Source organism: Pholcus phalangioides, unplaced genomic scaffold (assembly GCF_987345545.1).
Source record: "Pholcus phalangioides strain wild (caught in Gottingen) unplaced genomic scaffold, Ppha-v1.0 ptg000001l_1, whole genome shotgun sequence".
Classification (NCBI taxonomy): domain Eukaryota; kingdom Metazoa; phylum Arthropoda; class Arachnida; order Araneae; family Pholcidae; genus Pholcus; species Pholcus phalangioides.
In genome coordinates, this window is record NW_028301594.1 from 15,157,106 (window position 1) to 15,229,194 (window position 72,089).

Consider the following 72,089-nt stretch of genomic DNA (forward strand, 5'->3'; position numbering starts at 1 on the left):
TTATCATCCCTTTAGGTTACCAGGGTGCATGGCATGCCATTATTTGACAGATTTATACCGTTACCTCTTTTCTCTCAGAAAAAAGAGTTTGTCACTACTACACTGTGAATTTGATTATTTTTTTTATAGAAAGTGTTACTCAAAGTACCATGACATCTCTTGGGAGGGAGGGTTGTGCTGATGAGCTGACAGGGGTAGTGAGACAAATTTCCGAGATAAAAACGCTAAACATTGCAGTCAAAATTTCATTTTGAATGAAACTGATTATGGAAGTGGTGGGAGAGGGGGGGGGGGCGTCACAGATTAAATTCTTATCAAAGTGATGTTTTCGATAGAATTCTTACTGAAATTGGGGAGTGGGTCGCACTTCATTCGCTTTAAGCTTATCTATAACTGTTCTCACTCATTTTTTGTTCACCACTCTTAAGAGGCGGTATCGCACGTTTTCCAGGTACCCTAACAATGATTCTTTCCATCAGTGTAGTTGAAAAGTTTCGTCATGACTTGGATGGAGTTTTTGTGAATACCTTTTACGAATAAGTGATGTGAGATTAAAGTAAAGGAAGTGCAATCAGTCCTCAAGAACCTTCAGTAGGATTCCGAAATTATTTTTTGATACTCTATGCAGTGCGCCCCATAAATAAGGTGTGCCCCAAAATGGTAAAGCCACATACAATATTCTATAAATTACAATATTTTTTTCGAAGTGAAAATTATTTTTTAACTTGAAATACCTGACTGCACAGGATTAAAAAACTATAATAACAGTTTAACATATATCTACATTTCTAATGACAGGACAAAAACTATATCGAATAGTGTAATCAAAACCTGTCCCATAATGAAAAATCCACTCAGAAGAATTCATTTTCAGTTATGTTTCCAACGTCCAATAAATTTTCCATTCTTCTTTTTAATGTCAAACACTCGTCTCGGTATCGATTCAACAAGTTTTTTGGCAATGCTGCAGAGGAATATCTTGCCACACTTTGAAGATCGCCTGTTCAAGTTCTGAAACACTGTTGTATTGCTTGCCATGCTCATACACTTTACGTGACACTAAAGTCCACACGTTTTCCACCGAATTGACGGCTGGAGAATATGCAGGCCAGTCCATCACTTTATTCTCATTCGCAAGGAACCATTCCCAAGTTGAATTTGCATTGTAGGGGGAGGGGGTGTTGCACACTGTCCTGTTGAAATTGAGTCGTTAAACCATTGTGAGATTTAAAAAAAAAAGAATTAAATCCTAATTCAACAGTTCGTGATATGTCTGAGCATTCAGACAATCCAATATAACAGCTAACTGCACTTTCCCACTAGCATTGAACGCACCTTGCTTACGTTTAAGGTAGCTTAATTCTTCCTTTCTGATATCATGCGAATAATATTTCCAGCCATCTGGACAGTCCGAATTAAACTTTTTTTTCATCACTTTAAATGACATTTTGGCACTTGAAAATCCATGACATATGACGCTTCACCAAACGAAGTCTTTTCTATTTATGATGCGCATTAAGTTTGGGATGAGTAAGCATTTTACGATGGCAGATGTATTTATAATTCTGAAGAACGCGATGATCTGTATATTTAGACACATTCACGTCAGGAAAAGATGTTATTTTCCTTAAAGTTATGGAAGAATTACTTACTTTGCGTATAATCACACTCTTCCGGCATTTCGTCAACACTGGAGATGACCTTTAAACTTTCTGGTACTATATAAGGATCCCTTTGATTTCAAATAATTATAAACTACTGCTCAGGATCGGCAAATTAACTTTGCAACCGCTCAAAACGACTACTTATTCCAATGAAACTCATCAATTTTGTTTCGTTCTATATACTTGCTTCAAGCGATTTTCATCATACATTTAGTCCACCAAAAACCATCTTGGACGCAAATACTTTGCAGATGATGAAGAAATTCAGTAAGTCCTAATATGCTGAGTAAACAACCCAAAGAACTTTATGTAGCTGGTATTGGGCACTGATAAAACGATGGGATAAGTGCATAAATATTGGTGGAGATTATTTGAGTGTTGAGAAATAAAAATAGTTTTGTAGTGATTATCTCTGCAAGTTATTTTTTAATTATTTTTTGTGACTTAATGACTCTGCTACTTACTTCCCTGTACCATTTGCTTTTCTAAGAAAAATGGTTTCGCCCTCTCTCACTAAAATTATAACTACATTTAAGCGAACCCATCGTTGCTTCATATCCCACTATTAATCGTCCCAACTCCATCAGGAAGTGGTATCACCCACTTCGAGAAACCCTAATTATCACAGTGGTTACCAACTTTCTTCATCCTATCACATTTTTATGACTAATTGATTGCGATTTCCGAGAATGCATCAGAAATCATCGGTTATTCTACGAAAACACAAACAAAAAAAAAATTATCATTACCCTACAAATCCGAAGGGTGAAAATCGGATGATCATTAGTTCTTTTCACCTTTCTCACATTTCCAAGAAAACTTTCTTTTCTAAGAACTAGCTAATCTTTTTGGAGAATCTTGGATTCTTTTCTCCCATTTTTCACACACACAAACTCGACTTTATTTCTTTCACAGTTCCTTCTTTCAAGTACGGTTTATCGATCAAATTGAGAAAGTTTACATTGACTGATCATCAGGAGAAACTTTGGATAGTATTTCTGCGTACCTCTAATACAACAAATACCAGGAATAATAGGTTTTCTCAGAAGAAAAATTACGAATATATTCCGAATCGATAGTCTGACTTTTGTGTTTTAACCGTCACCTTTAAATGTGAATAATTCTGGATTTTATTGTCACGGAGATGCTATTCAAACTTTCTGAAACGTCTCTCTCTCTCTCTCTCCCTCTCTATCCCTCTCGTCTGATAAATAGGTTCAGCTTGCGGTGTGGCAAGGATGAAATACTCTTGAGATTTGAAAGATGCTGTGCAGAGGATTCGGATCCGATGTCGGATGGATGCTCTCAGACACGTGTTTATCTTCGTGATCCCAGAAAGCGCTTTCGAAATCCCAAGCTTCGGAAATGTTAGAGAAAAGTCACATCTGAGATCCAATACCTGATGGTTATCCCAGTGCGACCGTCTCCTATTGCTATTTCTCTTCTTTTTTTTTTTTTTTTGGTCAAAATATACCAAATCTTTTTTCTTCCGGGAACAACAAAGATCCGGTATCAGGCATTTAGACGTATCGAGCTCCTCGCCAAGATTTCCAGAATGCAATGTAGGTGAAAAGTCAGGGGAAGAGCTTATTTCTTATTAATTCTGTAAATTCGAAACACGGAATGATGTTGGTATATCTCGTTGCTCATTAATCGATATAATTTAGTTCACAAAATAGTAAAAAAAATTTAGCAATGAATAATAGTGTTGCGTGTAAAGATATAGCGGGTTAACTTTGCAGCACCCACAAGTGTGAGAGTTCATCGATGAATAATATTCCTTGCAGCAGGATGCTACAGAGACATGAGTCAAAGTATGCCTCTTCGTGGCAGTCTCGTATAATGTTTTATCTATGCAGTACTACGAGTTACGAATTGAAATCGCCCATGAAAGTTGCTCGTGCTATCAAAAATACGTACTGCGAAAAAAACTATCATATTTAAGATATCCGCAAAATATTATCCACGTGACTGTGACTTACGTTTTATTGTCCGCGGCTGACAAAAGTTTGAGATCCTCTGGTCTAATATATATCACGAACCACCATACTTTTCATAACGTACGGTTCGTTCTATGAATTTTGAAAGTCCCTATCCCTCGTGAAAGTCTTCCGTCGAGGAGCTGTGAATGTAGTTAGTTACGAAAAACTGACCAACAACTGTGAAAAAACGGACTTTTCCTTACACATTTCTTCGGTATAGGAAAAAAATTAAAAAAGGAATGCTACACCCCTACATGGATCATAGCAACTATTTTGACTAGGAAGATATATATTTAGGAAGAGTATTTTCAACTGAGTACGGAAATTTTTGTCAACAAGGGGAGCGTTTGGATCTCATACATATTCTTGTAGGTTGAAAACTTCAACTTACGGGGAGAAATGACTCTGGGGGTGAACTATCTCTGCGGTCCTTAGCCGAAAAAAAGTAGTTAAGCCCCGATTTGTCCTTAGATGGCCAGTAGTTCGACTTTTCGGTACTATCTCTAAGCTAAGGACTTTTTTTTAGTAGTTACTTAGGACCGCTGCTAAGGACTGCCTAGCACCAGTCCTAAAGCAGCAAGAAAAGTAGTTCACGGCGGACATCTTGGAAAAGAGGAAATTTCGTCTCTGGCCGAGAGTTCTCGCTGTGATATTTAGCGATGAAATATGCTGTTTTTTTTCGAATTAAAAATTTTTTTACGATAATAATGACAGATAAAACTTGGATTATATCTTCGGTGTCATCAAAGTTGAAGTGATTCATCGTTATATCCTCAAAAACCTGCTGTCGTATACGTGTATATTGACATCGGCGATCGAAGCCACGACGAAGTGCTAGCATGTTCATTACTGAGGTAAGAATTATTTTATTGCTATCGAACTATATAAGAAAAGTGTTAGAGATATTATTAATATTTTTTTGCTCGGTAAATGCGTTATTTAAAAATATAAATGGACATAATGTCACGCAATCAATAGGGCAATGGATGTCACTTGGTAATGCTGAAAAATATCAAATAGCCCATGTATATTTTGGGTTGTATTGAAAATATTTACATGGCGAATGAAAGATGAATCTTCAATTACGATAATATCAAATTGAAATTTTACATTCTATGTTTTCTGCTACATTAATTTTTTTTAATGAAAAATTATGTCTAAATGAATTGAGCACATGCGTAAATAAATAATTACAAATACAATTCATTGATAATAAATTATAGCACCTAAATGACAAAAATTTTAATTAATTTTTTTGTGATGAGTAATGGTGAAATTGAAATAACGCATGGTAAAAATTGGCAGTAATGTTAAATATTAAATTTTGTAAAACTCATGCACTAAATTTAGTGTAAAGGATTAAAATATAGATTTGATATTTTGAACTGTTCAAATGAACAATATTGTAATACTTAGTGAAAGTTAAATTTTCAGAAAAAAATCATATGCTACTACTTTAAAAATTGCACTCTGTAACTCGCTCTGAGATGAATATTTAATAAGGAATCATTATATATTTTTGTTGATAAAAAAATGAAATTCGTACAATGGGACTAAAAAACAAAGTTTTAATTTCCGGCACAGTTTTTAGTGCTGAGGTATATATATTATAATGAAAGGAAGCAGATTCGTGTTTGAAACATATTACTACTTCAGTATTTGGGTTATGGCCTTGCTGTTTGTGTTCAAATTGAATTTTTTGCCAAAAATTGTTTTTGATTTTGTGTGTATGGGTAACGACAGAAAAAAAATTTCCATGTCGAATACTTAAGAACTTTAAAATATAACATTTTGAGATGTTATGGAACTGAAACTTTTAACATTTAAACTTTAAACAAGCATTTATTTTTTAACGATGTTGTTAGTAACAAGCTGATATACACTGCTGGCCACCGTAAATGCAACACCCTGAAGGAAGCATGCAAATAATATGAAATTTACAACATGCATTAGCGGAGGTGAGATATACAAATGATTAGAATTTCAGCGCAGACGCACATCATGCGCGCCTGTGGCGCCACTTCAAAGCGCTATTTAAGGCTTGGAGATTTCGACGATTTGAAGTACGGCAATTGTGTTTTTCTTGTGGTTTTTTCAAAAAAACGATCAATTATGCCTCGTAGAAAACAGCGATCATCTTTTGATCAAGTATCCGAGTTCGACAGAGGAAGGATAGTGGCTTACCGAGATTGTGGATTATCAGTTCAGGGAAATCGGTAGTCGTGTTGGACGAAACCAAACAACTGTAATGCGGATATGTGATCGTTGGATGCAGGAGGGTACGACAGACCGACGTGTTCGATCGCATCCACCTCAGTGCACCACTTCATGTGATGACAGGCGTATTGTGCGTATGGCAGTGACGGATCGCTCAGCCACATCACGAACCATAGCACAGCACATTCAGTCTGTACCGCATCATCCAGTGTCTGCGCGTACCATTCGACGCCGCTTACAGCAGAGTGGTCTGTCCGCAAGACGTCCATTGCTTCGTCTACTCTTGACGCAGAACCACAGACGTCTCCGCCGCCAATGGTGCGATGAAAGAAGGATGTGGACGGCACAATGGAATGAAATTGTCTTTACTGACGAGTCACGCTTCTGTCTGCAACACCACGATGGTCGGATTCGAGTCTGGAGACACCGTGGAGAGAGGATGCTGAACAGCTGCGTTATGCACCGCCACACTGGTCCTGCACCGGGTATTATGGTATGGGGCGGTATTGGATATCACTCTCGTACTCCTCTAGTACGCATTGCCGGTACTTTAAAAAGCCAGCGCTACATCTCCGAGGTGTTGGAGCCAGTTGTCCTTCCTTACCTTCAGGGCTTGCCCACAGCCATATTTCAACAGGATAATGCGCGACCACACGTGGCACGCATTGTCCAAAGGTTCTTCGTCAATCGCCAGATTGAATTGCTTCCCTGGCCAGCTCGCTCTCCGGATCTTTCGCCGATAGAAAACATGTGGTCCATGGTTGCTCAACGATTGACCCAGATTACATCCCCAGCTGCCACACCAGATCAACTTTGGCAACGCGTGGAAGCTGCTTGGTCGCTGTACCCCAAGAACACATCCAAAGTATCTTTGAATCAATGCCGAGGCGTGTGGCAGCGGTGATCTCCAACAATGGCGGCTACTCTGGCTACTGATTTTGGCAGGAACCACACTTCACAGAAGTCTGTAAATTTAATCATTTGATGCTTGGTCAACATGTTATCTACAAAATAAATATTGTTGCGATATCTCTTGTCTTTCTTGGTGTTGCAATTTGGGTGGCCAGCAGTGTATATATTGTATATACATTTGTGAGACTTTTCTAACTCTTGAAAAATTTTGTTTCCCAGGAACTTGGCTGTAGGTAGCTACGAAGTTATGTGAAGGTTTTCATGGTTACCAAACAATTATACCAGAGCAAACAAAGGTAATTTTAATTCTTTGTATTTTACTTTGAGCAACAGTTTCCATTATTATTTTCATGTAAAATAAAATATTTCCATGCATGATTTAATGACATAAATTTTAACATTGTGTCGCATCATTTTCACTGATTTCATTTGTATCAACAACCCTAGTGGAACAAATACAGTCGAACCCCCGATTTAATGCCACCATCCCACCCAAAGAATTTTGACTAAGATATCCGCAAAATATTATCCACGTGACTGTGACTTACGTTTTATTGTCCGCGGCTGACAAAAGTTTGAGATCCTCTGGTCTAATATATATCACGAACCACCATACTTTTCATAACGTACGGTTCGTTCTATGAATTTTGAAAGTCCCTATCCCTCGTGAAAGTCTTCCGTCGAGGAGCTGTGAATGTAGTTAGTTACGAAAAACTGACCAACAACTGTGAAAAAACGGACTTTTCCTTACACATTTCTTCGGTATAGGAAAAAAATTAAAAAAGGAATGCTACACCCCTACATGGATCATAGCAACTATTTTGACTCAATTAGGAAGAGTATTTTGAACTGAGTACGGAAATTTTTGTCGATAAGGGGAGTGTTTGGATCTCATACATATTCTTGTAGGTTGAAAACTTCAACTTACGGGGAGAAATGACTCTGGTTCAAACTTACCCTCGACATATTCCTTACCATGAGAAAAAAAATTAAGTTTTTTTTTCTAATTTTTTCACCGACGATGCTGGGTTCCTTCACACATGCGTGAAATTCCACAGATTTTATTTCATTGGCAGACATGCTACTATTGCCTGGTAAACGTATTTTGATTTATTTTCACGATCCTAATATTTAACAGCCCGGTACGGCCGTGAGCTCTCATATACTGCAACTGTACTTTTCTGGAAACTAAAAACCTGACTTCCAGCGAAATAGTATACGTTACTGGTATTTGCACGGAAGAAGAGAAAAGGTTATTCGTTAGCATTAAAAAAATTCCAAAAAAAAGGATGTATTATTTGACCCTAATGTACAGTATATTAGTGTTCGAAAGGGATGAAAATTCTGCAATTCCCTACACAAAAAAATCGGAAAAAATATCCACACACATCACAAAAACATAAAGTCTCTGCTGCCACCTATCAAATAAAATAGTAGTTTCTCCTGGACTAGAGTATGCCGTAAGGCACCGGTTCTCAACTTTTTTTGTCTCGCGGAGCCCTTTTCAGTGTATAAGTTCTATGGCGGAGCCCTGTTTGACTCGAGGAGCCCTTTTTGTGTATAATTTTTATGGCGGATCCCCTGCAGACCTCTTTTTTTATTTATTTATCAAATTTACTGATTTATTTTATTTTCCTTGAATCGTCGCGGAGCCCCTGAAAAGTGCACACGGAGCACCGGTTGAGAACCGCTGCCGTAAGGTTCTGTGGAGAATATACCTACGGAGAGACGTTGATTTGGTTGAGGGGGTGCAGAGAAGAGCTACGCGTGCTCTTGTTGGCCCACAATGCTTAAACTATGAAGAAAAACTTAATTTCTTGAATATCTTTACATCAGAGGAACGCAGGTGTCGGTCAAAATTCCAGGTTTTGGTGTCTCGGGGAGTTTTTCACTAATAGGGTTGTGAGTTCTAACAAAATTGACACGTTTACCACGTTTTACATGAAACACGATAAACATATTGGCATAAATCGAGAAGCCTTAAAATAAGACAACCATGAACTTTTTTTCATGGGCAGTGTATTACGGGGTATTAATTATCAGTGTTTTTCTTCCGTGATGTATAACCATGGTGGTATAACTCCACAGTGGTGGTCGGCTGAAGTTGGTTTTCTATGGTTCCCAACTTCAAGGCGCCAATGCGAGCCGATCTCCCCGTTAAAAAGTCTCGCCACAGAGAGCAACAGTCCTAAAAAGATAAATCATTCGATCATAACACTTTACTCATAGTTAGAAAACTAGTGGCAGATGGCAGCACTACACATAATAAGCATTACAGAGAAACAACAAAACTTCACGTCAGGTTTCACTACACGTACACGCACATTCCCGCATGTACCGATTCGTTGGGGGGTTCCGCGAGGGGGGGGGGGTGTGGGTGGGGTGCATGTGTGGCGTAGTAGTAGTAGGTAGGGCCTCCAAAAAAATGGCTCGGGGATCCATGATGTTTTTAAGTCAGCCACCTCGTTGGGCAATTTGCCTGTTGTGGCGTTGTATTTGTATTTATAGTGGGTTAGGCTGTATTTTTATTATAACGCATCCATATTTTTCATGGGCATCTTTTTTCAGCCACCTGGTTGAACGCCTGTTGTGGCGTTTGTATTTTTATTGAAAACTCAACCATTTAATATAATTTTTTAAGTTAAGTTAATTTTTTAATTTCAAACCGGTATGAATTATAAAAATGAACAAAAGTTGTTTTGATACTATATAATATTATTTGTTTTTGTGTTGCATGCTGGTAAAATTCCATGCGCCGAAATACTGGTTAATATTTTTTTTTATGTTAGCCGCTACATTGCAAACCGTCTTTTATTTCGGTTATTTTTCCGGTTTTTATGAATTTTTTTATGTTTCTACGTACTTTCTGCCCACCCTGTATTTATTCAGTGTGCATCAGAATTTACGGGTAGCATATTGTTAAGATGAGGGTAGCATATGTTGGTTATTGTGATGATTATGCGAATCATTTTATTCCGTGTCGAGTTTTGGACCTCTGATCAGTGTCTGGACCATAATTTTGGATACGTCTGAAGATGAAAGATGATACCGAGTCCACAAACGACGTCCTTTTCTCTATTTCCGTCGTATTTTCTGAAAGCAGATATAGACACACACACACACACCTCACATTGCGGCAGTGTCTATCTCCACATAAGGATCCTCCTAATCCTGTTTCTTCTCTTAAAACTCCAGGATCTTGAACTGCCAGATTCTTAGAGACGTCTGTCTTCGATGGCTTTTTTCCCCCTTAAAATAAAAGAGAGCCTAAGGAATCATTTCCGATACTCCTTTTTTCGATGCTAAGAATAGAAAAACAAAAATTATGAAAAAAGAAAAACACTTGTAAAAGAAGTTTTCCTTTCCTAAAAAAAAGAAAATTCTCTGTCATCTTTAGCCTTTTTTTTCACCAATTTTTTCCCAATTTTCTTTCTCCTATTTTTTCTGAATTCAATAAAAAAAGGGTTTTTTTCCCTCCATCGGTCTTTTTTTTTTCAGGAATCACTTGGAAATGGGTCGTGTTACAATTGGGAAACTTCGCATCAATCTTTTCCGGTTCAGAGACATCGTTTCAACGTCATAAGGAGTCATTAAAGTTGGTAACCCCTCTGTTCGTTTCCTTCAGAAATACGACTTTACGGTATCTAGTAGTGAGAATGACAACAATGGGGTGTTCGTGGTATGTATGTGTGTGTGTGTGGATTTTCCGAAAGGAATTTCAGGATATTTGTTGATGCTTTGTTGGTCCAATTAATACCTGGAAATAAATTGGAGTTGGCGTTTTTATCGTTTGAATTAGAGTTTGATCTAGAGTAATTAGACAATGTGTGCGGGAAATTTTCATCACCGATAATTTATTACCAGGAAATTCATCGAAAGGAATATTCGCCACTAGGAAAAGGCATTGAGACAAACAATTCATCGACGAAGTGACGTCGTGAATGAGTGATTGATGAGGTGAGACAGGGATTTGATGAGTGAGCAGGTGAATAAATGAGTGTGGGAGCAGGCGAGCAAGTAATCTTGTGACGGTCATGCAATTGTTCACTCAATCGGTCACTCATGCATTCACTTAGTCACTCGTACGGTCACATTTGATAACTCGCCCATTCTCACTGGATCACTCTCATACGCTCACTCACTCAATCGCTTTTTCACTCGGTTATTCAAACTATCACTCACTTGATCGCTCGTGTGGTTTCTTCCACACTCGCTCACTCAGTTATTCAAACTATCACTCACTTAATCGCTCGTGTGGTTTCTTCCACACTCGCTCACTCAGTTATTCAAACTATCACTCACTTGATCGCTCATGTGGTTTCTTCCACACTCACTCACTCAGTCATTCATGAGATCACTCTCTCTCGGTCACTCAAAAGGTTACTCACGCACTCACTACTTCATTTATTCATACGATCACTGATGTGTTACTCATTCACTCACCCAGTCACTGAGTCAATCATAAAGTTACTTATTCGATCACTCACTCACCAGCTTATTTGCTAGCTCAGTGGTTCACAAACTTTTGTCACTCGCTGCTCAATTGCCCAATTCATGGTTTATCTGTGGCACCCGAGATAATTTTAGTAGATATTTTCCCATATAAAAGAACAGCCTTAAAACATAAGTAGCCACACAAACCAATATCTCCAGCTCGCCGCGAAGGTCCCCCAGGAGCCGCTACGCACACCTTGCGCTATCTCATTCACCAACTCATTCGGTCATTTACTCGCTCACATGCGCACTCACTTTCTCAATCACTCGATCACTCAGTCACTGATAACGAACTGTTGTCGGTGAAATTTCTCAGCGCTGATTTGTTGGAGGTGAATTTTCCTATCGCCAAATGTTTGCGTAATTAGTAAGAACTCTAATTGCGTATAATTAACGTAAGTATACAATCAGTCGAAATTAAATAAATATTGTGTAAACATTATTTTGATTCATTTCATGCATTCATTTAATTCATAATATTCATTTGTGTTGTTTCACTTAAAGAATATATTTTCTTGTTTATATGATGCACACACACCACATACACACGTAACGCTACCTTCTCATACCTTTCCTTACAAATAGAAATCCGTTCTCTTAGTGCGCATTTGCCGTACGCATGTTAAAATGTCTGTTTTCCGAAGCGTTCACTTCAAGTCGAGGGAATAAATAGAGGGAAATCTCGAAAAATTTACATTATAGAATTTATATTTTGAAGAAGATTGTGCAAATCTGTTCCCTTTTCAAGATTGCAAATCATCCTCCAGCAACTTGTAAAGTTTTGATGTTCAACATTATTGAATTTACATTGAATCTGGAAGACCGTGATGTGTGCTGTCTTCAGAGACCCCCCCACCCACCCCCTCCCCCCCACACTCCACCGTGTTTGATATCGAAATTCTCGCCCCTTTGATCTCTACCCAGATATGCAGAAATCTGACTTTACGTTCTTATTGGATATTCATTAATGTAGTTTCTGGAAGGAGCGCCTGACAATCGGAAGTATTGCACGCGGGGAAAATTGCACTGTAAAATCTGAAAACTGTCCAAAAAGGTAAACGGCGTGCTAGTGAAAGATTTTAATAAAATGTAAGATAACTCAGAAATCACACATGTAGAATTTCTGTATTGCGTTCATTTTATCCTAAATACCCGGACCAGAACGAAATATGAAATTAAATCTTACTAATTACATTCACTTTTATAAAAGTGATTTTTGCATTATTCCAGGATGGGGGCATCTTTAACAATCATTGATGCAGAACTATTTTATTCCTAAAATTTTAAAGAAAAAACAAATAACGAAAAGAAAATTTTAAAAGCATTTGCAAAAACGACACATGCCTGAAAGTTGAAACGCCTAAAGACGTAAAAAATGCGGATAATTTTTACAAGTAGTTTAATTTAATACATACATGTAGCAGAATCAATATTTCTTTCTGAAAAGAAAATGACATCCCCTTCCATTACTTAAAATTTAATTATTCGTTGTATATAAGGCTAGGATTTTTATGACCGCCCTTGAAAACCATACTTACGCCCTGAAAACCAAGATTATGTCCTTGAAAACCAAAAAACGTTTTGGTTTTTAGTGCATATACCCTATGAAGCCAAAAGAACAACAGACCTAAACTTTTTCTTTTCTATTTTCTATACCAATAGTTTTAGCAATAATGTGAAAATGAGAAATATTTATGCGTTTGATACTACTTGAAAAAAATCAGTTGATGCTTCTTCAGTTTACTAACTACCACATGTACTGTATATATATCACAGAATCAGTAAGCAACGGGGGAACCGCCAAATCCACTACCCTTGTAGGCTGGACTTTGCCATTACCTTGTCCGAAAACAGCAAAGGATGTAAAAATATTGAGGCCTTGTTATCTACGTAACCTTCCAGAATCGATTTTATGATGAATCAATTTACAGCCACACCATTAGTACAAGACTAGCTTGCAACCAAGTCTGTTCCTGATCTTATTATTTAACGAGGAAGGGAGAAGGAATTCGGTAATGTCAATAGGATAAATGTACAAATGTCCTGAACACCAATATCCACCCCTTTTAAATCTAAAGTCTTTCAGTAAGAAATTGAGATATCTAGGAAGACAAACTTGTTTTCATGGAAAATGTCTAAATATGCGAAAGTATTCTCGGGAAATGTGGAAAATATGCTTAAAAACGATTGAAAGTAAATTTAACCCAGTTTTGTTTAAAATTTTTTAAATTAATTTTCATGCAAATTTTTGTATGAAATTTTAATATTTCTGGAAATTAAAAGGACTAATGAAACGCCACAATTTTTTTTAAATTTGAAAGAAATTTAATTTTCAATGAATTTTCAGAAATGAAAATTTTATGGAAATTATATCGTGTTTTTGATGCGGGAATTTTTTTTCCGTGACCATGAACAGAAATAAGCATTTTAAAAATATAAAAATAAAAGTTTTTCTTAAATTTTTTTGTTGCGTGGTACGTGAGGTTTCCAAAAATCATAATTACTAATTATTTTAATTAAATTAATTTATTATTAATCGAAAAGTTGAATAGAAATTTACATCAATTACAAAGAAAAACATGCTAAATTAACGTACAATTTTTCGAAACCTTCCGAATGTGTTACTCAAGTACCCAGCTATCACGTGTAAAAAATTTCGGTCATGAATTAAAGGAGCAGCCAAAAACCGGGGTGAAGTCATTCGCAAAAATGCTTCTCTCTTCTCGTAAAAATTTCGAAGCATACTAGATCATAAAATATACAAAGTTATAGGGTAGCAACTAGAAATTTACATGCGCGGATTATTTGCAGGAAATTGCGGAACATAAAAGTAGTTGCACGGAAAAAGAAATTCAACGCCACTGCGATTCAAATGAAAACAATTTTGTACGAGATCATAATCGCAAAAAACATTGTTCCATTTCAGTTTGCTACAATGTTAAAATCTGTTCCATCCTCGTTAAATAGTCGGAACGTTACACATTTGAAACTATGTGACAGCACAGCCCCCCCCCATACATTTATTTCCTTTAATGGCCTTGAAAGGAAGGAAGGAACCATTTTAATTAAAAGCGTCAATGCATTAATTGACAGGTCCTTCATTAATGCCGAGTCTCTCTCTCTCGCTTTCTCTCTCCTCCTTTAAGTGCTGCTTCTCGTCTTCAACCAGTTCTTGACTTGAAACACACTCCTTTCCTGCTTCAGCGAGACTTCCTCGCTATTACGGATATGTCGGCGCATCCGGTTCCGGAATAACTGTGATACACGTGCGTACACCCTCAGGAGAGATTTCTCTGGTACTTCGGAGGAAAATCGGACAGAAGAGACACACACACACACGCACGCAACACTCTCTCTCCTCCCTCTTATCGAATGCTGTTACTTAATGTCTAGGCGGACTCCTTTCAAGGCATTTTGCAACATTTCCCTGGTGTTGCCCTCCGGAAAAGACGCCATTATAACGTCGTAATGAATAGGGACATGAGGTGCCTGAGAATTTCCTCAAAGAGCGTTACGTTACTCTTGCTGCTCTACACATTTTAAAGGCATTCACTGAGTGCGAGTGATGAATACTGCCAAGTTAAATTTTAATGCTGCCAATGCTTTTGATGAGTAGATTTCACCAGGTCTTAGATCTTGCATATGCACTGCTACTACTTAAGGACTACATATATTACTACAGTCGAGTACACTTATAACATAACCCTGGATATAACATACACCGTTATATAACATATGATTTGGTAACCCCCGAATTTTGGTTCATTTAGTTCAATGCATTTTTTCCTCTATCATTACATACCCCGCTTAAAACATACACTGTGGATTGATATGGCATACGAAAAATAAAAACACTCGCTTACCTTAGAAAACAATTCGGTTATAACATACTGCGAGCAAAAAATGGAGCCAAAAACTCAGTCATTTGTGCAACTTGCACAAATGTATTGTATGCGAGTGATATCTCGATGTTTCGTCAGACCACTCTAAAAGTTTTGTAAAAGTTCTTTGATAAAACGTGAAAAATACAACCAAGGTCTTCGAAGATACATTTTCCTGAAACCAGAACCCATCAATACTGAACCATTTTAGGACTACTTTCCAACAGGAAAATTCTACTGCTTCAGCCGCAGTCATCGAAAAACGTTTAACACTTTACATCCAAGTATTACCTCTACACCAGTCTGCCTTCACGGCCGTTCTATTTATACTTCCACCGAATGGGCGGAGATACGGGGAGTGGGGGGGACATAGGGGTGCATTGCCCCCCCCCCCTCAAGTGTCAAAGGTGGAGTCGATTGACCTAATGTATATATGAATTGACACCATCATTATCGTGCAGTCCCCCCCCCCCATCCTCCAGCAATAACAGCAATAATGGCCGTGCCCTCCCAGACTTCCAACTCTATCACCGCCTATGTTCCACCGAACACATTATATTAATCTTGCATTTTCTCTGAAGTGCAACTCACTCGATTGTTCACGGAATTGCATTTTTGGAATCGGTTTATTTGAAAATGAATAAATTTAGCAAGTTTCACACGGAGTAACAGGTAATTTCTCGAGCAAAAAAAAAATATCAAGTGTAATAGAATTACATTAACAACTCTTTGAAGTAAATATACGCACTCAAATACTTCTGAATGTTGCGCTCGTATTTACATGATCTCTTTCTAAATGATTACATTAGAATATCTTCAAAAGTTCAAAGATGTCTGAACTGAGAGTAAATCAAACAGAAAAAAAATGTTTGACACACAGAGCGCATTATCTCTCTCTCTCTCTACTCCCGAAAACATGTGGCGCGTGATATCCCTAAGATTAACAGCCGTATTCTAATTCAGCCGTATTCTAGCCAATCAATAAACCATGTTCAAACTCAAAAGACGATACAATCTCTGAAAGAAACATAGGAAAGAAAATACATCAGATTCTGGTAGCAAATGTTTGCTGCTCGAAAAGCTCAAGTTTGAATTAGCTTTGTGCTCAAAAGTCCAAGGATTTGCTTCAAAACGGTCGCTTTTCTTCTTTTCTTAGAAACGTTCTCCTCCACTTTCTGATTCGGAAAGTTTGTTTTTCTCCTCAGATTCGTGATTCGTGTTTGTTTATTTGTTTTCGAATTGTGCTTCCATATGTGCATAGATAGCATCGATGTGTACCTTAGATTCAGAGAGGAGGAGCTTATTCATATATTTTATAGCACTGGAGCAGACATAAGTACATTACTTTCTTCGGAACCTTTTGTATATTTGTAGAAACAGATACGCTTATCAGAATAAATATTCAAATGCATCGAATCCGAGTATTCTTTTCATTTTGAGATGAAAGAATAATAGCGATGTCCGTGTGCGCATTCCTGGATTTACGTTACTTGTAAAGATTTGATAAAAATTGTAAAGATTTGATTACTATGAATTAATTTGTTGTAAAAAAAAGAAGAAGAGAAATTTGCTTTCGGTGAGTAATTGCAACCATGTTTAGAACGACCTTGCATGAATACAAGCTGGGCTGGAAGACCATGACACACTTTAAAATTAATTATAACAATCAGCCAATCGACACAAAAATAGTGAAGTTAACACCAAACGTATATCATAGCAACATAAAGTTAGTTAACGTAGAATGTTTTGAATAAATTGAACAGTATTTTACAGAATTTCACTCACAACTGGCAATGTATCACACAAAAAAAAAAAATTACCGATCAACCCTCAACAAAAACCCTCAGTCCACAGGGAAAAACTCAGTCGAAATAGCTCAGACCCGAAAGTGTTAATGAAATTAAAGCACAAAAGCGCACAGCTGCAACGGTTGAGAAACACTGGTCTAGGACATTTTCTTCCTAACGTTTCACCCACATCTGTGGCAGACATCCTCTGAGGTTAAACGGACGTACGTCAACGCGACAATAGAAGAAGGCTTCGTACATCAGATGCCACCGACGTGTTCTTTATATGCACTTCTGCAGCTTGATCAGCAGTAGAAAACCAGTTTTTCTGTGCATATGGAGAACACGTCGATGACACCTGATGTACGAAGCCTTTCTCGCTTGTCGCGGAGAACTACGTCCATTTAACCTGAGAAGATGCCTCCTGCCACAGACGTGGGCGAAATGTTAGGAAGAAAATATTCTAGACCATGGTATTGTTCACCAAAAGTTATTTATAAGTATTATTTGGTACTTTTGCTGCCCTTTGGGGGCATGATGGGTTAGAATCACGGTATCCCGTATTAGGCTAATTGAACCAGTGCTTCCTGTATATTTACTCAATCAAATATGGTCACCCGTAATCATAAAGAAATAAAAACTGCATGGACTGTACTTGATTGGCTCTAATTACATTTTTTGCCAGGAATCGTGTTGAAAACGTCGACCTCGGTTGCAACGACACATCGGTTATAATGACAAAATTTAATGGAATCTTCGATGTCGTTACAACCTAGTTTCATTGTTTAATGTAAGCAAAACGAATATCCTTGATGCTGAATGAATAGTGGGACTTGAGTTATTGTAGTAGCGTCATTTGTTATAAATATTCGCAGGTGAATTTTGTCGAACTTCCTATTTCATGCTGATGATACACAACCACCGGCCCGTCAAGGGGACTTCCTTTCTGCCTGCGAAAGTTGTTCCGGTAGAAAAGCATCAATGCAGACAACACGATATGACTATCCCACGCTGACCATATTTCCTTCATAAACAATACAGGAAATCATGATCCATACGTGACATCACCAATTTATCGCCAATAATTCCCAGTTGCCAACTGTCACTCAAATTGCTGTAAAATTGCCAATGGCAAACATATGTCCTAGTTTCTTGCCCACGGGAGACTGAAATACTGCATATCTGGCCCGCGGACTGGAAAGGTTTGTGTGTACCCCTGAAGTAAAGTATTTTACTTGGTGATGGTTTATCTATCTTGAGTTATCAACTCACTATTTACTGCGTATTAAATACTAGTGTACACATATATGCCTATACCTATACCTAGGCACACTAAGCTGAAGAGTTTAGTGCCCTAGATGGTGATGCACATACAAAAGGAAAAAAAAATTATATATAGCACATAAATTTACATTTTTGGTCCTGAGAAAGTATATTGGAGATGAAGAAAAAATAAATAAAATCTTTTCGATCATGATCGATGGGATCGAAACGTCAGATCATGCAAATCGACTTGATGCCGAAGCGTTTCGTGTTGCTATTGTTCATCAGATTTCAGACTTTCGGAGATGCCTATTTTTTTCTTCTTTTAGATATTATCAAGTTGAAATTCCTTTTTGACGAAAATATTTTATCGAGCATCCTATTTTTTGAATAACTCGAATCACAAGCATCATAATTGTATGAATTAAGACACGACTATGCTATCACAATTTAGATTGAGTTCTTACCTTAATTCTTATTTTTCTCACGTTCTTATGAGATTCTTCCAGGAAATCAGAAAAAAAATGAGATCAGATTTTTTTCTCAGAATTTCAGAAAAAAAACTGCGATCTATTGAATTTTTTATGAAATTAGAAAACAAATGCAATTGACTAAATCTTTAACTAATTTATCAAATCAATTAATTATTTGAATAATGATTAGGCATTTTTCCTATTATTCAACTTACTGGATATTTTTACGCCGATACAATTAATAATTACTTCTCAATAATTAACAAATTCATGTTGATTTTTAATTTTCTACCTAAATCTAATAGCATCCGGACTCTGGTTTAAATTCTATAGTTTAAACAATGATTCTCAACAAATCATTCATGCTATAACAAACGAATCATTTCGATGCATTTTGTGTAACTTCTTATACAAATTCAAATACAAACACAACAGGCAAAATGCCCAACGAGGTTGCTGAAAAAAGATGCCCAAAACAAATATGGATGCCGTACACCTCTAAAATACAGCAAACCAATCAAACGTGCAATTATATAAATTAAAAACTGTATCCACATGATAAAATATAACACATTTTTTGCCAATAACGAATACTTATGGTTGTCTTATTCTAAGTATGGATAGCTTCTCGATTTACCCCAACATGTTTAATCGTATTTCTTTTTAAACGTATGAATTGTGTTAGAAAAATCACTATTCCTGGTCAATTCACTACCTCGTTGATTCTTGTGGCCACTTCACTGCCGAATTTTATGAATAGAAGTTCTCGAACCTTGAACCTTCACTCGTATATCGGGGTGCCGTAGATGAGACTTTAACAGCTCATTCCCACCACCACTATCGTTCTGACAATCAAATGCAGTAGCGTATTTAAGCTATTGTTGGTATAAGACAATAGGGATGATGATCATCCATCTCAAGGATGAAGAAAATTTTAGAAATCAAATATGGCTGAAAGTGCATGTCTGGTTTAGTCTTGAAAGTCTGAAGTATCGTGAAAGTCCTGTAAGTCTTGAAGTATTTACAATGGCATATGCAGTGTATCATTTCTAGCAGTACCAGAATGAAGAAAATCAGCCATACAATACAAGTAGATGTCAAAGAATCGGCAGATATCTCTGAAACCGATCACTTTGGAAACATACTTTGAAACGCAAAATTTTTCAAATCACATGCGGTTACTTAAAATCTCAAATTTGTTTGATTGGCCGTACACATAAAAAAAGAAATGGAAATTAACATTTTGTACAATCCCCGTGTGCAAAACACTTCCAATCATTGCAATGTATGGATCTCGCTCTGAAAATTCATTTGCATAAAATTTTACGTATTTAAATGCAATATTAATCGAGATGTTAAATTTATAATATCACTATATTTTAGCAACATATCACAGCGTTGGCAAAGTTTTTATTTGCTCAAAAGTTGCCATTTTTAGGGGTTGTGCACTAATAAAATAAAAACTCAGCCATTTTATATTTTTCATTCACAAATAATGGCAATTGCATTGTTTGACAATTATTTCGACAATTACAGATTTTTTACATCTTTAAATTTAATTCACATTTCGCAACTTGTGAACCACAGCCTCAATCATTGGCAACAAATGCTGGAAACTTCAAAGTCAAATATCTTCATTAATATATCATTCAACAATACGCGTATTTTTTTAAAAAGCTTCTCAGAGCCACATTTACATTTCACTAATCAGAAATTTTAGCACACGAAGCCTACGTAAAAAAGTTCATTTTTTCTATTGATTCATGTTTTTTGACCTCTTGGGAACAAGACGTTTAGAGGTACTGTTACTCAGAAACTTTTTGTAATTAAAAGTTTGTGTTTCTAAAGCGAACGGTGGCAGAGATATCTGCTGTGCAAGCAATTTGGGACAGTCAGCCTGTATGGTTGATACACATGTGAATGCCGATTGATTTATTGCCAAATGTTAAATTATGAAAAGCATCGTAAATGTTCCAAATGTACAGTACAGGATTATTCAACATGATGTACGGTATTTTAAAATACTATAATAAACATTTTTTTGACGTGAAAGACGATTCTTTGAAAGATAAAGTCATTCGAGTCTTACTCTAATTGCAGAAACAGCCAGAACTCTTAACATATCAAGATATGTGTTGCCATTCGCTGTTTGTTCCACGAAAAAGAAGTCCTCTCCCCCCCCCCCCGCCCCACAATTTCGTCTCCAAAATTGCACAAATCACATTCACTTTAGCAGAATCTCGTTCATACATTTTGGCTACTTACTTTCCCACTGATTTGGAAAATTGCCTCGTCACTGAATATTTGGCGGGCTAAAGAGAATCCTTGTCATTTTCACATTTTTCCTGTACGTTTCTAGAAAATGCCAATCGCTTTTGCTTGTCCTTTGGATATGAAGCTTTAATCATCAGCAATCTGTTAGGTTTCATTTGCGTTCGTTTTCTCAATGCGCGCCACACACTTGTTTGCGGAAGTCCCAGTTCATGCCTCGCTTCGTTCTTTGGGCTGCGTATAAACGTCGCTCTTATTTTTTCAACAATTTCGTTACTAACACGTTGCCTCCCAGTGCTTTTGTCATTGCAAATACAACCTGTTTCTTCAAATTTGTGATACCACTTAGGAATGTCTTTGTCAACAGGACTACCTTTTCCGAAACGTCTACGAAACGCACGTTGGACTAAAATTACAGATTCCGTTTTCACATACAGTAGGACGCAAGACGCATTTTCTCGATGAGATGCTATTTTTAGTTTTGGCTATAGTAGCACCAACACAAATTCCGTAACGTTATCGGCCACGGGGAATTCGAAAATGCCTGAGTTTTCCTTTATTTTAAATCCGTTCTGGTAAGTGTATGTTAAAAACATGATTTTAATACAGTATTTGAAAATATCGTACATCATTTTGAATAACTTTGTGCTTTGTATAAATTTTTTTATTTTGTTTACATATGTTCGCGGGTGGTATCCCGATATTTATGAAACGGCTGGCGTACACAAGACCTTAAGAGCAACCTACAATTTGGATGAGGTATCGCATGTTGATCTCTTCAACAGTCCTATATTCGCCCTTAAAATCACATATCCAGCCAGTACAGGAGGACATCAGACAATCTTCAAGTCAATTGAAGTAGTGCCCAATGAGAATCGTTCCGTGTATACTGCTCACTTCTGTCATATGAAAAGAGCTAGAAATGATAATTAACGCATCCAAGGGATATGGTAGAATGAACATCAATTTCTTACCCAAATGACAAAGATCAACTATTGAAAACATTTTTTTTCTGAAGCTGGAATCTCAAAAAAATCGAACTGGAAGTCTACTAAATCCCCCAATCTAATACACTTAAGGAAATTGAATAAACTATCATAACGTATGATAGAAACAAAATGGTCAAATATTCATACATCATTCATTTTTTCTCCTGCATGGAAAAAGTAACAGACACATAAACTAGAAATAAAAGATGGAGAGGTAGAGTAAGAAAACGAAGAAAAATTGATACAATGATCTCGTTGCTGAAAAATCATGACCTAATTCACTGCAATCCATTTGAAGGCAATAAATGTCACAAGATCTTGATTTAAGGATCGGGGAAACCCATAAAAGGCTTTACATCTCTCCGACTCTCTCACTTGCCATTTCTCTCTTTACTTTCTCTCAATACTCTCTTATACTCGATACACGTTTGGAGTATTCTCGACTCTCCGATGGCATTAACGATCCGAGATACCATCGCTCTGTTCGCAAGATTGGATATGATCTCGGATAAGAGTCCAATGCAAAATATTGGGGGGGGGGGGGGGGGGTTTCTTTTCTAGCGCATAACAATGGTTTTAGCGCCGTTGTAAAATTTCAATCAAATTCGTATACTGCGCTTCCACTTCCATGCTTTTATTATCAATTTTATTGCTGTATCTCAGAGTTGTCCACATAAAATGCTTTCGAGAGTCACTTTGAACAACTTCTTTCTCCACAAAAAAGGTTTTTTTTTAGGTAAAAAAATAAATATTTAAATCTTTTACTATAGTATTGGCTCCTTCCGATTTGAAACACCGATTTGTTGCTCTTAATGAATAAAATTAAAATCAACGTTCTAGATACAGTAGAATCTCTCGATAACGGACACACGTGGGACCAAAAATGCTCTGTTTGCTGCATTGTGCTTGAGAAACACTAAATTTTTAGTCAGACAGTGAACAGAGATTAGTCACAAATGTTTACAGTAGATGGCGATGCAATATTCAAAAACTAAAATGCTATATTCTCGAATTATGGAAGCCGTTCTAGCATCTAGTATTACGTTAGCAGATTTTTATTCATTTTTAAGCTCCCCCCCCCCCCCACTCGTCAGCAAAATTTCGTCAGCTCTGCTCCTTATCTCCGGACGCATATTTGGATCAGAGATATACACGATGAGAAATTTATTTTTCTCAGTCCAAAAAAATATTTTCTTTCAAACCGAGCACAACTCAAGCATGGGCGGGGAAATACCCCCCCCCCCCAGCGTCAAAGGTGGAGTCGACTGATCTAATGTATATATGCATATATGAATTGACATCGTCATCATCGTGCCCCCCGAAAATAATAACCGTGCCCTCCCTCTCAGACTTCCAAGTCTATCTCCGCCTATGATCTCAAGTTTATCGCCATGAGCAATTTGCAATCTAGTGAGTTGTGCCGGAAGTGTAAGTGCGTGTGTGTGTGCCTAACAGTCTGAGTGCGAATCTTGTGCCGTGTCTGATTTTTCAGTGCTGCCATCTAAATTTCAGAAGTGAAGTGAGTGAAGTGTATTGATTGAATACTTTGTACCCTTTGTAGTGCTGTTGCTCTCTGTGGCGAGACTTTTTACCGGGAAGATCGGCTCGCATTCACACCTCGAAGTTGGGGAATACAGGAAAACCACTTCAGCCGACCACCACTCTTACGGCAGTAGGGGTTCGCACCTGGGACCTTGCGGTACGAGTCCGCCACTATGAACACCCGACCACCACCGGTGTCTCACAGTGTTGTCACTAATATTCATCAAGGGTGCCGATGTGACGCAAAGACATTATAGTGTCTTTCCTCAGAATGTTTAGGAGAGACCAAATTTAACCGAACTTATTTAAGAACGCGACACCGGTGTATAATCACATTGTAAAGTAATGATGTATATACTAGTTTGAGAGCATTCTGTATTTTTTTTATGAATTAAAGTATTGTTCGTGGGAAATTTCCAAGAGGCGTGTGGGAACTTTGGAGACGCTAATGTGCAGCCAAATCCAAATAGATTCTCCAGAGGTGAAATGTACGGTTAAAATGATGTGCGTACAAACCAAATCCCAATTGGCAAATCAGATAATCAAAATGGGCAATAAGCCAATTACCATTTTCGTACCCCCTACGCAATATTTTTTTTTCGTTCTTACCTTGGCAACTACTCTCTCAGGAGTGTCGTTTTATTATTTTTCGGCGAGTATTCGTCTTTAACGTTTTTTTTCAATTTCATTTACTTAATTTTTATCAGAAAATTATTTTTTTTTCGTCAATTATGTTATGTGTTATCTATCATGTTTCGTCTAAAACGACAAAAAATAATAATAAAGTTTCACAGAAGAGAAAAAAAATTTATTCAATAATTAACATCGTTTGACAATGTTAACAGCTTTTTAGCATACGCGAGTGTCATTCTGAGTAATCTACGGTGACCGACGAAATTGCTACGGGGCACCTAGTTCCGTTGGTAGTTTGACAATTTTTCAATAGCAGAAATTAGGTTTTAGCGTGCATGTTGACATCAGCGTATGTCAAAAAAAAATATTGTACATAAATTAAAATTTGTAGGGAAAAAAATATGTCCGAAATAATTACATCGTGCATCATTACGAAGAAAATTAGCGACGACACTGGGGGAAAAAAATTATATTTAAATATTAAAAGACGATTAATAAGTTTTTTTTTTGGAAGGAGAAGGATAAAGAAGAAAATTTTGTAAAATATTAAGCAATTTTTTTTCGATTTTTTTGTTTTTACTCTTCTCATATTAGACATTGATAACCTTGACTCAAGCAATCACTGGAGATTAATAATTAAGCCTTTTACTCTCACTCTTCGGGAGGTATGATATTAAGAAAAATGGATGTCAAGAGATTTTTTCCTTCAAGAAAATACAGAAAAAAAAAATTTGGATTCCCTGGAAAAATATGCGGAAAACACTCGTATTAGTTCTCATTTTAGAAGATTCTTTGGTAGAATATCTTTATATTTAATATTTTTTTATTTGGTACCTATAGCTTGTACTAATTCAGTTGGTTAATTTCATCGAGCTCGAGAACATTTAATTTTAATTGTATGAATTATTTACATTAAACGCAATATCAATTTATTAATAATTTTGCCGAGACTAATTCAGTTTTTACATTATTTGGTAAATAGACTGGAACGTGATAATTGAGCCTTTTAGTGGAACCTTGCTGCACAACTTATTTGATATATCAATTGAAATGAACTACAAGGTGTCCCATAAATACTTAAGAGTATTTTAAAAAATTCATAAAAATTAAAGGAATCGGTAAATTTGAAAATGCAGTGTTTGCGAAAAAGAAATTCTCACGAAGGAGGATTTTACTTGGCACTGAATGAAAAATTAAGTTTTGTTAAAATTTTGTCAACAGAGGATGTTGCACGAAGCTAGTCATTGGTGATTGAACCAGAACCTTTCTACATCTTTAAAATAAGTTGGTTCACATTTTTGTTGATACAGGACACTGAAACCAGTATGGAAGTGGTTCATAGCGGTGGTGGAAGCGACCACCGATAGACAGCACCTTCACTTCCAACCCATCTCACTAATGGCAGTAAATTGCAATATAGCGATATGGGCAGAGTTGGTGTTTGGTGAAGTAGTAGTAGTAGTATGGAAGTGGTGATTGCGTTTGAACGTTTCTTCGATCTGTTCTGTGTTTGAAATGTTCGTGAAGCTCCAGCCGGCGATTTGAAGCTGGGGTAGAACAACTTCACCAATAGTCACAATGAAAACCTTATGTAAGCGCCAGTAACAGGAAATTTTAGAAATGAGCTGTTAGTCGTATTAATTCATTTTATAGGACTCTGCCTCCATATTTAAATTGGTTTGCTTATTTCTAGGGATATGCTTCCATGCAGCGTTCTCTATCGATGAGAATTTTAACTAAATTTTTTCTGTACCAAAAAAAATTCTCTGCTCGTGAGAATAACCTTTTTCGTAAACCACATTCAAATACACCAATTTCTTCAATTTTTATGAATTTTTAAACTATTCACATATTTATGGAACACTACAGTAAGGCATCGTCAGTATCTTGGAGTGTCAAGTAATAATTTTAAAACTCACCAGCCTGACTTACCCGTTATCTTTGAAGAAAAATTGTGGCATCAGTATTATCGACCAAACTTCATTTTGGATTCGCAATGAGTTGCCTCTGTTGATCACAACAATGGAATATTTCTTGCAATATTCCATTCTTCAATTCCAATATTCCTATGCAATGAAATCTCTTCTAAGACATCTGTTGAAAATTTTCACTTGTTGTATGACAACAATTGAAAGAATCAGTACTATCATACATATATATAAAGGCGTCATTGCTTTGCTTAATAATCAGAAACGACCGATTCCGGATTTTTTTGAAAATCACGTACGAATATGCTCCAAGTTGGTTAGATTCAATTTTGATCGAATCAACTGCAGGGTCTATGGACAAACATGTAGGCTCTGGTTATTAGAAGTATCGGAATGGCTGTTATGAGTTTTCTGTGACATTCAGCGGGAGAATGATCAAGGTCATCTCTCCGGGAGCCTTTCGACTTAACTACCGCATTCCTTAGAATCTTGTAATTGCGCGCGCGAGTTCATAGGATCGAGAGAGAAGATCGAATCGGCTACCCTTCTTTAGGAGTGCAGTTGATTCGCTCTTCCATGGGGTATACCGCTCTGGGTACCCGTGGAAGATCCGATCCGAAAGCTCCACGTTGTTTGTCGTAGGGGACTTGTTAATAGCGATTCTGAAACTATACTAGTGCCGAGTTGCTACAGACACCAGTCACTCATGTGGCCCATGCTTTTCAAAGCATGTGAGACGGCTGGTGATCCTTAGCCTGAAATCGTCCATCACTACCTTCTCGTTGGTTGGAGCGTTAGTAGTCGAGGCACGTAGTGTCTCCTAGTGGGGCGCGTAGTGTCTCTGAGTTTCGACGAACTAAAGTGAGAGGGCGTGCATAGAGGATACACCAAGTAGTAACAATCGTTCTGAATGCTACTATGAATCGGACAACGACAGTGTGCCATTTCGGCGAGCTGTGGTTGAAAACTGCGTGCACCGTATACTCTGTGTAGCGTTTGGTTGGGCAAGAAGCCATACGCTTATTAATCAAATAAATCAAATTGAAATTTTAATCATGATTTGTACGGAAAAAAAACGTACATAATGTTTTTTTTATAAGACTTGGCATACCATAAATAGATTTATTGATTTCGATTATTTTAAAAAGTAGTTTTATATAAAAAATCTCAGAATATTCACTAAAATTTCTTTACTTTCTTTATCTAATAATGTTGAATTATCAAATAATTATAGGGAATTTTTGGGAAAATTTTATATTTTGGAGAAAGCTATTGTAACTACCATAATAACCCTTGAAACACTAGTATTGCATTCGAACTGATGTTTTTGTAATGTTAGAAATTAGAAATACATGAGATTGCTACTGAGCGTTGTCTCAACTCTTTGTCTGTGACCTTGACAGGGACTTGCAAGTAAGACAGGAAAAATCGGTTTTTTTTAAAATCTATCTCGTAGTTCATTGTTTATACGAGAATAAGACGTGAAATCACAAATGAAATGAATGTATTAAAGCAAAGGGCTCTCAAACTTTTTCCACCCGCTTCGCCTATTACCTTAATCAAAACTTATCCACACACACACACGTCTCCCTAGAGCAGTTTAACAAGAAATCTCTTCGAAACACCTTTGTTGGGCTACCGCATGTTTTTCTTTTCTGACAGGTTACGAAGATTACCATTTCTTTCCTTTTTTATTGAGGAGTATTACTACCATCTGTGAATGGAACGAAAACGAAAATATAATCTGTGTCTCACACATGAAGTTGACTATTGGCAACAGAAAAGAAACATACATATTAATAATAGATGTTGCCAAATGACAACACTGTATTTACAACACTATGCAATGTAGGGTATATTAAGACTAATGTGGATAACACCTTCAGTGGTGCTCTTGCCAAGTGTCAATAAACATTTCAAGTAGTATTAAATAAATTGCTGTAGAGAGTACAATCGTATGGATCTTACTATCCATACGATTGTGGAAGTATCCACCGTGTAACTTACGTCATTAATTTCAATTCTATTCAAAGCACGAATTAAACCTTGTGTTGCGGCGTTTACCTGCTGACTAGCATGCGACTGCACTGAAAAGAGTCTCTAAGCCGCATGTACGACATTGGTAGGAAACTTGGAGCCATACCCCTATCGACAGCATAGTGCTTTCATTACTGAGTATGCGTGGTTCTCTCAGTATAAGCTAACTCATTTTTAAATACCTTTAGCCCGGAGGTATAATTAAACTGTTTTCTCTTATTCGAACAAGTGAGAAATTAGCGTACCGTGTGATTGGTTGCTTCAAGTTATGAATGTAGCAAGACGTCACGAAGGGCAAATTATTTAGCGAAACCAAGCTCCATGTTCGTTAGGCGCTTTTGTGTCGATACTATGGTAAAGCTGCTTAAACGCAGTGTTGCTAACTGTGCGAATGCAAAAACGTTGCGAATGCAAAACGAAAATAAATCTATTTAAAAAAAAAAAACATTCATCTTTCGCCAAGTACTCGGCTATTAGTGACGCATTGTTTCATCACTCATTGTGACCTATCACGAGATGTTAAATATTTCCAATGCTCGTACCAATGTAAAGGTTGATTATATTCATCGCGGAAATCTTGTATATAAATATTTTTTAGCTTGCGGGGCCTTATTTTAGGCTGATGTGAAAGCTTTTTTCGAGCTTGTACTCGGCGTTAAACGTTCTCATATTCGGTATTCATTTTTCCGGGTGTCACGAGGGGTGAGGGGTCGGAGGCTGGTCCCCCGGGAACGAGGGACACTGCTAAATTTTTCCAGCATTGTCCAGGTCTTTGACCACCTGCTCGTATTTCTTCGTCGAGACAGAGCGGCTGAGAAAGAGGTAAGCGTGCCGAAATATTCATTTCCCTTTATTATGTTCATGTTTGGTATTGTTGACCACCCTATAGTCCAACCTAAACCAGAAACAATCGTGGGTCATAAAACCTATTTTTAAACAATTCTATATACATCAGATTGTTTTTTTGCTTATTTTTTGAGTGGGGTCACGCATTACGTATCTTAAGAAAATTACACTGACAAAAAAAACATATTTTTTGCAGTTCAGAGAAAGCCATAAATTAAGTTTCATAGGAAAACAATGAAATTACATCATGTTTACTTACGAACGGCGACAAAGAGTGAAAACACAATTAGTACCGACAAAAATAAAACTGATTTTGATGCATATTAATGCATCTTTTATATTTTTTTGCTTACTTTGACCGCGCAGATCAATGGATATTACTAATTAACTAACTCTCCGCCAGAAGAATATAAAATGAAGAAAAACAGAAATTAGGACATAATTCCCTTTAATGAGAGAAATTCATAGAAAGCAAAAGATAAAGAAATGTTTCTTCTTTTCTTCGTCTTTTTTTATATTTTTACCAATAAAAAATTATTTTATGACAAAAGAAACATCCTTTCATGTGTTGAAAAATTAAATCGTGTGCAAAGAGCATTTTTTTTACATCCAACAGCTTAATAATCGTCCCACGAGAATCGAATTTCAGCTCTCAACGCCATCTATCGGTTGGCCTGCTTGAACTACAAAAAATCAGGTAAAGCCGGAATCAATTTTAGAAAAACCTATCGAGAGTTCATTTTATATAGAGAAACTAGAACAGTTTAAGAGAAATAATAATAATTAAAGAAATTAGTCTTCCGATGATGCAGATCATGTTAAAAATCATTTTCTGCGTTACATGTACGGATAAAATATAAATACTCATCTCGAATTAAACTAATCAAATAATCCGCTATGCAAAGAAAAATCTGTCAACATGCAGTGAATTAATAATTGTTATAATAAAAATAGATAAATTAATAATAAATAATATATATATATATATATATATCAATATGAAGTGGGATTGAAATCTCATAGTGAAGATACCCTCACCTATTACCCCCGCTTCATTTGAGATAGCAGATGTAAGTTGCATTGCACCAAACTTCGAATGGCTGAAATGACAACGACTTTGGCCGGCCGTTTCGCGAAGTCACCAAAGATCCCTGGCCAAATCTCGATGTGATGATGAAAGACGAACGAGTTATTTACAGATTTTCTTCAGACATGTTACCAATAAAAAAAAAATGTTGAAAAGCACTGATATGCTGGATGTAATTCACACACTATGCATCTCAAAATCCTTATGTACGGGGTGATTATAAAAAAACTATCCCGACATATGGGCCCCTAACTATCATACCATTCACAGAAACTGAATGAAATTTTGGCATAAGGTATTTTGAGGTATGCGCTCAAGAATGATATGGAAGACAACAGTGTCACTCTAACAGTTACGGTTACAGTGAGAAAATTTCGAAAATATGAAATGACAACACCAAGTTTTTTGTATTGGAATGTGATCTCCATACTGAAAAACACTAAATAGTGTTGGAATGGCACCTGTAGCACGAAAATCCCCGGAGCTAGGCAAAGAAAAAGGACTTTGCCGTGCACCAGAGCATTAATGTTTGTTTCATTCGTCACACCGTTTCTTCGGCTGAGATCCCAGCCTGATTAGTCCTCCACAAGGTCATGTGGGAATAAATTTGTGAAACACTATAAAATGCTTTATTTCATGCTGCTTCTCTGTCCTTATTGGTTGTCCTCTCTTTTAGCCTATCTACCGCGGTGATCTTCATGCTACAGTTGCCGTTCGAACGCTATTTAGGGTTTTTCACAATGGAGATCACATTCCAATACAAAAAACTTGGTGTTGCCATTGTAGTAGATTAGTAGATATATTGCGTTAGCTACAGGTGACGAAAGAAAAAAAGTGAAATTTGAAAGAAAAAATTATAAAAGTAATTATGTAAACATATAGCTCTCTCTCTCTCTCTCTTATTCCGCCAAATATTGGAGAAAAAAATGATTACCGCATCGCGCGTGACTGCGGTCTGATCGATTGTCATAACTAACGCGGACCAAATTATCACGAAAAATACGCCGAGTTGACTATGATCCCGAATCATGTCTTTTGTTATCGGACTTTGACCAGGTATCACCGATTACTTCGTGAACTGGCCGGCCAATGTATGAATTTCGGGTCATTATTCAACGAAACTGGCACACTAATGTATTTTTAAATATCTATGCATTTCAGTTACAGCGCTCTATTTGCTTTCAGTATTTGCACACGTCTGACTAACATTTTGAATAAAATATATAGCAATGATTCCCAAATATTGTGCCGTATAACGATTCATGTGGCGTCAGATTTGTCAGGTTGTAACACGAGATATTTTGTAAGTAAAATTGTGTGTCTCAATAATTACAGTAATTATAGATCAGTTTCCCTTCTTATGCCGTAAGACCTCTCTCTAAAATTTCACTAAATTACTTTGAGATTTGACGAGGTTGCCACGAGAGGTCTCACTCTCAAGGGTGCCGCGAAATTGAAAAGTTTGTTAAATCCTAATGTGTGTGTAGAAGCACTTTCTAAAATCTGCCTATTAATACCGATTCTAATAATCCTAATCTTTATTACTTGTTAATAATGATAATTTGCATCCCCAATCTACGTTCTTGTAGGTTTATAATAATATAGTACGGGAATGAATTCTTGCAATATCGACCGCAACAGCATCAGTTGGATTAGCTGACAGTAGGCAATCGCGTACATCGTCGGCCATCAGTGGAAGCAAATAAAAGTTTTTTGTACATGGGCAGGTGCAATCGTGCACATCGCCAGTAAGTTCAAGATAATATATAATAATCAAATCAAAATAAAATGCGTCAAATGAAACCAAATACATGTATAAAATCAATAACAAATCAATATATAAATCAGCAGTAAATCAATAAAAAAAAAATCAATACATTTCTACCGGAACGCATTTAGCGGGCTGGATGGAAGCCTTGGCGGGCCGCATCTTGCCCATCACTGATCTGTACAATAGCAGAATGACTTCATAGGACTGAGTGTTTCACAAAAATTCTAGGGTTCACTTTAAAACTCATTTACAGTATGTTTATATTATGAAAAATTATCTCGGCATAATGAAAAGAACCATACTGTGATGGTTGAAACTCCCAAGAATGACTATTTAGTTCCAAATTATAAGATTAAAATTTGTATAATTCCTCTAATCAAAATTTTCCTATTTTAGTAAAACTTTCTCCTCCCTTTTTTTCCGATAGAAATTTACCCGTACCGAAAACTTGTCAAGAGTTATTGGTAACTGATATCCTTGATTTCTCTGCTACTTTTCGAAGTCCTTAAATTTTTTAGGAGTTATTTTAGCACTTGAAAATTTGTTTTTAAAAAATCAAGAATTTCAATCACCGATTGTTACAGAATAAATTTCTTCGGTGTTTATGGAAGGAATCACAAATTTGCTATTTAACATTTTTCTTTCCCGATTGGTGACGATATAAAAATGTTCTTATATTTTCCTAATGATGGTTTTAGAAAAGTCCAACTATGGCTGAATAATTTAACTAAATGTCATTTTTCATATTCCATTTGAATTTTAAAATCGGGAGTAATAATAGGGTATGACGAAAAATTTCAAAAAAATATTTTTACATTATTTCCTATTTTTCCAATCGCGAGTATTTCTAAGTATCAATCAAAAATAAAAGAGAGTCACTCTTTTTCAACTCTATTTCGGTCAAACCATATTTACAAATGGATTTCTCATAATCTTTGAAGTAAAATCGTTCTTGTGATACATGATATTCTCGATATTTTTCAACAATTATGAATTAACTTTTATTTTTGTAAATTCCTTTTGATAATTTAACAAATCTGTTGGTTTTAATGATGTTTATGTTATTATATAGTTTTTAACAGTTTTTAATCGGATATAGAATATATTTGTAGTTTTTTTTTTTAATATTCGTGAGAGTTTCTTTAATGGAATTTGAGATCAAAAGACATTTAATAATTATTAATGGAACATGTTTCTTTAGGATATAAAAGTGATAAAAACTCGTTCTTCTAATGAAAAGAAATTTGAATTAAGAAATTTCAAAGAAAGGACTTACTTGGATAAAAGTATTAAATTTTTCGTGATGTTTCATATATTTATTATTGATAAGTATTAATTTCTCTTTTTGCGTTGGAATGTTTGACTTTTGAAATGTATAAACTATCCGACAAAATATGTATTTCTTGAAAAATTGTCTATGTACTTTATTTCATTCTGACGGAAGAAAAAAGCATTTCAACTCTTTTTTTTCTCAAATGAGGTAAAAAATATAAGATTATATTTACTCGTTAATGCGATGCATCAACATGTATCATTTTAAATAGTTTTCACGAGAAATTCTGTTTTATATTTAACTTTTTATGCAAGCACAATAACTACATTAATATTTTTTTCCAAGTTTTAAACAAGTTTCTATTGTCTTCGATCTATATTTCGTTTATTGGCATAATGTACCTGTTTAATGCGTTACGTGCAAGTGTATTTCAAGAAGAAAGCATAAAAGATAACTTTGTGGCTCGATAATATTCATAGTAGCTTATTTCTTGGCTTTAAAGATATTCGCTTCCATACACACGGAGAGTCACACAATAATGTCATTTATTGGTCTGACTTTTATTTATACTCATTTGTTTTGTTTTTCTTCTTTTTTTGCTCTGCAGTCATAGTACGCAGATGAGAGCAACCTGCATTCATACAAAGAGTTGGAAGCTATGACTAAATATTCTCTCTTTTAATTTTTGTGAAGAAGGATTCTAGATAGTACTCGTTGAACCGAACGCTAATCCGATGTTTGGCAGAAGTCTCTCTACGGAAAAAAGCGCTTGAAAAATCAATGAATAAAATACGCATAAAAGAGAAAAAAAGGATTTGTCAGGTTATTTAACTATCAAATAAAATGAAATAAAATTTATAATTACTCCAATGTATTGAAAACCCCCAATGAAATGCAATCAGAACGAGTCACACATTTATCCAGCTATTATCAGAAATTTCATGTGGATTGATCACTTTATATAATGAAAATCAATGCTCATGAGCAGATCAGTATGTCATAATTTCTTATGAAGTCAAATACAGTTATATACAAATCAGAGAGCCGATGTTACAGTTTTCATGACTATTAGAGAACAAAGGTTGTAATGTATGTGTGTGATAGTGAAATGGTGTGTGGGTGGCGTGAAATATGCGAAGAAGGTATTTGCGGTATTTCTTCCGGTAACACAGGGATGGATGTATAACATATGGGGTTAGTCCCTTCGATTCGTAAATAGTTAAAAAATTCCCAGAAGTTGAAGGAATTGGTATGTTTGAATGCGGTTTCCCGAAAAGTTATAATCCTGAAGGAAGATTTTTTTTCGGTACAGAAAATAAAATCAAATTTTTGTCGATAGATGATGCTGCAAGAAAGCAAAGCAGAGTGATTGGATCTAAATCTTTCTTCAATCTTTTCTGTGTATGAAACGTTCGTAAACTTTCAGCAGTTGATTTATCTTCTGATGTGAAGAAACTTCACCAATAGTTCTTCATCCACCACTCAACGAACATCACAATAAAAACCTTATGTAATGATTCACTAATTAGGAAATTGGGCTGTTAATAATATACCTCGCATTTTATACGACTCTGATCATCGCCACCTGGAGATAGATATCTATCTATATCTACATCTATCTCTAGGTGGTGATGCTCTGATTCGCATATTTCTAGTGACTTTTTCCGTGCAGCGCTCCCTACCGACAAAAAATTTAACTATTTTTTCTTCTGTACCACAAAAAAAAATTCCCCTTTGTGAGAATGACTTTTTTTGCAAACAGCCTTCAAATATCACACTATTCATTGAGTTTATTACATTGAGTACAATACTTTATTGGCAAATTTTATCTCTTTTAATTGTTGGCACACGAGGCGTGAGTTATCTTGCTTGTGTGTACATACATATATATATGTTGTAAATATTCAAACATTCATAGTTCATCCTCTAAGACAATATTAAATCCTCCAAAGTCTCACGAACGAAGTTATCAAATGTTTAACAAGATGGTGGATAAGATAATTTTCAGCAGCAAATGTTTTTTTTTTCTTTTTAATATTATCATTTTATAGTTATTATCATTTTAAGCCATATTTTATATCAATGTAATATTGTGTTACTCCAAGATGAAGAAGAATAGGGCTCTTTTGAGCTCGGTGCTTTGTATAACGTTCAATGCTCATGATCACGGCTTGAGTTATCATCCAGCTCGCACGGAGCAGCATCGAACAGGGAAGCTTATGGGAGTCAACAGACTCGGTACGCCCTGAGAAAATGCATCTACAGCATCAGTCATCCAACTTGAGTTATAAAGAAAGATTTCAATTTTTGAATATCTTCACATTGGAATTACGCAGGTGTCGCGTTGATATGATCGAAGAGTTCAAAATTTTTAACGGGATGAACAATGTATTATTATTACACCGTCAATCGACAGTTTTGACAAAGTGGGGGGGGGACGCCAGTATCCGTTGGTAAGGGGTAATTCTAGGTTGTGGTCGCAGGGAATTTTTCTCTTATAGGGCTGTTAATATATGGAATAGCTTATCCCCCGAGGGTAGTGAATTCAATACAATTGACACGCTTAAAAATAAACAAGATAAAAATGTTGGGGAAACTCAAGGAGCTATCCATACTTAGAATAAGACAAACATAAATATTTTGTGCGTGCGTGCAGCCATTGCAGTATATTCTATCATGCATATATATAGTTTTTACTTTTTATAATTGCATTTTTAATTGTGTTGCTGCATTTTTGTAATATATGACATCTAGAGGCGGATTCAACGGTGGTCGCATCGGGCGTGCGATCAGGGCCCCGACTTCTAAAGGGCCCCAAAAAACTCAAACTTCACACTTTTTTCTAATTTAATTGGCCCAATATTTTCTTTTGCGCCCGAGGCCTCGACCGACTTTAATCCGCCACTGATGACACCCATATTTGTTATGGGCACGTTTTTCTCAGCCACCTCGTTGGGCATTTTCCCTGTTGTGGCCTTGTATTTTTCTGCTCCAGCTACTTCGCTCACCAAATATTTTCAGATTGAGAAACATTTGTACAACAACAATTCAATGCCGGTATTGGAATTTTCAGAATTATATAAAATGCATTCGATAGACTATATCAGATTTCTGTCTTGACAAACTCTTTCAAAGGAAAAAAAAAATAAAAAATATCCAGCATTTATTTTAAAAACTCTTTGGAGTATTTAAAATAAATGACAGCAGCTCCTTGATGAGGACGAAAAAAAAAATGGCCGAAAGATAGAGGGCAATCTATCAAAAATACGTAACCGGCGGTGTTCAGTATAATTAGTTTTTGGTTTTGTCTTTCAACTGATAGCTCTTCTAAAAACTGATGATTCGATGTTGGTACAAGTTTCAAGACCCGGTGCAGTAAAATGAAGAGGAATGGTCTCTGGCTCGTTGGTTAGTAGTTGTAAATAGGGGAACAAGAAGAACCTTTCGTGGTGTCATCAGATTAACGAGTAAGTAATGAACTCTCGTATTTTAAAAGGTTGCCCGACACACGCTAGGTGGCGTCGTGGTGGGTAAGGAGGGAAACAACTTTTACCATAGGTGAAAGGAAGACCAGGAGAGAGAAAGAGTGAGTTTGTTAGGGGTAAACGGCGGCGGGGTTAGGACTGCAATTCAACTAAACTATACCCTACATCACGTGAGTGATGGATGCGAGAGGGAAGCTCAAGAGCTGGCAGTTTCTGGCTGCTTTTAAATTATAGGTTGTTGGTGTCACTGGACACCTCCTCACAAAAGTGCTGCCTTTCCATACTAATGTCTTCCTTTGATGTTCGTTTAAACTACTTTGAAACTAAAATATTACTCAGACCCAGCCCTTGCGTCAATAAAACGTTCACTGTGAGTTTGTTGTTAAGCCAATATATATATAGTCCAATACATTCTCGTATTAATGGATTTTCACCGTGTTTATTTGTTATTAAAATATACATATTTTTTTAAAGACGAACTATAAATTATGGGAAATACTAGTTTTCTTGCACTTAGATATTGGTAAATATAATATGTTATTACTATATACGTTGGCGCGTAAAAAAAAAGTGCTACTTCACTTTTTTCGGTTTACAATTTTTGGAGTGTTTGGATTTTTTTTCACAAGGAGCAATTTGATGAAGCTGCGCCAAAAAAAACTAATGACAAGGGCTAGGATTTCTATGACTGTGCACATCTTTCTTTTTTCTTGTCTTTTTTATTTTTGCATATTTCACTATTTTTACATGATCGAGCATATTTTAATGATTTTAAAGCATTATTTCGCACATTTAAGCATTTTCATTGGGACAAAAAATTTTCTCCTTGCCATCCCGTTTTTTACTGAGAGACTTATACAAGGTCTAGATAAAAAAAAAAGGAGAATCTTTGTGTGGGTACAGAATCTATTTATACTCGCATTAGTGGCAATGCACAGATTCCTTTTCCCCTTTTCTTCAATCTAGAGGCTGAATTTTAAGAAGTGGATTTGTTGCACGCCACTCTTATTTTTAAAGTTTCCTGGTGATCCCCCTCATCTTATACTTCCACCGTCCTTTCGCCCCTGCGGAATAACATAGCAATAAATTGATATAGTTGCATAGCATTTTAGTTGAAGTTCATTCGTCAATTTTGTGATGTGTTCAAGAAGTGCTGCCAGCTGCCTTCGAATTCGGAAGGAACAATTCAGTAGGTTGTTTTGCTTGTATGTATCGCCACATTAATACAGAGAAACATGACGAAATATCGTAGAAAAAATACAACAGACATTCCATACTAAACAAGTTTTTCATTAACTCGCAAAACAGTGAATTGATTATATCGACCATGAAAATTATTTAATTCGTATTAAGCGAAAATTATATTCAGCAAGTTTGCCTTTCAAGTTCATAGATAAATTTGTATTTCCAAGTCCTCCCCCATTGAATATGTTTTTGGGCAACAAACTTTCAGTTCGCGCGGTACTTCTTAACCATACATGTACCTTGTGTACATTCCGCTATGGAATATCTAACGTACTGGTGCATGACGGAAATGACGGAATGTGCATGTACGTGTTCTGAACCTGACGTGAAGTTGTAGTGCTGTAATCTGCCATAAATTTTTAAACTATGAGTAAAGTGTAGATATTGAAGAAGTATTGAACAGTTGTAGGTCTGTTACTCTCTGTGGCGAACCTTTTCAACGGGGCGATCGGCTCGCACTCACGCTTTGAAGTTGGGAATCACAAAAAACCACCTTAGCCGACCACCGCTGTGGCTTAAGTTTGGTACAGAAACCATATAATATTTTTTTTTTTAAATACCTCCTCTGTTATACTGATTCTATTAGAAGCCTACACATTTGGCAATTGGGAAATTGAAGAACTTTAGTTCAAGCAACTACTGATCGTTTAAAATGGTTTTAATTGCATTAATATTTCTTATTCGTATATCATTTCACTGGAAATTCGAAGTGAAAAAAATTATAGGCCTTTTTTTAGAACATGTTTTTAGTTTCTTTAGGGCAAAAATTCGTTCCTTATGGAGCATTTTCAAACAGATTTTAGGTCATAAAAAAATCCTAGCCCTACTAATTTACTAAAAATAAGATGACAAGAGAAAAATGAACTTCAGAAAAATAAAACAGGTGCCCGATAAAAAAAACAATCTCATAGAATGTTAAAAAAACGATAATTTCTCACAAAAACCAATGACTTCGATGAATTAAAAAATGCGAGAAACATGTATCACAATGGTCAGATGAAACATCACGAGTGATTGTTGAGTCTGTCCAAAATCGGTCGTAGAATGATAATAATGTTGTGAACAAATAAAGCAAGAGCAATAGTCAACCACTTTGAGAATATGGGAATTCGGGTTGAATTTCTCTCAGTAAAAGATACGAATGTGTAAGGTGACTGTGTTCTATACGTAACCGGCAAGCTGACCCTCTTTACGGTATGCCCTGCTTTTCCCAGAGGCACTTTCTTCTGGAAGCTATCTGGAAAGCACGTAAAATTCAACTTTGAGTGCTGGCCACTGATGAAAGCCCACAAAGTTGATATTCACCATATTTCAACTCAAAACACACAAACAAAAACGAACTTTAAGTCAGGGCTTAACTCATTGAGGATAGGAAAAAACATATCCTGCGGTAAGAAAAAACAATCAACACGTTTGTGTTTAAATGGTCTGAAAGGGTTAAAGGTCACTCTAGCAAGAATTATCTCAAGACTACATACTTTATCTCGAATCTTAGAAATTCGTCTCTATTTGCGAATTCTCTCCATGAAAATGTTTCTATTTTTTAAATTCATCTCTTACCAACCAATATTTTTCTTTTTTTTACAGTTGAAGCTACGTAGCCATCATTAGTTACTACAATGCTCATCTTATTATCGTGTTATACGTATGTAAATTCCCTTGAGTTAAAACCACGCACACATTTTCTGAATTGAGAAGATAGCGAACAGAAACGCAAACTCCCTTTTTTTTCCTGACAGTTTAGGAAGAAGCATGAAAATTTTCAGAGATTGGAGGAATTCTAAAAGGCAAAAAAAAAAGGCCAAAGTTTGCAATTTTACAAGAGTTGACAAGATGTAAAGAGTACGTCAGCCAAAACCTGGCTTTTCATTCTGGAGCGTTACTTCGTCCCTATTCCTATTTGTATACGCGATCATGAATGCTCTGGCGCTATCCTTTTGGCCTTCAAGTATCTGTCAGACTAGATTTTTTTTTTTACTGTTCGAGAAGCTTCTATCCGTAAGAAAGTCCAACAAACAGATTTCTTATAGAAAGAAAAAAAAATAAGAAAGATAAAAACAGGGAGGACACACAGTGACATTTATGACAGTCTAAAAGACACGAAGGACAATAACAACACGAATGGACTCGGACCCGGATTTCAGTTCTGTTAAAACGGGACACAAAAAGTGCTCGAAATTTTGTCCTATTTCACTTCAATGCAGAAATATTATTTTTTTGTTCCTATAGGAAAGGGAAAAAAAACACAAGAAGGCAGTTTAAGACTTCGTGAACGGAAAGCGGACTATTGGCTTTTTCGAACGTGATAAAAATTTAACCGGAATATGTCGGAATCAATTTGAGTCGAACCGTATTTTTTTGTACACATTACTTTTTTTTTGAGCATATAAAATACATACATCCGAAAAAAATAACAGAAAAAAGTGTCTCCGGGCGCTTTTAGGAACTGTCTAGTCCTGTTCAAGTCCAATATTTCGGTCTTTTACTTATGCGGTGATGTCGTTTATCGCAGCTCTTGACGTGAATGTCAATGGTACTGAAACTTAATGCTCATCATCGAATGTCGCGTCTTAGAAAAATGGAGTTTAAAAAAAAAGGATTTATATATACGTTGATAAGTAATAGATTCTGACGTTAAAGATCTTTCAAGAAAAATTCCATTTAGAAAAAAATTATCAATACGTGTTTTTTATGGATTCAAAAATCGTTTATGTGTGGATTTATTGAAAGCAATATTAGCACACTCTGAGTCTCGTAGAATCGATCAGTTGTCTCAAGATACTCAATTTTGGACTATTCACAGCAAAAAACTGACGTTTTTACTATTTTATAGGCTTTCAGTGCATGCGCTTTAGTTTTTGTTTCCAAAACCACAATCCCTAAAAGTGAGTATACATTAGCGAGCGAATGATGTAATGTGAGCATTCGCAATTGGTTGTTTAATAATTTGTACGGTGTTGTGATCGACGAACAAATCCTTTTTGAGCCGTTCTAACTTAATCACGGGAGCCGGTGTTTTTCAACGAACACAAAGGAAAGGAAAGAAACAAACACAAAGGAAAGGAAAGAAACAAACACAAAGGAAAGGAAAGAAATAAACACAAAGGAAAGGAAAGAAACACACACATGAAGGAGTTCGCGTGTGCCCAAGAACGGATTAGAACCGCTCTAGGGAAATCTTACATTACATGCTCTGCTCGATAATGTATACGCGCCTTAAGAAATCGATGACGAGCACCAATATACATTCTTCAATCTTAAGCTAATAAAACAATTACCTTTTAATGAATTAAATTACCTTTTTAAAATACTATTTCCTCAAAAAAAAATACGTTTGATATTTTTGATTTGGTAGTAATTTTCTTGTTGTGTGTATCTGTTAGGATTGTAACTGTTCGTAGGGCAACAAGTAGCTGTATCAAAATGTGCTCCAAAAAATTCTGATGAGCATCACAATCGTTATAATATACGATTGCAATTGAATAGACCTATAGCATGGCTGGACAAATATGAAAAAGCGCAGGTAGCTTAAACTAATAGATGCCCAAAAATAATATCACCGAATTTATTACCTGGAAGAAAAAATTAAAAATAAATTGATTTATTTGCATTAAAAATATCAAAAGGGATGTTTATTTTTTTATCGAAATTTTTTGAAAAAATACGAAAATTTAAAAGGAATGTTGTCGCCAATTGAAAATCTAAAAATATGTTAAACTGCTAATTATAATTTCCCAAGCTATTGGCGTCAGAAACGGAGTCATATCATAATCTACCTCGCTTATGGATGCGTAGCTGATTTATGAAACGGTAACGGACTTGGGCAGACGTTGCTCTAGAATAGGGTTGGCAAGATCATTCGACTGAGAAAAACCGGGAGAAATTCCGATAAAAACCAGGACATAGCGCAAATTAAGTGATAAAAAAAACCGGGATATATATATATCTTGAAGAAAAAATTCATAGAGAATTATGATGTTGAATTTGGAAGGCAATGGATAAAATTACCTATTGCCACTAATATCCTGGCACCTTGTACGGTTTAGCTAAGGTTCTTCAAACTTTTTCTCATTGCAGACCGCTGAAATTAAGTGAAAATTGTAGATCATGTGTGCAAACCGGGGGTAAAAATTGGATGAAAATTTCCTAACCTCTTCTGACATATATTTCCATAGATTTTGGCTGCTATTCTAAATACGAGAAACCGCTTTGAGCTGGGGCCCGTGCTGTAACATATTAAATAAAGGAAAACTGTCTACTACAACTCTTACAGTAGAATATCTGTTGGAATATGCAGCGTAAAAATACACAATCTGTAAGTATGAAACTATATAAATTTTTTAAATTTTTATGCTGAATACCGATGTAATTTTGCGTACTAAATATTGAAATGTTAAAGACTACTATATTTTTGGTGTTTATAAAGAATGTTTTCATGACTAACATAAAATTAACAGCCTTAATTGACTTAATTAATAGACATAATTGAATTGATTTGTTTTTATGTTATGACTAACATAAAAAACACGTTGACCGGCATTTTAACGCTAAAAATTTGCACCGGTATGTAGCGCACAAATTGAAAATTTATGACTTTATATCAGATGTTGCACATTTTTTAACACAAACAACAATTTTATTTTAAGAATTATAATAGTTGGTTTCGCATTTAGTTGATAGATAGCACCAGAAATTCCAGCGCAAAACTTTTCTATTTCGAGAAACATATTTATATTCACATTTCTATCAAAAAACACATCAGTATGGGAAATTAATAGAATGCGAAGAACCCTATAAGTGTTTTCTTGCGTCTGATCATTTGAAATGTTGCAGGCATTTTACTGTCCCTTTGGAACAAAAAAGGTTGAAAAAGCTGTCATAGACTGAAATTAAGATCTTTATTTTGTTGGATAAAATGTTTGGTAATCTCATGCATAATTATTATTTCAGACTGTAATTCAAAAAAATTTGAATAATACATTGGAAGAAACTTGATGGATTATTAAAACACAATGCTAATTTTCAAGAATCCAGCTGATTTCGTGAAATGCCGAAGCAAGAGGAAAACAGAGAAAATCTCAAGTGCCATTTAAAACATACTTATTTATTCATTCAGCATTAACTTGGTACTCAGTTTTAAGCAATATACGTATTAAGTTCCAATTATCCCTTACGCCGTATTAATTATGCGCGTATACACACATATCCCCCTCTCGCATCCATGGTTTAAAACATTTCTTTCAATTTTGTGTTGACCTCTCCTTAAGACGGAGATAATTTCTCAGAATTTCCTCCCCGTAATGGGTAAGATGATAACAACATGGAGGTTATCCAAATATATTTATACGTATATCGTGCTTGCAAAGAGAAGAAATGGAGGGGGGGAAACAATTTTTAGCAAGTAAAACTCTAATTAAATGAAATAACAGATTGTAAATTATAATTCATATAAATTATTCATGAGGAGGACAGACGTTACTAATAATTCTTACGATGTTGAACGTTGAAGTATGTTGATATTTTTTTTAAATTCATTCCCCCTTTTGTTAATTAAACGAGCATTTTTAACATAAAAGTGATTAGCATATATTTTATCATGTTTAAATGTTTTTGGGAAAGTCAACATTCATCTTCTTTTTTCTCTTCTTTCTTTTTCTCCTCATTCTTTTCCCCCAATCTTAAAATCTGTTTATCATTTTTATGTGCGCTTTATTCGCGTTTGGAAGCAAATTAAGATGATGTGATTTGCATTTTTTGGAATTTTTTTTTATTTCGTGAAAATTTTCAAATTTGACTTTTTTTTTCGCATAAGAATTAGTGAAGATTACTGTGCAACAAAATTTCAAATACATTATTCAGTGCTACTTGAACTTATACCGTAATTGGATTATCTCTCTTGTAGTTCACACAGATGTTTTTTTGGAATAATTTAGCATTATCTCTATCATTTTATAAGTATAAATATTTCTGATTATTTATCGGAAATCAACTCCTTTATAGCTGTCTTTTTAATTCGTCTTTCTGATATTTTTTATGGTGTTTTGTGTCCAACTAATTGCACTAACCTGGGTTGACCAGATCTATCCTAATGTGCGTGTGCCCTTTTTTTTTAAAATTTTGAAATATGATGTAGGAAAATGTCGGTGCATAATGTATTCGAATCAATAGTAGCAATACAGAGTGTCTTATAAGTAGTAAATGGTTTAAAAATGTTATATAAAAATTGAAGGAGAAGGGGTATATGTTACGATATAAATGTGAAGCCTTTATAATGGCTGGTTATGCCAAAAGCATGAAGAGTATTGTAGTTCTCCCTTTGGCAACATCGTGTAAGTGAAATACACTAATCGCACAAGGAAACGCACGTCCTTCATCATCACACTCTATTTACGGGAGACATTCCACTTAACATGTTGCCAAAGGGAGAACAACAATACTCTTCATGCTTTTGGCATAACCAGCCATTATAAAGGTAGCGTCCTGTGGATATGGTTTCACCGACAGGGAAGTCGCTCTTGTGATGTTAATGGGTCTACCCAAAGAGTACGAAGGTCTGATACTGAACTTAGAGAGTGATGAGAACGAACTGTCCACAAAAATGGTAAAATCGCGTCTGATTGTGGAAGAGAAGAAGTTACTGCGTGACCATACGCAAACGAATCGCGTAGCTGTGGGCGATAGAGCTCTTAAAACTGATGATACAGGAAAAACTCGCGTGCAATCAGGGAGGTACTCCAGAAATAAAGAGAGAAGAATTCGGTGTTTTTCCTGTGGTGTTTGGGGACACATAGCCAGAAACTGCCCGTCGAAGAACACGTCCCATCGGGCCGATAAGGTTTCGCAGAACGCGAATCGGACACTGACTGCCAACGCTGGTAACAAGAAGCCTAGCTGTGATTGGTATCTAGACAGTGGTGCAACGGAGCACATGTGTTCACAAAAATATAAGTTTCTCAACTTGACAACTGTGAAGTCCGAAGTGGAAATAGCTAATTCGGAAAAAATGGAAGTGGTTGGAAAAGGTGACGTTGTTTTGAAGCCTGTTAAATCCTGTGGTAAAGAAACATTCTATCTAGCCGACGTTCTGTACGTACCAGAGCTCGACGGTAACCTCCTTTCAGTGGGAAGAATCGGGGAGATGGGAATGACTGTTTCATTTCAAGGAGGCAAGGCCATCGTCAAGGACCCTAATGAAAGAAATAGAGTAATCCTTACTGCATATAGAAGTGGGAGACTTTATAAGGTTGAAGAAGCGAGGACTTATAAAGCGCATATCTCAAGGCATGAGGATCTTATCCACCGACGCTTAGGACATTTTCATTTGAATGCAGTGAAGAAGCTCATGAAGCAGGATGACACTGTCATTAGTTGTGCAGAAGCAATGGAAGATGGAAATATTTGCTCTACTTGTGTCCTTGGAAAGATGAGAAAAATTCCTTTCCCTAAAGGAGAGACCAAACGAGCATCGAGGCCACTTCAGCTCATTCATAGTGATATCACAGGACCTATCATGCCTACATCTAAAGGAGGGTCAAGGTATATTGTCACCTTTGTTGACGACTACTCAAGGTATGCAGTAGTGAAGCCTATGAAATCCAAATGTCAAGTCCTCGAGAAATTTATTGAGTTCAAAAGGACTGTTGAAAATTTCCATGGAGTTAAAATCGCTACTCTACGAAGCGACAATGGAGGGGACTATATCAGTCGTGAATTTGACGATTTTTTGAACAAGAATGGAATATCAAGGCAGCTCACGGTCCCTAGAACTCCAGAGCAGAATGGGGTAGCCGAGAAAATGAATCACACCCTGTTCGACATGACCAGATGTCTTCTTCTAGACTCGAAGGTTCCAGACAACTTGTGGGCAGATGCCATCGTTACCGCCAGTTATTTGCGGAATAAATGCCCATCTGAAGCTATCCAGGGAGATATACCCGAAGAACTTTGGACCAAAAGGCCAGTCAAAACTAGTCATCTTAAAATTTTTGGTTGCAAAGCGTATGCGCACATCAATAAAACGCAAGTAAAGGGAAAGTTAGGAAAGCGCTCACAAGAATGCGTTTTCATTGGATACCCTGAAGGAGGCAAGGGATACAAGTTGTGGAACGTAGACGAAGACATATTTTTCCCCAGTAAGAATGTGAGGTTTGATGAGACTGTTTTTCCATTCAGGAGGAGTCAAACAGATTGTCAGTTGAAAGGAAGTGAATTAATAGTCAATCTAAATGACCAAGAAGTACAAGTGACACCTCCTGGAGCCTCTCTAAGGGATGCATTGCCCGACTTGAAGCATGCAGAGCAAATGGTTGGACATTCGAAACAGCCTACAACCACTGCGAATCAACCTCCAGATGTTAGAAGAAGCAAGAGACAAAGAAGACGTACTAGTTTTTATGGGAATCCAGTGTCATACAAAGCTGTCAATGAAGCGCAGTTTAATGCTGATATTCGGATCGAGGATCCCGCCACCGTCGAAGAAGCGATGGAATCATCTGATGCAGAAATGTGGAAAGCAGCTATGAAGGAAGAAGTAGAACAAGTGGCTGTTGAGGAAGCTGGCAAAGTGAGTGACGCTGTCGTTGAAGAGAAACCGATAACCAGGAAACGTGGTCGGGCAGCTAGATCGGCTAAGAAGACGACTGATAACGACGATAACTCTAGTCGGAAAAGGCGCGAGAGACCCGCTAATGCAGCTGCCAAGGAAAGCGACCAAGACGACGACTCCGACAAGGATGGTACCGCCGACGTGAAAGCCAGTCCGAAAAATCGCGAGCGCAAGTCGACGATGACAAAAGCTAGAGATGACGAGCAAGAAGGTTCCGAACACGAGGAGGAGGACAGTGATGACGACACCGGTTCGGATTCAGATTACGAATCAAAGTTACTGAAGCGAAAGGCCGTAGGCTGGCAGACAAAAGAGGACGAAGAAATGATATTGGAGAGAAAGAAGAGGATGAAGTTTTGCCGTCCAAGAAACACGGTGATGGTCACCAAGGTAAGAAATCGAAGAACTATGAATCCGACGTCGATAACGGTGCCGAAGAAGACGAGAAGGAAGAGAATGGGCCGGGGGCTGGGAAGTCCATCGGCAGCGGCGGACCAGCTTCAGGCAGGGAGGATGAGGCGCATCAACGTTATTTTTCCTTTCGTCATGCTTTGGCAAGGAGGAGTGTTACGATATAAATGTGAAGCCTTTATAATGGCTGGTTATGCCAAAAGCATGAAGAGTATTGTTGTTCTCCCTTTGGCAACATGTTAAGTGGAATGTCTCCCGTAAATAAAGTGTGATGATGAAGGACGTGCGTTTCCTTGTACGATTAGTGTATTTCACTTACACGATGTATCCAGTCCACCCACCCCGTTGTTTCGCAACAGTATATTTGTATGTGGTTTGCGAAAAAGTTATTCCCACGAAGGGGTATTTTTTCTAGTTTCAGTTAGTTCAAACTTTTCTCCACAGAGGACTCTGCACGAAAGTGAGCTGGGAGTGATTGGATCTGAACTTTTCTTCAATCTGCTCTATGTCCGAAACCTTCGTAAAACCACTTTTCGAATAGCCCTTTATTCACCGATCTCAACATCACAAATTAAAACCTTATGCAAATGTAAGTTACAGGAAATTCAGAATGTGCTGGTAACCGCACACCCCTGCATTTCATAGGATTATGATTTTCGTATTCCTATGAAATGATTTTCCTATTCTATTCGATATACGGGTGTTGCATGGGGTAATAAAACGCTCAACGATATTCAAGTGGAAGACGTGGAGGTCCTAAATCTTCTAAGAAATGTATGTGCAAGCAAAGCACCAGGACCAGATGATATCTATCCCAGGGTTCTCAGGGAAGGTGCTAATGAATTGTTGGGGCCAGTCGCACAGATATACAGGAGTAGTGTTGCTGAGGGTATCGTCCCGAGAGATTGGAAACTGGCTAACGTTGTTCCGATATTTAAGAAGGGTAGTAGAGAAGTGGTGTCTAATTATCGTCCAGTGAGTTTGACGAGCTCCCTCTCGAAAATTTTGGAAATTATCATCAAAAGGCAGTTTGTGAAGTGGATAGACGAGAATAATGTATTGTCGGATAATCAGCATGGGTTCAGGAAGGGGAAGTCATGTGTAACTAACCTCCTTTGCTTCTATGATTACGTGACTAAGGCTTTGGGTAAGAGCAAAAATGTCGACGTTGTTTACCTTGATTTCCAGAAGGCATTCGATCGGGTCCAACATGGCAAACTCTTGAAGCGTTTACATGAGATTGGAATAGGGGGCAACTTGCTGAATTGGATAGAATCGTGGTTAAGAGATAGGTCGCAACGAGTTATGGTGAACGGGGAATTCTCTGGTTGGACAGACGTCACAAGTGGAGTTCCTCAGGGAAGTGTCCTTGGCCCCATACTTTTTTCACTTTTTATCGACAAACTCGATCAGGGTATCGATGGAATTACTAGCAAATTCGCAGATGATGTGAAGCTAATGGGGGTAATCGGGAATGAAAGCGATATGGAGTTGCTCCAGACCAACTTAAACAAGATTGCAGCATGGGCAAATGAATGGAGCATGACGTTTAGCGTAGATAAGTGCATGGTCGCTCATTTTGGTTCGAACAACCCACGGTTCTCTTACGAGTTGAATGGTGTCACTATCCCGGATGCAACTAGAGTCACCGATTTGGGAATTCTCATTGACGAGCGACTTAAGTTTTCTGAACATTGTTCAGCGGTTGTCAAAAAATCGAATAGAATGCTTGGTCTCATTTTCAAAAAGGTCTCTTCGCGTTCTCCTAAAGTCATTCTTCCGCTTTTTCGAGGCTTAGTTCGTCCTGGACTGGAGTATGCTGTAAGGTTTTGGAGACCATACCTACAGAGGGACATAGACTTGGTTGAAGGGGTGCAGAGAAGAGCTACGCGTGTCCTTATTGGCACACAGGGCTTGAGTTATGAAGAAAGACTTCATTTTTTGAATATGTTTACATTGGATGAACGCAGGTGTCGAGGAGATATGATCGAAGTGTTCAAAATTTTCAATGGGATGGATAGGATGGACCATGAACTTTTAGTACACCGCCAATCGACTGCTTTTACAAGGGGACACCAGTATCGATTAGTGAGGGACAATGCAAGGTTATGGTGTCGCAGGGAATTTTTCTCCAATAGGGTTGTTAATAAATGGAATAGCTTACCCCCAGAGGTAGTAAATTGTAACACAATTGACACGTTTAAAAAGAAATACGATAAACATGTTGGGGTAAATCGAGAAGCTATCCATTCTTAGAATAAGACAACCATAAGTATTCTTTATGGGCATTGTATAATATTTTATCATGTGTATATATTGTTTGTAATTTGTGTTAATTGCATTTTTAATTGGGTTGCTGTATTTTCGAAACATATGACAACCATATTTTTATGGGCATCTTTTTATCAGCCACCTCGTTGGGCATTTTGCCTGTTGTGGCGTTGTATTTGTATTTGTATTTGTATTTGTATTTGTATTTTCAGTGAGTTGTTTCCGTGCAGCTTTCTCTCTATCAACATAGACCCGAACCAATTTTTTCCTGTACCTAAAAAAGAATTTCATTTCGTGAAAATAACTTCTTTCTTAAACCGCATTCAAATAACCAATTCCTTCGATTTTTATGAACTCATTGATCTGTTATTATTACTTCGATTCAAACAGTAATCCAACCTCGATCTATTGGTAAATAGCGATTTCTGCCATACAGGTTAGGTCGGGACTTTATTGAACAAATATTTAATTTATTTATTATTTGAAGAACTATTTTGAATAACTATATCGCTTTTAAGAACTATTCACCGATAATTTGTCAATTTCAATATCAATAGGTGGTACTTCTTAAATGCATAAAATGCACAACGCAGACATATACATTATACATGCTTATACTTTCAGGAAAGTGTTTCTTAACTTTTGTCGTCCATGGCTCCATTTGCAACATGCTCCCCCCCCCCTGCGCCTTCCTCCCATTTTTTCATGGCAATACATTCAGCTAAACGCTTTTTTTTTTTTTTTTTTTTTTTTTTTATTGAACAAACAGCACAATTGACAAAACAGACAAAAAAAAAAAATTAAACAAACACTTTTCGACCCAAAGGGATATAAGAAACCTTCCATGGGTCGTATTGATACATTACATAAAGAATTTCTGGCAACATACATAGATATATTTTACTACAATTGCTGCATTCAAGTCACACCAACTATATTACCTTAAAAGTTAAACTATAGTCTGATATGTCGAAATACAGATATATTTTCTTACACAACAAAAATATAAACAAATTTTACTCCTTATATCATTTGCAATTGCATTAACTATCGAACGAAACGAACCGCGCCGCCGCCGCTGTGGTGGTCGAGTGGTTATAGTGCCGGACTCGTGATGCGAGGATCCGGGTTCGAACCCCACAGTGGTGGTCGGCTGAAGTTGGTTTTCTGTGGTTCCCAACTTCAAGGCGCAAATGCGAGCCGATCTCCCCGTTAAAAAGTCTCGCCACAGAGAGCAACAGTCCTACAACGGTAAATCATTCAACCATAACACTTCACTCATAGTTTGTAAAACTGGGGGCAGATGACAGCACTACACATAACAAGCATTACACAGAAACAAAACTTTACGTCAGGTTGCACTACACGTACACGCACATTCCCGCATGTACCGATTCGTTGGGGGGTTCCGGGGGGGGGGTGCATGTGTGGTGTAGCAGTAGTAGGTAGGGGCTCGGGGATCCATGATGTTCAGCCACCTCGTTGGGCAATTTGCCTGTTGTGGCGTTGTATTTGTGTATATCTGCTATTTCCAGTATACGATCCTTTATAGTCTTTTTAAACATATAAAATGATTGCTGTTGTCTAATAATATCATCAAATTCTCTACATATTCTTGGAGCAAGAAAACATATTGATTTTTTGAAAATTGTTTTTTTAGGTAATGGTATTTGATATAAATATTGTGATCTCATAGTTCTTTGTATATTCACTCTGGGATACCAATCAGGATTCTTATAGATGTATACTAAAACTTTATACAGATAAAGTTGCCGTATATTAAATTGGATCAATGATACTTTATTTTGTGCAGAACTGTTAGTTTGTATAATGTCACGTCGCAAACAGTCATAAAGATTATCAATAGCATGGATTGAATTTTTATATGTTCCCCCCCAAACTTGTAGTCCATATAAAATATGTGGGAACACCCATGCAAAAAATACTTCTTTCAAACTTTGGTGTGAGATGATAGCCTTTAATTTATACGTCATTGCTGTGATTGCTCGTAATTTATTAACAACTTGATCAGTATGATCTTTCCATTTTAGGTTAGATGAAATAATGATTCCAAGATATTTATAATGCTGTACTCTTTCAATGTATGAACAGTTACATATAGTATTTGAAAGAAAGTCGTTACATTCATGAAATTTCATTAAATCTGTCTGTGTGCTTAAGTTAGTTAAATTAAAAAGAACCCATTTAGTTTTGCTAGCATTTAGCCTAAGTCGAAGGTTTCGAATTCTTTTATTTATTGCATGAATGTCTTTTTCCAAATTTTTTATCAGTTCTTCAGTTGTTTCAGCGGAGGAAACTAGAACTGTATCATCTGCGAATGAAACAAGTTGACCGGAAATATTGATATTATGAATTTCATTAATGTAAATAGAAAAAAGTATTGGGCCAAGAACCGATCCCTGAGGTACGCCTGTATCTATTGCCTTTACCTGACTTATCGCATTGCCTACTTTAACTGTCTGTTTCCTATTTGTTATAAAAGATCTGAACCAATCGAGTGGGAGCCCTCTTACTCCAATATTTTTTAGTTTTTCCAATAAGATATCCCAGTTTACTGTATCAAACGCTTTACTGATATCTATAAATACAGCTGCTACTTTTTTGTTATTATTAATTTTATTTTGTATATAATCCATTAATCTAATCATAGCCATTTCAGTATTCCTTTTTTCCCTGAAACCAAATTGATGATGTGAGTAGTAGGCAATGGCGTGTAAATAACTATTAAGTTGTCGTTTTACCCATTTCTCTAATAATTTTGACATAATAGGTAAAATCGAAATTGGTCTGTAATTGTTCATGTCATCTTTATTACCTTTCTTGTATATGGGCGTAACAATCGACTTTTTTAGTTCATTATAAAATATTCCAGTATCTAGAGATTTATTAATCAGATGGGTTATTAGTGATGGGTGGTGACGATAGATAATTTTAATCATTCTTGGTGTCAGACCATCACTTCCTGCTGGCTTATTAATATTAATTGAGTTAACCAAGCTTTCAGTTTGTGGCAAGTCAATTTCGTGAAGAACAATTGAATTGAGTTGAGAACTTTCGTTGTTTACAAAGTCATTTGTTTGATTGTTTACTTCAGTGTCCCTTACTCGATTTATAAAGTTATCATTAAAATCGTTAGCTAGTTTATTTTGATCATCACAATTGGGTAATTTCCTAATTTTTTTGTTGTTTACAAAATGGTTTATAAATTTCCACTGACTTCTTTTATTTGATCCCAAATTGATAAACTTTTCCCTAAAATAATTATCTTTCTGTTTTTTGATTGCTTTCTTTAAATTAGTATTATATTGTTTATATTTGATTTCATAATCATGTCTGAATGGATTTTTACGATGCTTCATATATAGTTTCTCCTTAATATTTATCATTTTAATTAGGTCATCCGTAATCCATTCATTAAGCTTTGCCCTATTTCTATCTTTAACATATTTTTTTTTTATAAATAAGCTTGAATTCAATCTAAGGATGTCAATAAAACGTATATAAGCCTGATTTGTATCGATTTCATCAAACACCCGCGTGAAATCAACACCCCTAATAAATCGTTCAAATAATTCATAATTTATCCAAGTTTTTTCTATATAATTTGAATTGTTATCGCTATTATATGGTGAACATTTTCTTATGTAACCAATTAGTAGATGATGATCAGTGATTCCCGCATCATATACGCCCATTTTACACTGAAAATTATTTTTTAGCGAACGGTAAAACACATGGTCAACATCAGTTGAATCAGTAAATCCGATTCTTGTAACACATTTTTCAAATGAAGAAAAACCATTTAAACAGAATAAATTCAAATAGTCATTAATATTTATGTCATTATCATTGAATAGGTTCACATTCATGTCACCCATAATTACCATATCCGAGTTTTTAAATTTGTTCAAATATATTCTAAGTTCATTATTAAATTGTTCAATGGTATAATTATGAGATCTATAAAATAGTGAAAATATAATATTGAAATCACAAATTTTTAATGTTAAAATTTCTGCTGTCTGAAATTGACTAGAGATTGAATTGACTTTTATACCTTCTCTAATGTATATGTAAACCCCTCCTGATTTATTATATTCACGACAATTATAAAAACTATAATAACCTGGGATTGTGTACATATTCACTTCACATTCCTTAATCCAGATTTCAGTTAGACATATCACATCAAAATCTTCATTAGTATATTTTAAAAATACCATAAAATTATCAAAGTTTTTCCTCATACTCCTCACATTACAGACAATATATTTCAGTGTCGTATTACAAGCTGTTTCATCGGTATTTAGAAACTCTTTTATAGAATTAGGCGAATTCAAGACAGGCACTCTATCGTTGTTCAATTCTATATAGTTTTCAGTTTCCAAGTCAAACATTGTTTACAAGTATTTTTTCCAATTCTTTGGTGTTTCTTATCCTTAATACCGTGGATGTCTCCGTCTGTCTTAAAAACACCTTCCCATTTTTAGTCCAGGCAAACTGGTAGTTTTGTTCATACTTGAATTTCCTTACAGCATAAAACAGTTGCTTGATGTGTCGAGTCAAATGTTCGTTGATGTAAATTCTCTGAGGAGTAAAATTCTTATTGATGATATCAGTATCTAAGGATGGGTGCTTTTTAACAGCATCAATCCAAGTCGTCTTTGATGATTCCTCCTTGAATCTGACAATAATTGGATTAGGTTTCCCCTTTGTGAATGATGGTACCCTATGTGTTTTCTCAATTTTGGTATCTTGGGTGATGTTGAGCACATCCTTTATGTTGTTCAACATTTCAATTATGTTTTCATTTTTCTCCTCAGGAATACCATTTATTTCGATGTTATTTGCTTTACTCCTATATTCTATATCTGAAAGTGATTCTTTTAGTTCAAATATGTCTCTATGCAGTTGAATATTTTCGTTCTTTAATTGCAAGTTTTCATCACGCAAATGGGTTATTTCATTGGATAAATTTTGCACCTTGTTGTCAACCTCTTTTAATAGTTCCATATGAAACTCTAAGCTTTTAGTAATGTCACCTATATCTTTTTTGTATTCCTTCATGGTATCCTGAATTGAAGCCAGGTTATTTTGGATCATTGCTTTCATCTCTTGCTTGAATTGATCCAAGACATGTTTAAAATTTTGATGACTACCCTCAGACCCCTCACTGGGCTCAACACAATTTTTGCATACATAATTTTTTTTCGACTCTTTGTTCATTTTGCGGAAAGCAGCTTCAGTTTTCCCTATACAGGTTGGATGGAATAATTTTGAACAGCACTTGCATTTCAGCACCTCATTAATATCATATATCGTGGCAGAGCAAACGTTGCAGTTCATCTTGCAATAATTTTTTTCAAGTGTTTATTTTTTTATAATATAGATGGCGACTTAATCGGTTGTCATTTAACTTTAGGGTTAAATCCAATTTTATTTATTTCATTTGCATCTTAATTAACGCAGCTAATTGCATAAACGATGTTAATTTTCAATTATTGGCATAGTTAAACATATTCTGCGTCACTCACCGTATTTAGAAATCGAAGAATCGAACAGAAAACAAAATTTTTTTTCAACAGCGTTACACGGGCGTGTTTGTAAACAACAGTGACCGTTGCCAAAAAAAAATACTACTGACCGATATAGTAAATCGATTTTTGAGTAAATTTATAGCGTTAAAAATCTTCCGATCCTCCGAAAGATACTCGCCAGCCTCCTGCTTGTGGGCGGTTTTAAAAGTAGCCACACGGCTTTCACCATATTTCCCTGTAATGCTTCGAATCTCCTACTTCACAGGTTTTTGCCACTGTGGCGAACGAGTGGTCATAGTGACGGACTTGCATCGCGAGGTCCCGGGTTCGATTCCTACTGCCATCACAGTAGTGGTAGGCTGGAGTTGGTTTTCTGTATTTCCCAACTTTAAAGCATGAATTCGAGCCGATCTTTTCATTAAAACGTCTCGCCACGGAGAGCAACGTGTCTCACTTCACTTCTAAAATATAGATAGCACGCTGAAAAATCAGACACAACACTACATAATGGGATGTGATACAGTCGAATCCCGTTATAACGAACTCCAAGAGACCGGAGAAATCACTTCGTTATAACGAAATTTCGTTATAAAGGAATTTTTCAGGTTGTTTGCGCGTTGTCCTTATACAGGGTGATCAGCGAATAAGCCCTTATTTCAAAATTAAATATCTCTACAACAAAGATCGATAGAATTATGCGGTAAACGGTACGTTTATTAGCAAAACTGTAAGAATGTTGTACAGAAATTTTGAAAATTAAGTTTTTTTTTAAATTTTTAAAATTTAAAAAAAAAACCAAAACTGGAGATTTTGGGGTTCCGAAAATCCTCATTTGTGTGAAGAGAAACCACTGCATTCGCCTAAAGTTACTGCATGGGCTGCGGTATGCGCCAGAAGCATTATAGGCCCCTTCTTCTTGCGAGAGACGATTACTACTGAACGTTACGTTACAATTTTGGAACAATTTGTCAGTACACATGGCGCATACCGCAGCCTATGCGATAACTTTAGGCGAATGCAGTGCTTTCTCTTCACACAAATGAGGACTTTCGGAACCCCAAAATCTCCAGTTTTTGTTGTTTTTTTTTTAAATTTTAAAAAATAAAAAATAAAACTAAATTTTCGAAATTGCTGTACAACATTCTTACAGTTTTGCTAATAAACGTACCGTTTACCGCATAATTCTATTGATCTTTGTTGTAGAGATATTTAATTTTGAAATAAGGGCTTATTCGCTGATCACCCTGTATATACTTATTTGAGGGATAAGAAAAGTGTTCGTTAAAATGAGATTTTCGCTATAACGGTATTCGTTAAAACGGGATTTGACTGTATATAAATGGATATATAAAACGATCTTTTATCGGAGGTTACAGCTGCAACTGCAATCACTGCACAATGTGAATATAACTGCAATATATCTATCTCCCGTGATCCAAACCTAATTGCTGGCTGGTTGAAGTAGTTTTTCTTTAAACCACTAGAATTCATTCCCTGAATTCATCTGTTTACGTCCCAGTTTGAGTAAAACGCATACTCTTCGTGCTCTCAACAATTCAGTTTCACTCTGCTATGCTTAACTAGGATTTTTTTAAATTGCTCTCATTGCTTTAGACCTCACAATTTTTGACACGTAAATTATATTTGTTTTAATTTATTTCATTTAGGCTCTTATTTCGGTGGGAAATGTTCGCTGTACATTGACATTCTCTACAGGGGGTTCATGTTATAAACCCCCGATTAATGTTCTCCTTTTCATCTGTAACGGAAAAGTATGGGAAACATTCCTATTTTTAACCGAAAGTTCGGAAAACTTTTTTTTTTTAGAGAATGTTGTCGTGACGGGTGCATGTATGATCATTGCACTTTTAATAAAGGAGACTTTCCGATCAAAAGATGAGATCATATTTTTGATATGAATTTGTCTCTACCTTCTTTCTTAAACGGCGAAATTCTGTTCCAAAATGGCTCAAAATATTTCAGTCCATAAATGCTCAATTTTGTTTTTTGAGCAGATAATTTTTTCACAGTTAATGACAGTTATTGGAAACTGAAAAAATCATTAAAAATCTATCTGGAATTGTATGGCTTATAGAGCCTTTATTGAAGACATACAAAGCCTCAAAAATCGCACGTAAAATAAATGTATTAAAGTAATATTACTTTCGAAATATATATACATAACTACCTTCTTTGTGATTCAAACTACAGTGAGAATTTTTTTTCGATATATGTATATATATATGTGTGTGTGTATAAAGAAAATATTTTAACTAATTTGCGAAAATACAGCCACACATACTCTGCAACAAAAGAACTGTTATAGTTAATTGGTGCATGGCAATTTCAAAATTTAAAATCGAAGGAATATTACTTGATCTATGTGCATAATGGTGGTTCTGATATTTTCTCTTGAAACTGGCTGCAGGAACGGTCGTTTAAAGATCCCTTTACACACATGCAAAGCTACACACGTAAGATTCAAAAATATATTTGCAGTTTTCCTTGGAGTTTATTAATCACCAAAAGCATAAACGTATTTGATATTTTTCTTTTGATCAATTTCCATTTCACATACATAAAATACACACTTCAAGATTATAAAAGAAACAATCACCACACACACACAATCAATGTAATAACGCATGCGTAGTGACAACACCTAAAAAAAACCAACGAAAATAAAATAATAATTCTTCCCAATCATTGTATGCCATTATTTTCGATTCAAATACTCCCATTTTACCCTGTACTCTTCAAAAAAAAAAGAAGAGAATCCTTTTTGACAGTTTCTCTTCCGTAGAATATCTAGTCACTGATAAGCCATAACTTAATAATAATCGATACTTTTCATACCTCACGGATGATGCAAAGAAAAAAAAAGTATCACGGAGATATATTTTCTTTGGCTCGTTATCTCAGTGTCTATAACGACCTCCTCTTAAATTAGAAGACATTCCACGTCCGTCTAGAAATAACTTCCATCTATTCATTGTGAGATGCTGATACGAGATACCGGGTAAATGCGAGAAAGAGATGCTTCATTTTCACACACGGGCGAAAAGTATCATTATCAACAGATTAAATAACTGCTGTATTCGCATTTTCGGAATGGAGTAAAACTCTCTCCTTTCCTCTCTCCCTCTCTGTATTCGGGGCTCTTTCTCTCTCTATCTCTTCTCTTAAAACTAATATCTCCTCTTGCACAATAATTTTAGCCAGAGAGAGAAAGAAATCCCCCGTTGAAAATGCTTCTTTTCATCTGTAACGGAAATGGCCGTGAATTTCCATTACGTCCATATTAGCTTCGAATAACTAACATCGGCACAGAAGGAAATAATTTTCACAGAGAATAGCGAGAAATGGTTATTTTCCTCTCTGCAATAACGTTCATAAATACGTAGAATGTGTTTTTCTCTTGTCGTAAAAAATACTCAACGGTGTGAAAGAGAGAGAGAGAGAGTTTAGTATTGAGGCCCGGTCACTGTATTCTTATTTTACTGTTCGTGTTCTGTATAGGTATATAATAGGATAGTGATTTATGGATGAAAATTACTATGTGCTGATTTAAGATGGTCCGGTAGGTGCCAAATCCATTTTTTTTTTCATCGCCAACGTGTGATGTGTAGTAGCGGAATAGTAGCTATTATTATATAGGGTGCATATGTAACGGGACGCATGATATTTTAGTGGTGAACGGGTGATCCTAGAGGTTTACTTCAAATTCGAAAAAGTATCCAAATAACGTGTAGTACTCAGATATGTCATTCATGTAGCAAGGATTGTATAGTTAATTAAAAAATGTTGACTTTTTTATACGAACACCCTGCGCTGAAAAACCCAGTTAGAAAGTTGTTGCCCTATTTCCTTGATGTCTGATCTCCTAATGCCTGTTTCTATGCTGCGGTTTACCAATATTTAATGCTGATTTCTTTCCTTTCCTGTTTTTCACATTCGAATATATCATCGAATATTGTAATTGAAAACGTGGATTTTTTTTTTTGTTGGCCCCCTCGAGAGAGACAGTGCAACAACTTTCTAATTTGATTTTTGAGCACAGAGTGTCCGTAAAAAATTAATTTCTTTAATAACTATACAACCGGTTGCAACATGAATGACGTATCCGAGTTCCACACGCTGTTTGGAGACTTTCTCTAACTGAAAGTTTCCCTCTATGATCAACGAATCGCCAGTGAAATGTGATACGCCCTGTTACCTATGCAACCTGGATATTAGCTGTACAAGATGTATTGGATTAGCTCCATGTAACGAGAGGAAAAGAAATTAAATTTCAAAGAGATAAAAAAATATTTTTATAATCCTATAGGCATATAGTTTTTTCTATCAAATTTTGTATTAAAATATGATTACCACCGACTTGGCGATGACCCTGAATCATGTCTTTTGTTATCCGACTTTATCCAGGAATATCCGACCACTTTGCGAACCGGCTAGCCAAAGCCCGTAATTCGGACATTGACGGTCAACATTCAACGAAGTTGCCCAAAGTTTCAGGGTAAATTTCGTAACAACGAAAAACAAACTCAAATTTCATTAATAGACATATTTTTGGTTATGTATCCTATCGTAATACTTGAAGATATATATATTCAATTACCATTTACCCAAAAAAAGTTTTACCCTACTTCACATATCCTTAAAAAATTGAAGATTTTAACTGAGGTTTTTTTTCCGCATGTCCAGTTTGAAACAAAAATAGTATTGTAAATATGCAGATTCAAATGGAAATTTCCTGAAAATCTATTTTCTACCTTCCATAAATTCCCATAAAAAAATCTTTATTAAATTTAAACTGTTTTCCAGAATTTTTATCAATAACAAGATTTTCACGTTTCGCCTCCCAACTCAGAACTCATATTTCAATATTATTTCCTGTTTTATGCAAGTAAAGATTTCCTGTATAAAAGGGTTGACTGTATCATTTTCGACCCATTTCTATTATATATTAAATAAAAGTCAGAAAAGAGTAAAAATAAGATCCAATATTGATATCTCCAGTGCACATATGCATGCCGAATACATACAGCATGAGTGAAATTCATGATTTTGATAATACTGTTTAGAGGTCGGTATAAAGTCTTATTCAAAAGAATCAGAAATATTCTACTGAGATGTAAGAAAAACGAAAGAGTTTTGCGAATTCTTAAATGATTTTTCCATAATCCCTCTAGAGAATATTTCAACATTTATGATGTTTCCTGAGCAAATATTTAACAAAAAACTAACCCTTTGAATTCGTGACTCTCGAATGGAAATCACGAATTCTTAAAATGTGCTGGAATCTTAAATTATATGCGTATTTATACCGTTGACAAAAATACGCATTTGAACTTGACTTTCCGTGACTAAATGTTATATATCCCAGAAGAAAATAATAATACCGCGCTCTGAGGAAGTAAACAAAAGTATTAAGAAATGAGATGCGAAATAAGATTTGAAAATGTATTTAACTGAATCTGTCAGGGCCAAAATCAATTATTCAACTCGTTTGTTTGTATGAGAAGTATTTTGGAGCATGAATTGTTCTCTTCGGGACTTCGAAATATCATAGCATGAATAACTAATGATCTTATGCGTGCAAACATTGTGTAAGCAAGACGAAATTCTCCGTTCCTACCTTAATAATTAATACGTAGCCATGAATATTTTAAGAACAGAATTTTTTTCTTAATGTAACGAATGAATAAAAACTACTTGCAAATAATATTTATGTTTCAAGGAAAAGCATCGTACAAATAATTCTGGTGATAAAACTGAAATATTCGGGATGCTATAAAACATCGGAAGTTTAATGCTTTTGTTCAGCTGGTGTTTGCGCACATATTCACGTGTGATTCTGAAAAGTGAAATTTATTTTTAGATTTATTACTTTAATTTCACGAGACTGTTACGCTTGTTTTGATGGCACTTCTTATTCAGAAGTACTGAGGAAAAATTCTTTACTTTTTCTTAATGCTTTGTTTTCCCCACATCTAGATCGCTCCAATGATTCATTTCGAAAAAAATAGTTCGATATTGATGTGTAATACAGCATTTAAGAAAATATTACATAATTATAATCTAATAATGATTTTATTAAGCATTCCTTTATTTATTTGTTTCTGGTTCTTATTTTCAGCGGTATGAGTAGAACTCGAATGTTCCTGCATTTAATTGATAGATTCGGCCCATTTACTCAGCTTATTTGTAAGCTTCAGTAGCCTAAAAAACAGTTAGCATTTATACAATAAATTATTCACCCGCTATGCAAGCTTGTATTAAAATTTTCTTTTTACTGCCGAAACTACGCTGTAAAAATTTTATAAAAACTCTTTTACGAAACTTGAAAGAAACAACCAATAAGCATTTATTGGTTGTATTTTCAAGTTCATTTAAATACAATTACAAAGCCACAACAGACAAAATGCCCAATGAGGTGGCTGAAAAAAAGATGCCCGTAACAAATACGGATGTCATACATTTCTAAAATACAGGAATCCAATTAAAAATGCAATTGAAAGACAAATCCTTTTACAAAGAAGTGTTTTATAAAAGGACTTTAATAAAACTTTTATAGTGTGATCCCGACCTAAGATCCTGTGCTGTCGAATATTTTACGATCCATGCTTAAATGAACCTCAAAAATATTTTTTCGAGAACATTTAACCCCAAATTTTGCCTTCCCGCGCCGGTGCAAATGTTTACACCGCCACGTGGCTCAATGCTACCACCAATATACGCTATTTGATGGGTATTTTTTTATAGACAAAGATATCAGTATTGAGGCGTAGTGTGAATTGCGATCAGTTTAATAAATGCCGTACTTAATCAGTAACAATTTTAATATACATAAGGGTATATTGAAATGGGGTATATTCAAATTATAACAAATTGAAAAAAAAATTCAAATTTCACTCGCGGGTAGCACTGTTAAACCAAACACTCGACGTAACGTATATAAGATGCAACACAAACAATGCATAGTTCAATAATGTTCATGACAATTTGCGTTACATAAAACTATTACATTTCAATATGAGCACCTCTTTTTTTCAGCTACATCTAAAAATTTGGAAAGGTGTTCATGTGTTAAAATACGGTAAGTGTTTATGTACCACAAACTGTCATAAAAATTAATTATACACAGTTTGAATTACATTTTATTCGTTATATCAATTTTTTTTTGTTTTACAGCACACCTGTAAGTGAAATTTGATTTTTTTTAATTTATCAAAAAACCTCTCTCTAGACAGCCATGATAACTATTTTAGTGCAAAAAAAATCTCACTTCTGTCAATTGATTGCTATGTTATTAATATTTGATATGTCTTCAGGACTTCTAGTCCACCCTGTATTACTGGGGATTTTTGCAACGATATTCAACTTTGTTATTCATGGTTTTTTATTTGGAGATTTTGATTTTTTGATTATTAAGAGTATAATCATATATCCGTTGCCTCTTATACACGCCATTTTGTAATTTATGTCGAACCATGGGTCACTTTAGACCTACAAAGGTTAATAGAGCGGGGAAAAAAATAGTTTTTAACCTTCATACGGTTTTCTCTTCCATGTCTCTAGTGATTAAAATGGACGTGATCCCATTATAAATGGTTATTAATTCTGTATCACGTACTTGGCCGATTTTCATATGTTCCTCTCAATAAATATTTTTTAACGATATTTTCAATTTCATCAGATATTCAGTTTTATATTTCCCACGTACATAATTTCCCATCATAATGAAAAACAACGTGGACAATAACCACTGATGGAGAAAACACGCGACCTTCTCATAAATAATATTCTCAGATCAGCAACAGAAAGTTCTCATGTACTAAAATAACGGAGACCAGATTCATCATTCATATTAATCCTCTACATTTATATCTGAATTTATTCAGCATAAATGTAGTAACAAATTAAATAATAAACAAGTTAATTATGTGAATTGTAAATTGAAAATGTCAAAACTTTAGAATGAAAAAAACGTTATATATAATACATATACCTATACACGCTCACACACAAAAAAAATTATCTTAAGAGGAAAAAAAGTATACAAGATGGAATTTATGCAAGAGTGAAATATAACCTATGCAGTGGGTCATCATAAAGGTCATAACCTTGCATGGTTCGAAAAAAAGGAGGTGTTTCTAAAGTGTGAGACGACCCCTGCATAGGTTCTATTTCACTCTTTCATATATATATATATATAAATTCCAACTTGTATTTTTTTTCATTTCAAATAATTACTTTTTGTGTATAATGAACAAAGGGAGCAGCACTACCGCTTTCGTCATTTAAGGGGCAATTTTAGCTATTTCTTCATACATATATTCTATATATATATATAGAACTTTTATTGAAGGGGGAATTTTCTTCCATGTCATTTAGACCTTTCCGTTTAGATATAATCTGATGCTTAGGAATTCCTTCGACGATTAAATTATAATAACCATGTTTACGAATTTTCCCTTTTCCTTATTTATTAGAATATTTCCCAATATTTTTTTATTACAACGTCGGGGAAAAAAATGCAGAGATTTCACGAAATATATATTTTCCTCATTATCTTGTGAAAATGATCTGTTCATACTTCATTTTTCTTCCATTTTTGTTTTTTATATTCGTGTTATAATGTTCCCGTTTCAAGCTTCAAATTTCTTTTTTTTTCTTCTCCCTAATCCTTTTTTCACTTTTATTTTCTATGAAGTTTTAACTCAATATGAGCAGCATTTTTTGAATAAATCTTCTAAGGATTTATTTCAATAAAAAAAAAACTTGTTAGAGAGGATAATAAAGGTACGTTCATATTAAAAACAACACAGTTATTTCTTTAGATACATTCATTGCGTTGAGTATTTTCCACGAGGTTCAATTCTCGGATGACGTTCATTGATTGATTAACTTGTTTTTTGACGCTGGGAAACGGCAGAAACTGTAACGTATCTCGGAACGTGGTTTTTAAACAACCTCAATGACATTCGTATTGGATGGAAGTCCCATAGCGCAAATGTGTTGTCTGTACGATGCGCTTAAAATTTGGATTGAAAAATACACTTTCATAAATTTCATGCTCAGGCTGTCTATATTTAAGTGATATACGGAAAATTCACCCACAGAACAATTCACCGTCACACAATTCTGGGCCACTATCTAGCAAGAAGTACCAGCCTGTATATTTATACATCTACTGTAAAAAATCATGATACCAAATCTAATTATCACTAGGGTATGTACCTATGCACTTAAGATCATATCCAGGTACTCCCAATTTTTATTTTCTATACACCCTCACCACTGGGCATTAATTGTCAGTAACCCGTTATTTATAAATTTGGTAGTGCTGTTATAAAGCAATTTATTATTATTTTCATTTAAAAACTTGCATAACATGAAAATTCATTTTACCATCATTATTTTAAAATATGGTGCACGACAGCATTAACTAGAACACGAAACCAACACAACATAAACATCATAAATACGTTAAGGTTATTCGTATACATACGCTCACACAGCACGTTCCGAAAGTGCTCGAAATCCATCCCCGGCCATAAATTCGTGCTCCTCTCTAATTTGCATGTACAGAGCTGCAATCTTGCCTTAGTCATAGCCATTCAGTTGACTACTTGCAGTGACACAGTCGCTTCGCTCTTTCCATTTATCTTGAATTTTTTCAAGACAGCTTTTGAAACACCCTGTATAACTAATAAATATTTGAGCATTTAAAATAAATGTGTACATAGTAACTGGAAAGGGGGGTACGGAATTGGGGCACCTTTCGATGAATGTCCAAAATTTGCGAAGGCATTGCACGTTTAATTAACATAGTCAAATTTCACTTCCATATACTAATCTGTCAAATACTTTTTTCTGGCCAAGGGTTACTTACTCTCGCACACACCTCTTTCAGTTATATGTACTCTAGCTCAACTGAGTGCATTTCCAAATCGTGTATACATTAAAAATGTCTATTTCGAGGTCAATAAATGTGAAACGTTCATTCTGTAACAGCTCGAATGAATAGAAACATAGAAACACATCTTTCTTTCTTGCCCTCTATACAAACTCTATGGACAAAAATTCTTAGCCTACTTGAGATCCGAAAGCAATTTGGTTAAATGATAAATTGTAGTCAACCGGACACAATGTTTGCGGTTTTTAATTTTTCTTACAAAATAGTCTAACACTTCGCATATTTATTGCTGATAAAATTTTTATTTTCTGTTATAATGCTTTTTCCAATGCTTTGCGCAATCATTTTATTGATTTGATTTACATGTAGAATATGCTGCGTCAAGTCAACTGTAGAAACGGAAGTTTTATCTTTTGCCTCCCGGCCAGAAACCTATGGGTCAGCGCCATACGTATTTATGGGAATGTATGTCTTATATATGGAGAAAATATAATTATTATCATTATAGGCAGTATGCATGTTTTCAAAATTCGTTTTTCCAAGGCTCCAAATGTTATTTCTTTGCAGTCCAGTACTCTGCCATGGAGATCATTTGCTGTCGTTTTGAGACCGAAGATGCGTCCATATTCAACAGTGGAGGGAGGAAGTTTAAAAACATGCATTTAATATAGGCGCTGCCACCTACTTTTTTAGTTAGTCGTGACCATATGTATTAGAGAGAAATAGATACATTTTTGTAATGGGCGCTTTTTGTGACTCACTGTAGCACAACTCAAAATATCAAATTATAATAAAATTTTCATCGTATAAGTTTCAAATTTTTCATATATCTGTAAACTTTTAATTTGATTAAATTTAATAAAAATAATCACTCAAATAAATAAATTAAATGTTCAGCCTTTCTAAGGTAATTAATTTGTCAAGGGCTCTGAGAACAACGAACCTCTCTGAGTGGGACCCCACAGCGGCAACGCAACAAAGGTGGTTTGTGAAACTGCTTTGGGGCAGGGGATGTACCTTGATTACGGACGTAAAGGGGAGCCGTGAGTGGAAAAAGTTTGAGGAAACTTTAGCGTAAATACCAAAAATACTACAGTTTGAATTCGTTATAACGACCCCATTGCTCCGTCGAAAACAAACGTTGCATGGATAGGGAAACATAGCACAGTCGTTATACGAAAACTTTTCCCACCGATCGTTATAATTAAATGTTCTCTATAACGTGGGATCGTTATTACCGGCGCCCACTGTACACCGAATAGAACTGAAATTCCGCATATGTAGTTTCCATTACTTCGCAATCAAGTGTTATTACTTGCTACAGAAGCGAAAGCAATGCTAGATTCCAAACGCTAGCGCTCACTCATTGAATCTCTTTCAGAACGATTCCCACATATTGAGCAATGCCACAATATATATATTTTTTTTTTCAAATTCTTTGAATTTATTCTCGACGCATTAACCATCATGAAATTGATTTTTTAGCATCATATAACTATCCCCATTAGATAGTTTTAAACTGGGTATCAGAAGATTATTAGTGTGTATGAGCAAAATTTTTTTGGAGAAAATGCATCAATCCGAAAAAAGTTATTGAACCATTAAAAATTTCGTTTTTTGTTATTTTTGATATTCGTTTTACTTGAAATAAAAAGAAAAACCGAAAAAATGTGTACAAAATTGTTTCGATTCCAATTGACAGCCGAATTACTGCACAACCTAAAGAGTAAAAATGAAAATGGTTAAAAAAAAACAGTTAATAGACTAGTCTAAAAGTAAAAAAATAATAAATTATTAATTTATCAAATACAAAATCATATTCCTTCTCCGGATTGTTTATCCAAGTGTATGTACAGGCTGCTAAAATGAAGTAATTTTACATTCCAACCATTGAATATAGTGAAATTATTTCAAGCATACAAATATTGAAGCAACGTGAAAAGATATTAGATACACCTTTCATTTCAGAAGGGGCTTTCGACAGATCCCTATATGCTCGGCTTTATATAGGGAGTCCTGTAATTCTTAATACGTCCAATGTCTCGCCAACCGTTTCCTCATATGGTTCCAAGTTAAAAAATTTTCAAAATGTGCTCAGAAATCTATCTGCACCAGTTTCGGGTGTGAAAATACAGTATGTCGCAAAATAAAAAAAATCTAAACTTACATTTGTGCACCCTGTCCTGAAAACCTAATTAGAGAGAAAGTTGTTTCCCTATCTCTTCCGTGACCAACAAAGAACACCATAAATGCAAGAGAAGCATTGTCTGTTAATTTATTCTGTTCCTTCCCAACTTTTCTCTGTACAAAATTTTATACTTGTTATTTTGTGACACACTGTACACTCACTCCTAAAACTGGTATACAGGGTAATTTTTGAACTCATTTTGAGAATTTCTTTAAAATTACAATCATACCTCTACGACTTGCGGTTGATGAGATAAAGACCGCATTAACACTTACAGGACACCTTGTATGCACACAACTCGTTCTGATATGTGCCAATTAGTTAGAAATTCTCCAAAGGAATGTTTATAGGAATTGTATGTGCGGTTGAGTAGTCGTATAATATCGTGTTTAACAAGAAATAAAATCTGGTCTTACATAAATTTTTTCTCCAATATTTATGCGTTAGGGTGTAGTTTCAGTTGATGCAAATGATGAATCTGAATTTACATTCAGAGTGTCATTCATTTGCAGGATAGACATGATGAATTTCCCACGCTGATCTCTCTCGATTCAATTTAGTCATTCATTTTCACACTAAAATGGCTTGAAAATCAGGATCGTCTCAACAGCAACATCGGCTGTCAGACAAAACGGTGATATTCTATTGCCCATTATCATGACTAGAAGTCTTGCCTGATAATAAATTCAAACTTACTATAATGCAAAATCTCTTTATCATGCCATCATATGAACCTGAGGCTCAGCGCTGTGTCTATGGGTGGCATGCTATAGATATAGACCAGTGTTTCTTAACCTTTTTTTGCCCGTGGCCCCCTTTGAACCATATTTTTTTCTCGTGGCTCCCCTGCCTTACCCAGAGTTTTCGACCCTCATCTACAAGCAAGATCCTTTATAAGTATTGAATTGATTTTTTAAGTGAATTTATACTAAACGAAAATTTTGCGAAGAAAATTGGCCTCCAGACCACTGGACTAGAATTTATTGATCTCCCCGCTAGTCCGAGTTCTATCAGGACCGTCTCAACATCATGCCCGCCCCCCTCAGGCAAAGTGATGCTTTGATAGTCCCATACTTGGCTAGAAATAAACAGCCTACATATTTCCCACTAATTTTCAAAATTTATTGTACTATACAATATATAAGGTGGGGTCACTTTTATAGACATGAGACCCCCCGGGCATGACCCCTCACAAAAGTGGGACTGACGGAGCTGCAGCCCGGGGCCTGATACGGTTTTCATCTTTTTTTTTTCTTTTGTTTTTCACTCAATAAGTTTAATATAGAGGAGGGGTCTGTGAAAAATGTAGTTGGGGGCCCTGCGAAAAACCCCATCCTAGGGAACCTGCTGCAAAATGTAGGCGGCGAGGCCCGGATGGGTCCATGCCCTAAGACGGTCCTGGTTTTATTGGTGGTTTTGTTGGATTCTGTAAGTGTACAGTCACTAATATGTATAGCATTAAATATAAAAGCTTTATTTCTTCACACCCTAATTTTTCTTTTCATCTCTCTGCAGCTCTCCAAACCACCTGTCATGGCCACTTTCTCCATTTTCGTCCGTGGCCCCCTTGAAGTATCCCAGTACCACTAGGGAGCCATATGGCCCCCGGTTGAGAACCACTGCTATAGACCACACTGTCTTTAATTGCTTGTTCATTCGGCATACAATACCAAGAGCCTGAAGATAGTTATCCTATTCGGAATCCTTACTCTACAGGCGTCTAACTTTCTTATAAAAGCACCCGCTTGGATATTTCCAAATAATTAATAAACATTTATGTTGCAATTTATTTTGAGTATAATCAATCAATTCAGTAAATATCAATCATATTCACCTATCGACACGCATTACGTTTCCAGACGTCTATATCCTTTATGGAAGTTAGACATTTTCTCGAATTTCTTGAAAAATACTGACGAATCGCTCTGAAATTTCAGTCATATATACTTTCATTGGTATCCACCATTTCCAGTGAAAATAGCATTTAGGAGACCGAGAAAGAATTGAATAAGGAAAAAGAAAGATCAAACCTCTGTATAACAGATAAAAGCTGCAAATAACTTACGACTTTGAAACAAATGCTGACAAATTTAAGTTTTCATCGCATGATTTTTGCTTATAACATGCCGAGTTTCCGATCAATTTTCACGAAATTTACAGAACACTTGACGCTTTTTCCTATACATGACACATTACTGTACAGTAATGTAAATCGTAACAAATTATTATTCAATGAGATATGAGTATTCTTAGTAAATGATTATTAATTACTCGTTGAGCAAGAAATATATTTTTAATAATTTGATTGTCAAATGCGAAGTGCACCTTATATAGAAATTCCAGCTGAATGTCTTGAAAATTCGGAATGATATGCGCAATATTGTGAGCTGTAATTTCGAAACTTGATGATAGCAACTGAGTAATAAGGGACTTTTTCCACAAATTGATGTACGAATATTTGCTGCTATTTCATTTTTAACTTCAGTGTCATCATTTTAATATCATACACGCGTGTTACCTAAAACGCTTCCCTTCTCAGACAAGCGTCTTCGCTCATTCGAATAATGCTGTGGGCTTATTCTTAAAATAATCAAGTAACAGAAAATATGTGGAAAATCCCTTATTTGTGGAAAATCCCTTATTATTCAGCTATTTACAACAAGTTTTGAACTTGCAGATTACAATATCACGTGTATCTTCCTGAATTTTTGCGACATTCAGCTGAAATTTAGGTTGCAATATACATATCTGACAATGAAATTATGAAAAATAAAATTTATATTTCTTGCGCATGCACAGTTAGTAATCATTTCCCAAAAAATATCCATGTTTCATTGAATAATGATATTTGTCACTTTTTAAATTTCTTTTCAGTATGTCTCATGTATAGCATGTTTTCTATAAATTTCGTAAGAATTGGTTGAAATCTCTGCATGTTATCAGCAAAACTCATTCAACGAAAATTGGAATTTTTATAGAAACCCCCCAATTTATGTTTTTGTGAATATACACGCTATTCTTGTGGAAATGCACAGTTATTAAATATTGCACAAAGTTAGTATTATATGTTGTTGAAGTTACATGTAGTTTGCAGCTTATTCTCATACAGGATTGTTCAATAACTTTTTTTCCTATTCAATTTTTTGCCTGTCCCGTAAATCCACTCGTGACTAAATGTTGAATTATATGAATATCACCCATTGTGATTGGGCCCCCATCTTGAATAAACCACGAAGTGCCTTAGTCAATCCTCCAACCCAGGCGAGAAAACCTGTTCCAAAACTGCAACATACTATTCAGTAGTAACCGTTTGCGTCATCTCTGTGCTGCGAAAAAAATTCAAATTTTTTAATCTATTATGATATGATTGCAACGACTCCTTGCAAAGGACCGTTTATAGCCTATTTCTCGGACTCCAAACTATGATGAAAGCATACAGCGCCCCCTATAGTCAATATTTATAACTAATTTTGAAACTTTGGTATCAGGTTTTTACGACTCTCAGAATAAACATACAGCTTGTTTTGTTCTTCCTTCGATCACAGTTCCCGAGCTATTTCATTTTAAAATCAGGGAGTCCTTTTCGGCACACCCTGTATAAGGAATGTACTTTGCACCCTGTATATTATAGCATATTGTGCAATGGATGAGAACAGTCACACACACGTACATTTATCAAAAGATCGAACTTTGAAACTAGCGAATTCCAAATCAGACGCATCCTCGAAGGATACTTCCGATATCCCAAGCGCGAGATTTCACAGATAAGAATAAACTGCTGTAAGGAAAATGAAGGCGAATGGCCGTCATATATGTGCTCGGTATGTGTGCGTGTCTACGCCCGGCACTATCTCGGATTCCGACTATTTCCTTGATCCCGAAACACATTCCCAGATCCTCTGTGAAACGGAAATGTCGACGCAGTCCAAAATCGGGGAAAGTGATAGTGTTTTCCTGCAAATCTCTCGGATAATAAGATACATGCATCGAGTGTTAAAATCCGTAAAGCCCAAATGTGGATCCATTACAGATTGTGTATCCAGTACACTTTTCTCAAAGATTTCAGAAGATATATATATATATATATATGTGTGTGTTCTCTATGTCTTTTCCCAAATATTTTATGCCGACTGAAGTGATGAGTAGTCTGACATAAGGCTCAAGGGTGATACTACTACACTATACTTTAATGTGATGTACAACAGATGCAGTTTGGAATCCCACTGTGATCTGATGGGTTTTATATGTGAAAGAAGAGGGTCTTAGCGAGAGAGAGAGAGAGAGATATGGTTTTCTATCAGCATTCGTAGGTGTATTTAATTCTCATAAGCAGATATGAAAACGTCAACGGGAAGTTCAGTTTCATCTTACGATACCGTCTGGAGAATTTCACAACACTTCAAAGCAAACAGAAACTGGATATAGACATGTATAGCGGCGTATTATTTATATAATTCCAACATTATCCCGTAAAAACCCGTGAAATGAAAACATTTACAGATATGCATCTCACTCATTGATCCTTGTCAAATGAGGTATCCGATGTTTGAGGTATCCGACTTTTGAGGTATCCGATGATCTTTCTTCTCGTATGTAAAATGGTACTGAAGTGAACTTTAATAACTTTTTTTTTGATAGAAATTTTGATTCTCAAAATGGTGAAAACGATAATGACTTTTGGACCACGTATGCCAGTGATTCCCAACGTGGGCATTAACGCCCCCTGGGGGGGGGGCGATGGGATGTCCCAGGGAGGCGGTAGAAGCTACGGGTTTAACATAGGATCCTGTGGGTTATTAGGCGATAGGAGAAAAAAAATTCTGAAGAAAGGTGCGATGGGACAAAAAAGGTTGGGAAACTATGACGTATGCCATTTCTACAAAAAAGTCATTTTTATGTCAAATTTTGAGCAAAATTCATGTCACATTGGAAACACGTTTCCAAAAAAAATCTATAAACTGATTTTTTTTGTCCCTCTTTACAGCACATTCAGGTAATGATGAAGCAGGTTATGAACATGAAAATTCAAAGGATTAATATGGTATGCTTACAATTGCATTTAGATCAGTTTATGTATGTGGGCATTTTTTTAAATTCTATTCTATATACCATGTAGCACTGTAATTAGACGAATATGTGTGATAAACCTTAGATTTTGGTACAAAATTTTAAAAATTTACGACAAAATATCGTTATATAAAATTATGTAATAATACAATAAATAGATTTTTAGAAATCATGTTTCAAACTCGAAAATAGCATTGATTACTTGATTCAAAAAAACAGCACTAAGGTAGACGGTCAGTTGTAAGCGTGATATAAATAAAGCAAAGTCCAAGCAAACTCATTGAGAG